This window comes from Acomys minous (genome assembly GCF_964271855.1).
Source record: "Acomys minous genome assembly, chromosome: 9".
NCBI lineage: Eukaryota > Metazoa > Chordata > Mammalia > Rodentia > Muridae > Acomys > Acomys minous.
This window is the reverse complement of record NC_140490.1, coordinates 39,865,911-39,934,506: the sequence shown is the minus strand read 5'-3', so window position 1 is coordinate 39,934,506 and position 68,596 is coordinate 39,865,911. Positions and strand designations below refer to the sequence as shown.

Here is a 68,596-nt window from a genome sequence, read left to right as displayed (position 1 = left end):
GGACCAGACCTTGTCTGAAAAGAGGCATCAGTTGGCTAAGTTTGGGGTCTTCATGCCCCTTTCACCTTTATTTCACTCCAATCAATCCCTTATAATGGGGACAGGGAAGTGGCACCCAAAATGGGAAGTGATTTATTCACAGTCACAGTGAGTCAATAGATGGAAACCTGGTTAGCCACTCCCTCCTATACAGGCTGCTTCCTGAGAGATGTGGGCTAAGACCAAGGGGTGTGCGTGGAGGGGGTGTCTTGTGTGGAGGAGCAACTGGAGAGGAGGAACTAGGAAAGCAGCACAGGGATGGAGGGGGGAGGGGAGGGGGAAGGACCCTTCGGGAAAGGTGGCTGGTGAGATTAAGGAGAGGAAAAGCCAGGGGGCTGGACAGTGCTGTGGGTGTGGTGAGTCAGCCTGGGAGCTCCACTGAGCAGCCCAACCCCCAAATCCCAGACATTACCTCATCTTCCAGGCCTGGGCCCTCAGCCAGCCCGAGCCCCTCCTTCCTTCCCCCCCCCCCCAACTCTGGGGTCAGGGGAGGGATAGCAGCCGGCCAGTCCAACTTAGAAGAGACCACCCCCACCCATCAGGGCCCAACTCCAGGGCAGGGCTCGGCTGGCGGCCCCACCCACCACGCTAAGGCTGCTGACTAGGGAGCCCAGGGACCAGAGTGCCCGCAATGGGCAACATCTGAGAGGCCATCATCACCAGTGAAGAGAATAAAGACTACACCACACTGGCCAGCACTTTCCCAGAGGGGAGGACGGAAACGTGGGATGTATGTGTGGGGGAAGGGGCCGCGGCCCTTAGTCATCCCGCTGGTTGGATCGGATTCCAAGGCAACTCCAGAGAAGGATCGAGGAAGAAGAACACGGCCTGCACGCCTGCCTGCCTGCCCTGGCCACCGTGTCCGGCTCCCACACAGACAAACAGCCTTCATACCCCTCTCTGGCTGAGCAAGGCCTGCAAATTCTCAGGCCCCCTTGGGCTGGGCTTGCCCTGGGCTTCCTGCCAACAGCTGCCTGCCTACTCAGTGAGTGACTGGGTGGGCCTCTCTGGGCAGGCGGATGTCAGGGCAGGAAGTCCCTGCCCCCTTTTGACCCCTTAGGCCAGTCAGAGATACCAAGCTGGAGGGCTGGCCTCCCCCATCCTGGGCACAAAGTTTGCTTTGAGTCTTACTGACACAAATGACTGATGATCAGGTGAGAGACCCACCAATGGGGGCTGAGGAGCCCAGACCTAGGCCAACCCTTTCGGGCTCTGTTGACTAGCCACTGTTGGCCATCCCAGCCTGGGCTGCATTCTTGGGCTTATAAGGCAATCCCCCTGCCACAAGGAGGAGTCAGCTCCCAGCTCCACCCCTCCCCACCAGGGCAGACTGAGGAATGGGAACAAGAATCCTACAGGCCAGCCTCACAGCACACTTAAGGTCAAAGGTCACCATAGCCTGTCTAGAACCAGCAGCCTGAGACTCAGGTCCATACAGGTTGGGAAGAGACCAGTTTCCTGAAACTTACAGGAAGTTCAAGCCATTTTATACCTCAATTCAAATCACTGCTCTGCCACGGACCAACCAAATGAACTCCTCCATCCCTCCAAGTTCTGTCACTTGGAGAAACAGGACAGCAGTGAAACCAGAGTTAGGTCCTGCCTGGGAGCTGGCTTCACATGCTGCCCTGCAAGCTAACACGCTTCTTGGAGACATCAGTTCCTCCTTGGCACTCACAGATGGTCACGAGGCTTCATGGAATAGCATCATCAAAGACCATGCATGTCAAAGAAGGGAGGCTGGCTGGGCGTGGTGTCACAAACCTGTACTTCCTGAGCTCTAGGAGAGGCAGAGGCAAGCTGATCTCTGTGAGTTCAAGGCCAGCCTAGTCTACCAAGGGAGTTCAGGACAGCCAAGGTTACCCAGAGAAACCCCGTCTCAAAAACACAAAACAAAAATCAAGAAGGGGAGCCAAGCGATGGTGGTGCATGCCTTTAACCCCAGCACTTGGGAGGCAGAGGCAGGCAGATCTCCGTGAGTTCGAGGCCAGCCTGGAATACAGAGCGAGTTCCAGGATAGCCAGAGCCATTACAGAGAAACCCTGTCTCAAAAAACAAAACAAAACAAAAAACAAGAAGGGAAGCTGGGCTCTTCTCCCTCTATCCATCTAGGTGGGAGTCCTGGAAACGAGTGTCCACTGGACCTGGATACTACTGTCCTATTGGCCGTGGCTTGCTCCTGCTGTTTCCTCCCATCGTTTGCTAGAAAGCTGAGCACCCAAGGACCCTAGGGGAGTCCATCCCCCCATCTAGGCTCACCCGAGAGATGGAGAGGGGCACATTGAAGTCCTTGCCCCCTTGTAGCCGGAAGCCCCAGGGGGCTGGCCCCTCCAGCACTACCTTGAAGGAATCCATGGTGCCAGCTCCTGGGAGGAAAGAAGAGACAGTGAGTGGCCGCTCTGAGAATTGGCAGGCAGGTCCAGATCTGGTCACTATGGTTGGCCAGGTACCAAGAAGGCACGGGCAGATACTCAGCACACACAGGCACAGGGAGGCAGGTATCTTGTCGGGCTTGGCTGGGCTCCCGGCAGGCCGACCTCTTACAGACAGACAAGTCAGTTCCCCACCCTGGCCCCTGCCACTGGGAGGGTGAGCAGAGTCCACATCAACTTCTTTTCTCTTCCAGGGCTTGGCGGTGGGGTTAATTGGCACTGCTTCGCCCAAGCTAACCTGGAATCTCAGGAGGGCGGTGGGGTGAGTCAGGGGCCAGCTCCCCCTCCTTCCCCGGGTCCCTGCAGGCAGTCCGCCGATGGAGCCTGCTCGGACTATATAAGGCGTGTAAGCTGACACTGTGGAGAGCCCGCGGAGGGAGCACTTTAGGGGCTCGGGATATGAGGGGGAGGGGTGGGGAAGGAGGCCGCTGGAGCCGGTCCTAGCCATTTTGGGACAGGTTGAGGCTGCTGGCAGCCAGGGCGGGACCCCTGGGCACTGCAAGGGGGAAAGAAAAACGGAGTACTGGCTCTTTGGAGACCGACAGGAGCCATGTCCCTAACGCGTGGCCAGGGAGCGGATCCTTTCTGGAAGCAAGTGAAAGTGGTGCCACCCACGCACAATGCTCCCATGCCAACGTGACTCGGTTTCCCCTCGTCTCCCGCCCCAGCCTTGCGCTTGGCCGCGTCCCCATCGCACACGGTGGCGCAGGCGCCAATCAGCCCCTACTTCGCCGCAGGAAGGCGGGGGCGGAGGCTGCGGCCGAAGCCAGCCGCGGGAATCTGGTACAGACCAAGAACGCCCACGCCCTCCCCAGCACCTCAGAAGGTCACAGGACTCCACGAGACCCCTTCGTGGCCGCGGGTACCTGAGTGCCCGGCTGGGCCGCTGCTCGGCGGCCTCCAGGAGCCGCGCTGGGATCCGCCGCTGCGCTCTGACCCCGCCTCTGGGGACGCCGTGCAATTTGAGCCCGCGGAAGGGGGCGGAGTCCTAGGCCACGCCCTCCCCAGGCCACGCGAGTGGACATCTCGGGGTCGGTGGGAGGCCCTACCCAGTCCAGAAGCCCTGAGTCTCCAAGAGAAGGAAGGCGAGGTCGGGCACTTACCCTCCCGAGCCGGGTCGCTGCCTAACCACCTCCTAGCTACGGGCTCTCGTCCAAGCCCCTTGCGCCTCCTACTGGCTGCGTGTAGGAAAAGCACCTTTTGAAACACCCAGGTTTATTGGTTTTTCTCTCACCTTATTCAAACCCCTTGTCGGAGAAAATGGCATCATAACACCCTTCAGTTAGGGATACTGTAGAGGTCAATATGGTCGGCATCATCAACTATTTCGGATTTTTCTGAATTCCAGGCACTGGAGAAGGGTAGTTTTAAGTTAGAGTTCCGGGGGTTCGGGATGTAGCTCAGTAGTAGAGCCCTTGCTGGTCAGAGTCAGAGGTCCTTGGTTCAATCCTCAACACCAAAACCAAACAGGGTTAGGTTTGCAGGACATTCTAGAAGCTAGTGAATAAGTATACAAATAGTTAGAGCCAAAAGGGTTGGAGGAGGCCCTTAGCGCGCCACCGGGGCCTGATAGTGCGCCATCCAGACAGCAGGCTGCAACTTCCACCCAAGCACCCAGCAGCGCTGTTAACACCGATGTGTCAGATCCCATTTACACGCCACTCCAGGGTACAAAGTCCTTCCAATGCGGTTGTGATGGAAGGGGCAGCCATGGGGTGTTCACAGAGTCCCAAGGCAGCTAGGATGAGCAGAGGGAAGCCGAGGTCTCCTGAGTGTGAGGGATGGAGAGGCGCACAGTCTGTTGGTGCCCAGCCCCCTCCCATCACAACGCCTCCCTCCACTCCCGTTGCCCAGCCCCCTACAATCATCACATCGCCTCCATCCTCCCACGCACCCCCCACCTCTCCCACCCCCCCCACCTCCCCACTCCCCCCAACATCCCCGTCATTGTCCTGACTGCTCAAACTCCTCTGGGAGTTGTCATCTTTGAAGAAATCCTCTTTGGGCAGATCTCTATGGGTTCGAGGCCAGGCTGGTCTACAAAGCAAGTTCCAGGACAGGCAAGGCTACAGAGAAACACTGTCTCAAAGAGGGAAAAAAAGAAATCCTCTTGAGCTGTCTGCTGTCCTTCTGTCTCCAATTTTTTCCTCTTCCTATCTCTGTGAGTACTCTTGCTCTTCCCCGAGGTCTCCTATCACCTCACCTCTGCAGCCTTCCGGTTTCATCCTGTCCTGCCATGGGGGGGGGGGGGGAAGCGGTCAAGGCCAGGTTGATCTTTTTGTTGCTGTTTTTAAGGTCCAATGTCCTTTTGTGACCTTTTCAGGTGTCAGGCAGATACATAGTATACACATTTACATTCAGGGAAAACACCCATACACTTAAAATAAAATGTGATCTCCCTGTGTAGATTGGCTGGCCTAGAACTTGCATGGATCCCAAATCTCCCAGCCGCTACCCTCCCCCACACAGCCCTGAGTTCTCACCGCCAAGGCCAGGAACGCCCTTCCTCATCTAAAATCACCTTTCTCCCTTGCTCCAAGGCTTCCTTCCACCCATACCTCCTCGTGTGCCTCCTATCTGATGACTATACTCACGTCAGAAGAGCCCGTACTTGTCCTTTGGCTTTTGATAACACCGAAAAACGGCCAACCATGCTCCTCCCTCAAGAACTGCAGACTTCAGTAATTGATGCCTTGTCCGGATGTCTGCTGGGACGGGGCCTCAAAGCACACGTCCAGATCCAAACCTGAGCTTTTTGTTCACTCTTTCCTGGTCTTAGTCAATGACATCATTTGCCCAACTGGTTCAGCAGAACCTATGAAGTTCTGCGTCTCTCCGCATCTCTCTCTCTCTCTCATCTCCCAGATTCTGCAAATCCCACCTTTAGGATGTTTTCACAGCTAACCATTGCTGCTGTTGCACTCTCATCTTCTGCCCAGCACCTAACAGCCTCCTGGCTGACCGCCCTGCTGCACTCTTGCCTCCTCCAGTCTGCATGCTATGTGATATTCTTAAAGTAGAGAGATCACACCTCATCTTTTAGCATTCCAGTGGGCTCACGCTAGATTTAAAATAAAACTAAAATTCTTAAGACCTACGCAAGACTAAGAAACTGGGTCAGCATGGGCCTATGTTATCCCAGCTACTAGGGGAACCGAGTTTGGGGGGTTACAAGTTCAAGGCCAGCTTGGGGCAATTTAGTGAGACCCTGTCTCAAAATTAGTAAAAATAAATAAATAAAATAAAAATAAGGGCAAGATGCTAGGTCTGAATCTCTAATAATGGGAAAAAGAAACTAAACGAAACTGGGTCAACCTCCCTCCAAGGCTTGCACATCCACCTAGGCCTCTCTGGCCTTTGCTCTCCTTGCCTCCAAGCATATTCTTGCCTCAGGGCCCCGTTGCATTTTGCAATTCCTTTTGCTTAAAACACTTTTTCAGCCGGGCGTCAGTAGCTCCTGCCTATAATCACGGCACCCGAGGAGGCAGAGGCAGGTGGATCACTATGAGTTTGAGGCCAGCCTGGTCTACAAAGCAAGTCCAGGACAGCCAAAGCTACACAGAGAAACCCTGTCTCGAAAAACCAAAACCAAAGCCAGTCATGGTGGCATACGCCTTTAATCCCAGCACTCAGGGAGGCAGAGGCAGGTGGATCTCTGTGAGTTCGAGGCCAGCCTGGTCTACAAAGGAAGTCCAGGACAGCCAAGGCTACACAGAGAAACCCTGTCTCAAAACAAAACAAAACAACAAAACAAAACAAAAACCAACCAATATACAAACAACAATAAACAAACAAAAAGCAAGAAAAACAAATAAAACCACTTTTTAAAAGAGGCCTAATAACCTCTTAATTTTTTTTTTTCTGTTTGTATACTGTCCCCTCCTGGGGCCTTCTCTGACCATCCCATCTAAAACAGCTGGAGAGTTGGCTCAGTGGTTAAGAGCACTGGCTGTTCTTTCAAAGGGCCCAGGGGTTGATTCTCACTCAGCACCCACATGGTGGTTCACAGCCATATGTAACTCCAGTTCCTGGGGATTTTCAGACACCCTCTTCTGCCCTCCATGTGCACCAGGCATGTATATGGTGTACAGATATACATGCAGACAAACACTTATATAAATAAAATAATAAAATAAATTAAAACTTTTAAGGCAGCAGTCCCCTGACACCACACCTGCATCACACCCTAGCCCCTTAGCCTACTTTATTTTTCCCACAGCGCTTTCCACTCTCTGACATATTGTCCCATTGTCGCATGATATCTGGGATTCCTCTGTCCTGTCCACAGTGCCTGCACGTAGTTGATGAAAATGAACAGATAAAGAAAGGAAGGCTTGCAAAAGCGAAACAACAAATGAACATAAGAGAACGGGCAGTCTGATGGCTCTTGGCCATCTTTCAGCAAATAGGAAAGTTCTCCAGGACCCTTAAGGCTTGGGCCTTAAATCTTCCTAAAAACACACAGCCTCCAGATTGGAACAGGCGCTGGACCAGGAAGGATGCAGCGCCCCCTGGTGGCCAGAATCCCTGCAGCTCCAGGGCCAGGTCTCTTTTTTTTTTTTTTTTTGGTTTTTCGAGACACGGTCTCTCTATGTAGCCTTGGCTGTCCTAGACTCACTTTGTAGACCAGGCTGGCCACGAACTCACAGCAATCCACCTGCCTCTGCCTCCCGAGTGCTGGGATTAAAGGCGTGCGCCACCACGCCCGGCTTCAGGGCCAGGTCTCTTAGTCCTGAACGTGTCCAAGGACTCTCATCTAACCTGGTTGGAACATGACGGAAATCCCCATGAAATGGAGGCTTAGATTGTTTTTGTTTTGCTTTGATGTGTATCCTAGTCCAGTCTTTACTACCTGAGGTTCTGCTTTGTAGCCCAGGCTGGCCTAGAGCTCTTCAACATGTCTTAGGCTTTAGAGCTGAAATTGCAAAGGGCCATGACCCCAGCTAAGGCTTAGTTTATTTTCTCTTGCAGTGTTGGGATCAAACCCAGGGTCTTGTACATTCTGGGAAAACTCTTAACTACTGAGCCATATCCCCAGCCCTGAGACTTTGATGAAGAAGCAAGGACTTGAACTAGCCACTGTGGGAGAAGGCATCCCTGTCGCAATTTCTCTGATGGGCCCCTGGCTTTGTTGCTCTACAGTAGCTTGATCAGTTGAGGAGGACGTTACTTGCCAGGGAGTGCTTCGGGGAGTGGTGTGCTAACCTGGCTCTCATGGTTCTAACATCCTTCTAGATTTTTCTCTCTGTTCTCAAACAGACCTGGGGACAATACTGCACAGAGACCCAGCTTCCTAACTTGTCATTGTGGATTAAAGTAGGAGATACAGGGGCTGGAGAGATGGCTCAGCGGTTAAGAGCACTGTCTGTTCTTCCAAAGGTCCTGAGTTCAATTCCCAACAACCATGATGGCTCACAACCATTTATAAGAGATCAGATGGCTGGGCGTGGTGGCGCACGCCTTTAATCCCAGCACTTGGGAGGCAGAGGCGGGCGGATCTCTGTGAGTTCGAGGCCAGCCTGGTCTACAAAGTGAGTCTAGGACGGCCAAGGCTAACACAGAGAGACCCTGTCTCGAAAAACAAAAAAACAAAAAAAACAAAAAAAAGAGAGATCAGATGCCCTCTTCTGGCTCCAGGTACACATGCAGGCAAACCATTGTATACTTTGTTTTGTTTTGTTTTGTTTTGTTTTGTTTTGTTTTTTGGTTTTTCAAGACAGGGGTTCTCGAGACAGGAGTTCTCTGTGTTATCCTGGCTGTCTTAGACTTGCTTTGTAGACCAGGTTGGCCTTAGACTCACAGCGATCTGCCTGCCTCTGCCTCCCAAGTGCTGGGATTAAAGGTGTGCGTCACCACCGCCCGGCTCCATTGTATACTTAATAAATAAATAAATATTTTTTTTTTTAAGTTGGAGACACATTTTCTTTCAGCAGTGTTGGGGATCAAGGGCTTCACATCTATCCAGTAAGTGTCATAGCTTTTAGCTACGGCCCAGACCTGGGGACGTCTTAGACACCCAGATGTCCAGTGTGCAGCAGGACTCCTAAATCTGGAGTGAGCAGGAAGTGTGTGTGTATGTGTGTGTGTTTGAAGATTTATTAGATAGTATTATTCCTCAGGGCATTTGTGAGCCACCTCATGTGGGTGCTGAGATACAGACTCTGGTCCTCTGGTAGAGCAGGAGGCGCTTAAACCCTGAGCTGTTTCTCCAATCCCAGAAAGTCTATGCTGAAGGGAGGCATGCCTTTGGAAGCTACCAGCATTTACATGGCCTTTAAATTTTAGTGATGTGTAGGGCTGGAGAGATGACTCAGCAGTTAAGGACAATTTTGGCTCTTGAAAGAGGACCCAAGTTTGGCTCCCAGGGCCCACATGGTGACTAATGATGGATCTATAGGTACAGTCCCAGAGTATGCAAGCACTCCGACCTCTCAGGCTGCCATGAGCACTGCTTCCACTTAGTGCATACATATGCATAAGCAAACCATACTTATAAAAAATAAAAATAAACTGCCGGGTGGTGGTGGTGGTGGGTGGCGCATGCCTTTGATCTCAGCACTTGGGGGGTAGAGGCAGGCAGATCTCAGAGTTCAAGGCTGAGAGAACAAGTTTCAGGACAGCCAGGATTATACAGAGAAACCCTGTCTCAGAAATAGATAAATAAATACGTCTTAAGAAAATGAACCTAGCGAGTAACTCACCTACACCAGTGGTCCTCAGCTTCAGGATGCATGTCAGAATAAATTTGAAAAACCACACACTGATATCCAAGGTTCCTTGTAAGCTACACATTGAAGAATGCCCATAGCTAGGCTCCAAGGCTTCCAGGGATTTCACACAGAGCCAGGCTGAACTACACATGTTTCTGAAAGGACACTGAGAGGAACAGCAACAGAGTCTGGGGGCCGGTTCTGCAGCTCAGCAGGAGAACGTTTGGCTAGCGTGGACAAAAAGCATGGAGTTTAATCTTGAACACTGAAAAAAAAAAACATGTGACTATAAAGGAGACCGTGTAAGAGGGCAGAAACTACCTGTGACGCATTCAGGAAGGGCCAAGGAGTGCTGCCGAGAAGCAGAGGGGCAGCGTGGTCTAGTGGGCAGTTGGTAACTTTGAAAAGTTATGTAATGGAAAAATAGAAAAAGGGGAAATTGAAGTTAGGGAGAGAGCGAGGGGTGAAAAACTGGAAATGAGAGTAATTCAGCTGTTTCAAAGAGTTTCACTGTGAAGCAGAACAGAGGAATGGAGAGGTGACAGGAGGACAGTGCAGGGCAAAGGAGGGCTGGCTTTGATTTGTTTTTTCAGATTTGGAATTAGAGAGTGTCTATCATTTTTCTGTATGGCTGGAAATGGTGATGGCAAGATGCTGATATGGATGGATGGATGGACAGATGGATGGATGGATGGATAGACGGATAGATGGATGGATGAGGCAAAGTCCCCAAAGAAACTAACTGGACATCCCAGATGGGAGCCCACTCTAGAGACTGATACTCCTTCCGCTGTAGAGACCGGAAGGATGGGTGAAGATGCTGGAACCCATGTCAGTGCTGCAGAGGGAGGGGGAGCGTTCACGCCTGCTCACTACTGATTCCTGACACTGTCTATATAGGGGTGAGAGTAGGTGGGAATGGAAAGAAGGAAGATGTCTTAGTTACTGTCCTATTGCTGTGACGGGACGCCCTGACCAAGGCAGCTTATAACAGGAAGCATTTCCCTGGGGACTTCATGTTCGTCACGGTGAAAAGCATGGCGGCGTGGCAGGCAGGCACGACACTGAAGCAGTCGCTGAGAGCTTCCCGGCCTATCCACAAGGATGAGGGAAGAAACAGAAAGAGAGGGAGAGGCTCTTCCTGGCATGGGCTTTTGAAATCTTAAAGCTCAACGCCAGTGGCACGCCTCCCCTGACAAGGCCACACCTCCCCATCCTTCCCAAACAGGTCCGCTAACTGGGGCCCAGGCATTCAAACGTATGAGCCTATGGCGACATTCTCATTCAAGGCAGCACAGAAGGGCTCGGCTGGGACATGAGCTATGCAGGCAGTGTGGAGAGCCTGCCTACGTGAGACAGCAGTCGAGCCTTCGCAAGTGGATTTCTCCAGATGTGGGCAGCTGCCGGTGACTTCATCGGACTGAAGGCTTTACCAGCCTTACCAAACAAGACAGAAGGGGAGGAGCAACTCCAAGAGTGAGGTGTGGGGGAAGTAGAGTGTGAGGGAAGAGGCGGCCAGAAGATGCGAGGAAGCAAGACCGGGTATCACTGGCGTCTTGAGGATAAGGCTTGGGTGTGTCAAAGATGTGGGCCAATTGAGTGTGGATGTCTAAATCTCAGTAATGGAGAGGTTGGGGCCCGAGTTTAAGGCAAGTGTAGACTCTGTCTACAAAGTGTGGACAGCTGAAGCAGCAAGCCCAGGGACTGGGAAGCTGGATCTTTGTACGCAGAGGTGGACAGTGCAGAAGCAGCAGAGAGTGGACGACAGGCACCGGAGTCTTAAAGAAATGTGCTTGTTTTGCTTTGGAATGCTGGCTCCTTGAGACCAGAGCTGAAGCTGTCTCGAACACAGGGTGTTCCCCTCCCATCTGGATCCATGTAGGCAACTGGCAAAACTCATGGGTGTGTGGCATGTGTGCATAAGTGTGGGCTTCACATCCATGTCTCTGTGTGTGTATGTTGTGTGCAAGCCAAAAGCCGACATCGAGTGTCTTTCTTCACTGCCTTCTGCTTTGTTTAGTCTCTCGGTGAAGCTGGGGCTCACTGGTTCTGGCTAGTTTACTTAGCCAGGTTGCCGTGGGGACCTCGTCTCTGCCTCACAGGAGCTGGGCTTACAGGTAGCACCACATAGTAGCCGTTATGTGGGATTGCACATTCCTTTTCCACTGAGCTATTCTCCCGTCCACAATCTTAGCAAAACACGTTTTTTAAAATATATTTTTTTCTGTGTATGGATGTTTTAGCTGCAGGCATGTCTGTGCGGTGCATGCATGCATTGCCCATGGAAACTAGAGGAGGGCATTGGGTTCCGACCTTAGAACTGGAGTTAAAGATGGTTCTGAACTCAGATCCTCTGGCTGAGCAAGCAGCCAGTGCTCTCAACTGCTGAGCAGTCTCTCTAGCTCCCCACTCCACCCCAAGTGAAAAATCTTTTGTTGTTGTTGTTTTTTTGAGACAGGGTTTCTCTGTGTAACTCTGGCTGTCCTGGAACTCAAACTGTAGATCATCTGCCTGCCTCTGCCTTCTGAGTGCTGGCATTAAAGTCATGCGCCACCACACTCAGCTTCCAAGTGAAAACCATTTTTGTTTTTTAAGATTTATTTATTACGTATACAACATTCTGCCTGTGAGTATGCCTGAATGCCAGAAAAAGGCACCGGATCTCATCATAGACGGTCGTGAGCCACCATGTGGTTGCTGGGAATTGAACTCAGGACCTTTGGAAGCACAGCCAGTGCTCTTAACCTCTGAGCCATCTCTCCAGCCCACAAAGGAAAATCTTAATAAAGTATTAGATCTAATATATAACTTAGTATTTTCTGTTGGTGGTGGTAGAAGTGTGGTTTGGGGGGAGGGTTGCTCTTTCTGGTTTTGGTTTTAGGTATTCTCTCGTTTTGTAGCCCTGGCTGTCTCAAAACTCACTATGAAGACCAGGCTGGCCTCACATGGAGAAATCTGCTGCTGCCTCCTGGAAAAGGTAGTCTTTCTGTTTTACTCATAGTGTGTTGTGTGGTGCTGAGGATTGGACCCAGGGTCTAGCTTATACTAGGCAGGTCCTGTACCACTGAGCTCTTCCTGCAGGCCCCCAACCTGACTTTGTTTTAAGATTCAGCCCCCAAGCCCCCCAGTGCCTGACACCCCCTCCACAGCTTAGCTGCCCTGCTTTCCTCTTTTCCCCAGATCCAGCCTTCCTATGGCTCCTTGCCAAGTCTGGTATCTCTTCCAAGGCTGAGGCCCAGTTTACTGCAGGATAGAAAAGCATTGACTCTGGTCCCTGGATGACCATCCTAGGCTTGGAAATGCCAGGTTCAGAGCCTGCCTGGTCGGGCCATGCTTACCCTTCACACTCAGTTTTGGGGCGCTTGTGTCAACAGGCCACACTGTCTCCCTCTATCTGGCTGTCATTCCTGCTGCCTAGAATGACACAGAGCCCAACCAACCTGCTGTCCTTCTACTTACATAGATTTTAAGCTAGGAGCAGCTGAATTCAAGCTCAGAACAGGCAATGTCTGGGGCCCAGCATAAGGCCTGGGTGGTGGTCGCTATTGTGTGCCAGCAGAGACCCAGGAGAGAGTGAGGTAGTGTGTATTGTGGGCCACAGGCAGAACCAAGAGGAAGTTGCTAGGCAAGCTTTATTACTGGTCAATCTGTACAGCGTCCACCAGAAGTAGGTAGGGCAGCTTGTGGCTCCTCCCCAGGCTGCCTGGCTTGTCCCTGCAGGTCAGAGTTGACAGGGCATATGCTCGAAGTTGCTCCCTTCGGTTTCTGGCAGATCACCCCTGTCCTGTTGCCACTGCATAGGCCATCAGGGCCGGTCACAGGGAGCAGGACCCTTCTTCCGTTCCCGAGTCAGCAGGGTTACCAGCTTGGCTTTGATGCCTGACTGTGCACCAGAGCGGCCAGTACCCCCAGCATCATCCAGTTCCAGCTCTAACAGCCTTCGGTACTGGGCCTCCAGGCCGCTGTCAGCGACCGAGCCAGGCCAACTCAGGTCCTCACTGTTGTGATAGATGGGGCTGCCCAGGGGGCTGCGGGCATCAGGAGGGCCCTCTTGGGACTCAGAGCCCCCATTGGACAGCCCGGGGCTGGCCTCCAGCATGCACAGGTTCTCGTAGAGGTGCTCCACGGTGGCTGTGGGCTTGCTGGTCTGCTTGCACACAGACGCATAGAGACTGGACACTGCTCCTTCTTGTGTGGGGCTGAGCAGCAGAGGCAGGCTTTGAGGCCCAGGGTCAGTGATAGGCAGCTTTCTGGAAGTGGCCGGTTCGAATCCTGGGGCCACCTCCTGAAGCTCTCCGGGGGGCTCTAAGGAGGGCAGGGAGAGGGCCCGAGGCAGGGGGCAGGGTGCGGGCATGGTCAACTCTGGAAGACGCTCCCGCTGGCGGGCGATGGCAGCAGCCACAGCTCTACATATTTCTGGGGCACATGGACTACTGAAGGCAAAAAGACCCTCGCCTGAGTCACAGCGACGGCCAGCCTCAAAGGAGAACACACCCTTGTACACAAGAGACAGAGGCATAGATCAGCGGCTGAGGAGCCAAGACACTGACCACTTACCCCCTTTTCCTACAGAGACCCATCAGGCCACCTAGCGCCTCACCTTGTCAGAGCCGAACTTGCGCAGAAAACGGTAGGGCCAGCTATAGCAGGCCTGGGGGCTGGAAGTCTCCCGTAGCTGGATGTCATCCTGGCCCAGCACCAGGACGTAAGGTCCTTTCAGCTGGCAGCGGGTGGTGGCCTCTGTCCTCTGCACCACCACAGGAAACTCACCCACTGTACTCAGGAAGAGAGGGGATTTTGTTAGTTCCCAGAGCCACTGCTGGGCTGGGCCTGAGGCTGCCCCAGGGTCTCCACTGACTTACTTTCCTGCCAGGAGGAGTAGATGGAGTTTTCCTCCATGGAAACAAAGCCCCTTTTTGGAGTCTCAGCCTGTCCTGATCCTGAAGAACATTCTCCAGTGCCCTGATGAATAGATTTAAGTCATTAGTTAAGAGTCACGGGGTCAGCAGGCACCAGCTCACTAGGCAACCAAGGTGATGTTTCTATAGCCCATGTGTGGTCAGGGGGCTGGGCTGGCTTGCATATGGATATGGCTCTGACCGCATGCAGCAATAAAGAGGCAGAGGCAGCGTCAAGTAAATGTCCAGGCTTCTTCTATTGCCATCTGCAGGTCCCCCTGGACTTTCCCTGCCCTCCATCCCACAAGCATTCTGTAGTTCTTTCAGGCTCTAACTGTCCACCATAACCACTCTGACCCATAAGCATGGCCAAAGCCAAACCCCGCCTCCTCTTTATCCTGTGCATTCCTTCCTTTCTGCCTTTTAAGAGATTTTATTTATTATTATGTATACAGTGCTCTGGCTGCATGTACAGCTACACACCAGAAGAGGACATCAGATCATACCATGCGGTTCCTAGGAATTGAACTCAGGACCTCTGAAAGAGCAGTCAGTACTCTTACCACTGAGCCATCTTTCTACCCCTCCTGTACATTTCTCTCTCTCTCTCTCTCTCTCTCTCTCTCTTTTCGAGATAGGGTTTCTCTGTGTAGCCTTGGCTGTCCTGGACTCACTTTGTAGACCAGGCTGGCCTTGAACTCATAAAGATCCGCCTGCTTCTGCCTCCTGAGTGCTGGGATTAAAGGTGTGCCTCACCACACCCGGCTCAACATTACTATTTTAAGGTACCCAGTTCAGTGGTTTTTAGTATATTCACAAGGTTGTGTAGCCATCAGCAACACCTAATTCCAAAATTTGTCATCATCTCAAATGAAAATCCTGTGCCCACTTCCCTCCCACAGGCCCTCGCAACCATGCACCTGCTTTCTGCCCATATGGATTTGTTTATTCAGCATATATCATATCAACAACAACAACAAAAACCCATGCTACCCTCTGTGCTTGGCTACTTTCATGCCACACTTCAAGGCTCCTTGTTTTTTATTGTCTCATTTTTGAGACTCAAGAAGCCCAAGTTGGCCTGGAACTAGCCATGCAGCTAAAAATGGCCTTGAGTTGCTGACCCTTCTGCCTCTACCTTCTAAATGCTGGGGCTACAGACTTGAGCCACCACGCCCAACTCAAGGTTTTGTTTATCTCTTCACTGGGGCATGGTCATGTCTTGTTTCATTTCTTGGTTATACATCAAGTGAGAGAAGTGCAGCCATGTGATAACTTCATATGATCACTTCATATGATAACTTCATGATTGATTTTTTTTTTTCGAGACAGGGTTTCTCTGTATAGCCTTGACTGTCCTAGACTTGCTTTGTAGACCAGGCTGGCCTTGATCTCACAGCGATCTGCCTGCCTTACTATTTACTCTTACGTGTCTGTGCACTAAATGTGTGCAGTGCCCATGTTGGCCAGGAAAGGGTGTCGGAAGCCCTGGAGCTTACAGTAGTGAGGTGCCATGTGGGTGCTGGGAACTGAACCCAGGCCTACAAGAGCAGCCCGTGCTCTTACGTGCTGAGCCGTCTCTGCAGCTACTCCATGATTAACTTGCTGAAGTAGTCGGGCATATGTGTTTCTTCCACCGGGGCCCCTGAGACTTTACAACCATTAGCCTCTGGTATTTATTATAAAACCTCCCACCATACACACGGGCCAAGGTGGTTTCAACAGACTCTCCCTGCACTTCCCAACTGTAGTGACTCTCGCCTGGCCTAACTTGCTGCTCACTTCCCTGCCCTAGGACCTTTGCCCAGGAGACCGCTGTGTTACCCCCTGACCTCCTGTTTCATTTTCCCTATAGCATGCTTAGAACACTGACTCCTTCTCTGGGTTTCTGAGCTCTTGTCCAGATGTGTAGGGCTTTGGCAGACTCTGACTAAGCAAGGGCATGAGGAAGTGGGCTGAGGTGATCCCAGCAGGCCAGTTCACATCACACTCACCGGGAAGGCCAGCTGGCAGAGGGGACCCATCCATGACTGGCGGTGTTGTGCGGCCATCAGGTGGACTCGCTCGGTGGTGGTGATAAGGAAGGCACCAGTGTCCTTAGGGCAGCTCTCGCCATCCGCCGGGAGGACCGACACACAGTCAGCCAAGCGTATGACACGGCGTTCGCCTCGACGGCTAGGCCCTGTGGCTCTGTCACCTGCTGGCCCCAGGCCAGCATCACGAACATCCCAGCTTTCCAGCCGAGCCACGCCCGATGGGCTGCCTGCATACAGCAGAGCCCACACTTTCCGCCAGCATTTCTGTAAGGAAGGAGACCCTTGGGAGGACAGTTCCCCAGGCCACTCGGCCCTGTACCAGCTGCCTAGCAACTGGCTGCCTGGCTTTTGCGTCCTAAGACTTTAGGGTACAAAAGGAGGAGGCAGCCTTGCTGGGGCGTGGGGAGGCAAGGAGAAATCTGTATTTGGGGTTGGTTCAGCCCTGAGTTCAAATCACACCTTCTCTGAACAACCGTCAGAGTTAACAGTACGCTCAACTCTCAAGGGCGTGAGACTATGAGATGGGGTTTCTACTAGACCATCTGTAAAGTATCTAGTGGTTGGGGTAGGCCGACTGACACTGGTTATGGTATCTTGCTAACCCCCAAGGGCACTTGGGCCATGGGCTGGGTGGGGTGGGAAGGAGGTCTCAGCTTCCTGCTGGTAAGGAAGGAAACATGCAAATGATATCTAGCAAAGGAAACGATGGTTTATCTGCCCAGGGAGAAGCTGTAACTGAACTGAAGGTGTATCATCTGATGTACAAGGAGGAAAAACAAATCCCCCCTGCTTTACCCCCCCCCCCCCCCGCTCCCCTGCCCAGCATCTGGAAACCCAGCCTTTGTAGGGTGCTGCTCCATCCTTGGAGAGCTCCTGCTGCGCAGGCCTTGGCCCTCTCCAGGAGCCTCAGAGCCATCATGCACATCGCCACTAGGTGAGGCAGTCCTAACCTTTCCAGGCCAAGACCCTCCACTCCCAAATTCCCAGGTTCCACCCCACCCAGACCCACTTCCCAGTTCCCTCAGGTCTGGTTGGCTGCCTGGCAGCCTGGGGTCCCTCCTCTGCCCACGCCTGGGGTCTCACCTTGCCAAACTTGACATGCTGCTGGTAGAGGATGCCATCCTTGACAGGGGTCTCCACGGACTCCATGGGCACGGCTGTTTTGAAGTCACGGAGAGACTGGTGACAGGCTGGACAGGAACTCTTCTTACTTCCCCTTCTGGCCACTTCCCCTTCCCTCTGTCCAGAGACAGCTGTGGGGCCAGGGGGAGGGGAGCCTGGTCTTCATTTAAGGGACAGTAATCAGAACGAATCTCTTCCTTAGGGCTCTTGCTGTTCCAAGGAGACCACACCTGCCTATGGGAAGCTGGGGCCAGCAGGGGGCCCTGGCCTCTTGCGCGTGCACCTGCATCATGTGAGTGTCCGACCACAGCGTGGCCGCCCTGAGTCATGAGCTCTGAACCCTCCCCCACTCGCAGGCAGGATAGGAACTGCACATCTCTGGTCCCATCCTTGGACCATTCTCTTCTCAGATGGCTAAACTCCTGGCTGCTGCTCTATGGCCTACCTGCCTCTTACAGGCCTGGGATCATGCCAGGGCCCTGGGTATGCTAAGGCAACTGATCTGCCACCAAGGGACATTCCCAGCCCAGTCAGAAACGCTTCTAAAGCCCTCACTTTCCTCTCCAGCCTCACCCTACCCGGGCCTACCCTGGCTGCGTCCTCCAACCCTGTTGTTCCCCCGAGTGAGTCTGATCTGGGCTACTCCACCCGGTTGCTTCCTGAGCTGTTATTTCTTCAGATCGGAGCCCTTCTGGGTATCCCTTACCGCTACTGGGCCCCAGGCGGTTGCTTCTTCCCGGAGGCCGTCCCTAACCCTCTTCAAGGTCGGAGTGAAGCAGCCCACAGCACGCACGTCAGGCAGCAGGCCACAAGGGCTCCTGATCCACGCTCACTGCTTGTCACTGTGGGCGGCAGGGCCCCAGTGTGCTCCCCAGGGAGGTCACATGCTCCTTAAAGCTTTGTTTCCTGCCCAGTGTCTTTCCCCCACCCCACCCCACCCCACCCCACTGGCCTTGCTGGAGCCCAGTATTGGGCCTGTTTGTGAATGTTATGGAAATGGCTTGTGACCCATGCACTATCATCTTGGGAAAGAGTGTTAATGCCGGCTTAGGAGCGTGGCTCGGGGGTCACACAGCAAACATAGAATATACTCTAGGCCCCATGCCCACCGTGGTCCAGGCAGCTGAGCTCCTACAGCTTCATTCTATCCTTTGCATTCTCACCAACATCTCAGCGATGAGGAAATCAAGGCTCAGATGAATTAAGTAACTTGCCGGAGGCCACACACTAAGTGACAAACATGGCTTGAGCAACTGCTGTCTTTGCTGACTAAGAACATGCCTCACAGAGTCCCTGGCACAGAGGACCTGACGTGCCTGGCTACCGCTGTGCCATCTCTTCGGCTGCAAGGTTAAGCCCTGGGTTGGTGGGCCAGCCAGTCTTGCAACAGGCATCTATCTGCCCGTGGGCCTCTTAGCTGTGGGTTCCCAGTCATGGTAACATCTGCCTGCCTTGTTTCTGCCTTTTTCTTTTTTTTCCTTTTTCTTGAGACAGAGTTTCTCTGTGTAGCCTTGGCTGTCCTGGTCTTGCTTTGTGACTGGGCTGGCCTTGAACAGCGATCCAATTGTCTCTGCCTCCCGAGTTCTGGGATTAAAGGTGTGCACCACCACACCTGGTGTTTCCTCCCTTTTAGCCCAGGAAAAAGTAGGGCAGAAGAGAGGACTGTGTCTGTGGCCAGAATGGCAGTTCTGAGGCATCTGCCTCTTCCTCAGCAGGTGGAGGCCAGGATTTCTAGCTGGAGCCTGCATGGGCAGGGAGGGCTAGCCAGGGGGCTTCAGAAGCCTTTACAGAAAGGGAAAGCTGGTGGCAGTGTCAGACAGGCAGGAGAGCAGGGACACACCAATTCCCAGTGACCCCCGATGATGGCTCCTGAGTTATTCAGATACTCTGAGCCCCAAAATGGGGACAGTAGCGAACCAGTCTGTTCCACAGCAGGGTGGCAATCCTGCGAAATGCTGATGTCCTGCCTCAGGGGGGTGCTAAGGCAGTGGCTGAGGCCCATCCAGGACTCAGGGGCCAGGTGGCTGAGAAAGAGGAAGAGCTGGTCCAATAGACACAGGACTGTGCTTTAATGGCAGCGGGAAAGGAAAACAAAAATAGCAATTCTGGGGGTACTGAAGTTGCCCAGGCCAGCTGGGCCCAGGAGGCTGGCTTCTTGTCTTGAGGGCTGGTGTGTACATGGCTGAGTCCTGGGACTGGCTTCCTGCAGCTCAGAAGTCCATGGAGCTATGGGCCAGGTAGTCCTTGCGGCCAATGTTGCTGACTTGCTTGGTCTGCATAGCTTCGAGTTTGGGGCAGTCAGTGATCCGATGGCCAAGGCCTCCACAGAAGGCACAGCCACGTTCTCCTGGGGGTGGGAGAGAAGGATCAGCAAGGTCCGAGGACCAAGTTTCAGGTCCTGGATCTTGACTCCAGGCTGGCCAGCGGGGACTGGTTTCCTGGGATTTCAGTCCCATGCCACCCAGTGTATACTGGGGCCTGGGCCCTGTTCACCACTCACCTCCAATGTCCAGCATGGACTCATCCCCGCAGTGCAGCACCTGCAGAACAGGGGGCACCTTCTGCTTGGCCTCCAGCAGCAAGGCTTTGAGGTCCATGAGCACTGACTCATCTGGGAGAGAAAGATAATGCAGCACTATTAGGCTCCATCCTAGTGCAAGAAGCTGGAGGAGCCATGGTAGCTTTGGTGACAGACTCACCGCAGGCCTTGTTGATGAAGGTGGTAGCGATGCCTGTGTTTCCTGAACGCCCAGTACGGCCAATTCGGTGCACTGCAAAGAAAGGGACAGCCTCTAGCCCACTCCCTGGAGGCCTGGCTCGTCTCCTGTCCAGCCCACCAGTACCCAAGCTCCCCACCATAGTTCTCGATCTCTTCAGGCATGTCGTAATTGATGACGTGTTGGATGGCAGGGAAGTCCAGGCCTTTGGAGGCTACATCTGTGGCCACTAAGACATCCTTCTTGCCGTCGCGGAAGGCCTCAATGGCCTTGGTCCTCTCTTCCTGGTCTGGGGAGGGTCAGGTAGGTGTCAGAACTATAGTAGGAATGTTGGGAGCAGTACCTGCTGGCATGGCAGGGGCCGGGAAGGGGAAGGCAGGGAGCTGTCATGGTAGCAGATCTACGCCAATGTGTTGACCATCCTGACCTTTGCCCCCATGAATGGCCACAGCCTCAACTCCTTTGAGCAGGAGGTATTCGTGAATGGCATCCACATCTGCTTTCTTCTCTGCAAAGATGAGCACCTGTCCCCAAAAGGCCAACTTGCATCAGAAGGTATCAACTGACTCCCCCTGGCACATGTCCTCCCATCCTATCTCATCACGGGAACCCTGGGACCAGCCCAGCCCGGCACACTCACGGGGGGAGGAGTCTTCTGTAAGCACTCCAGCAGGTACACCATCTTGGCTTCCTCCTTCACGTACTCCACCTCCTGCCACCACAGGGGCCAGGTCAGGTGACTCCAAGGTTAGGGTCACCAGTCACTGCTCTGACACTACAGCTGGGCTCCCAGTCTGGGCTAGGGGACCAGAAGCCTCTTGTTACTGAGGCTAGATAGCCTAAGATGGCCTTGGCTAGGGGACTGGAAAGATGGCTCAGAGGTTAAGAGCACTCGCTGCTCTTCCAGAGGCCCTGAGTTCAATTCCCAGCAACCACACGATGGCTCACAGCCATCTGTAGTGAGAACTGGTGCCCTCTTCTGGCATGTAGGTAGACATGCAGGCAGAACATTGTATACATAATAAATAAATGAATCTTAAAAAAAAAAAAAAAAAAAAAAGACTGGCCTTGCCTAAAGGCCATAGGTGTACTCTTTAGTCAGCTTCAAGGGAGCCCGGCCAGCTTCAGCTTGTACAGGTAATGGTAAGACTGCCCACGAGGACTGCCGGCCTACCTGGATGACATCCAGGCTGGCTGCTCCAGCACGACCCACATTGATGGTGACAGGCTTTACCAGAGCACTCTTGGCAAAGTTTTGAATCTTCTTTGGCATGGTGGCACTGAAGAGCAAAGTCTGTCGCTGGCCCTGAGAAAGGTAGGGATTGGGGTAAGACAATGCTTCTCAACCTGTGGGTCTCACCCTTTCGTGGAGGGTCACTTATCAGATATCCTACATAGCATATTTTTATGATTCGTAGCAGTAACAAATTTACAGTAATGAAGTAGCAACAAAATATGTTATGGTTGGAGGGTCACCACAACATGAGGAGCTGGGCTGAAGGGTGCAGCGTCAGGAAGGCAGAGAGCAGGGCTAATGGAGAGCATAAGGGACGGGACCTGAGGATACCCAAGAGCTGAGACACAGATCCCGAAAAGTGGAGGGCGGACAGTACAGAAGTGTGTATATGTAGGTGCCTGAGTGAGGCGGGGCCACAGAAGTGAGTACACGTATGCAGGGTTGCCCGAGTGAGGCAGGGTCTGGAAGGCACCTTGAAGTAGGAGAAGATGGTCCGGATGTCACCCTCAAAGCCCATGTCGATCATGCGGTCTGCTTCATCCAGGGCCAGGTAGCGACAGATGTCCAGGCTGACCATTTTCTTCTGCAGCAAATCCATGAGGCGTCCAGGTGTGGCTACCATCATGTGCACACCACTGAGAGCAAGGAGAAACCCTGAGGGTTGGGTACCTGGCCTCCCCATGACCTCCCAGGAGGCTGTACCCTGCCTTCTGCCATCCCCTCCCCTGCCTCTCAGCATTTCCCCACACGATCCTCTGTGTAGCACATGCTCCTGTCTGGCCTGCACTCATCCTGACATGTCATCCCCGGGAGGACTGTCCCGAGCCTCTGGAGATTTGAGTCCTGGTTCCTGTATCCCTTTGTAGGCCTTGCTGGGCTTGCTTTCCTGATAGCTGACCTCTGAGCCTGCATCTTCCCTGAGCCGGGGAATACCTCAGACAAGGGCTGGGTTGTGGTATGACTTAGGATCTCAGGGCCTGGTCCAGAGTGCTAGAGATGCCTTCTGAGGACTGCACCACCTGGAAAGGACAGAGGTGCTACTGGGGTCTGGACCCACATTAGTACCTTAGTCTCCTTGCTTAACCACAGTGAATGGCTGCTTTTTCTGGGCCCCCCAGGTTTTCATCTCTGAGCTTTCTGCCTGAACTGCCCCTATGCAAAATTCAAACGGCACCTTCCCTGCAAAGCCTTTTTGGATTTCTTACATCCCAGAGGATGGGACATGCCATCTGTTACATTCCTACAGGACCCAGCTGCATCTTTCTATCCCACCTCAACTCATTTTCTCTCAAGGCCTGGACTCACAAAAGAACTCTGAGTGCCTTGCAGCAGCTAGACTAAAGGGGTCTTTTGCTTCTCTGGGAACTTCGGGGGATGCGTGGGGCCAGGCTGTACATACTGTCGGATGGTCTCCATCTGCTCTTTCACCGACATGCCTCCGATGCAGAGAGCACAGCGCAGCAGGGGTGAGCTATCCTCTTGCAGCAGGCGGCAGTAATACTCCAGGATGCCATGGGTTTGTCGAGCAAGCTCTCGCTGAAGGCAGAGACAATGCTGGGACCAGAAGCCAGGCCCAGGCCTTGTCCCGCCTGCCAGGCTAGCCTGCCTATCTTACCGAGGGGCAGATGATGAGTCCGTAAGGCCCTTCGCGCTTGGAGAAAGGCAGGCGCTTCTCTTGCTCCAGGCAGAACATGATGACAGGAAGCGTAAACACCAGCGTCTTGCCCGACCCCGTGAAGGCAATGCCAATCATATCCCGGCCAGACAGACTGTTGGGGAGAGGACAACTTCAGGTCTGGGCCCAGCAGGAGACATCAGACAAACGGGTGCTGCTTCACGGTTGCAGCTTTAAGGGGCCTGGCCACAGCGCATGCTCACATGGTAGGGATGCCCTGGATCTGAATGGGTGTTGGGTGGAGGATGCCTTTTTTTTTCAGGCCTCGAAGGATGGCTGTAGGAAAGAACAAATGTTTCATTAGCATCCTGAACCCTGTAGAATTAGCTGTAAGTTGCAAATCATAAAACCGAGGCTAGGGTCATGAAACCGTGGGTCCAATGCCCACTGGCTGACTAGGCCTAACAGCGTTCTCACTAAAACTCTGTTGAGGCAGAAGACAGAGAATATGTATAGCCGAGGCATCTGAAAATAAAGCCCAATGAAACTCTTTCTCAGCTAGGTGGTGGTGGGCACGCCTTTAATCCCAGCCCCCAGAAGGCAGAGGCAGGTGAATCTGAGTTCAAGGCCAGTTTGAGCTACAGAGTGAGTTCCAGAATAATCAAAGCTGCAGAGAAACTCTGTCTGGAAAAAGAAAACCAAAAAATTAAACAAAACAAAACCAAGCTGGGCGTGGTAGTGCACGCCTTTAATCCCAGCACTCCGGAGGCAGAGGCAGGTGAATCGCTGTGAGTTCGAGGCCAGCCTGGTTTATAAAGCAAGTCCAGGGCAGCCAAGGCTACACAGAGAGACCCTGTCTCGAAAAACCAAAAAAACCAAACCAAACCAAAACCAAACCAAACCCTTTCTCCTATGGGGGCTGACAGAGACTGAACCACCAACCAAAAAGCATGCATGGGCTGGACCCAGGCCCCTTATACACACGTAGCAGATATGTAGCATGGTCTTCATGTGGGCCCCCTAACAATTGGAACAGGCGCTGTCTGACTCTCTTGCCTGTCTTTGGATCCCTTCTCCTTATCTGGCTGGCCTCAGTGGGAAAGGATGCTCCTAGTCCTGCTGCAACTTCATGCGCCAGGCCAGGTTGGTACCCATGGGTACCCTCCTCAGAGGAGAGGGTATGAGGATGGATGAGACTGGGAGGAGAAGAGGGAGGGGGCTAAAATTCGATGTAAAGAGAACAAATAAACTAATGAAATAGAATTAAAAAAAAAGGGCGTTGGGAAGTTAGCTCAGCAGTAGAGCAGCTTGGGTTGAGTCCTTAGCTCTAGGGATAAACAAAATAAATAACAAAGAATAGAAACACCAAAAATCTGGCATGGTGTCTCATGCCTTTAATCCCAGAATTTAGGAGGCAGAGGCAGGCGGATCTCTGTGAGTTCAAGGCCAGCCTGGTCTACAAAGAGTTTTCCAGGACAGCCACAGAGAAACCCTATCTCAAAAAAAGTAACAAAAAAGAAAGAGAAACCCTTTCTGTATTGAGGAGTGGTGGGACACACCTGTGACCACCAGGCACAGGTAACTGGATCTCTGAATCTGAGGAAAGCCTGCTCATCTCAAGTTCTAGGACAACCAGAACTTCATAATGACATTTGGTGTCAAACGGACCCAGCCTCTCACAGTGCCTGCAATGGCAGCAGTAGCATTCGGGAGGATGAAGCTGGAGGGCTGTTTTAAATCTGAGGTCAGCCTGGGCTATAGAGAGAGATCTTGTCTCTCAGAAGAACTTCTCCAAACACCAACTGCCACCAATAACCACAAAGGGGACACTTCACACTTTCCATTTCCAGTTCTGAGCTCAGTCGGGGCTGGGACGCTCTAGGCATGATGTTACTGTGCACTGTATGAAGATTCAAATGCTGATTTCTGTGCCCGCCCCCACCCCCCCCAAATCTGGTTGCAACCCTTGTTTCTGAGAACCTCCTGTCTAAACTTTGCTCCCCAACCGTCCCCTGATAGGGTCAATAAAGCAGCTTAACACCCAATAACTGAGGAGAGAAGAGGGCTGGACCTCCTGCCAGCCATGGGGGAAGGAGGAGGGAGAGGAAACGGGGCTTCAGAGCCCAGGAAGCAAGAGGAGAGAGCAGCTGGAGCAGAGAGAGCCATAAAATGCAAGTATCTCAGGGATTTCGGCAAAGAGGGAGCCAGGCTAGCTTAGAGGGCTAATGTAGACTTATACTGCTCAGTCACTGTGTCAAATAAATGACATATTCCAGTCTTGATTTGGGGTGCTGGCTGGGATAAAAGAGAAACTGTAACACACATTTAAAAGTACATATAAAAGTAACACTAACAGGACGTAATCTCACAAATGCATGAGTATAAATAAAAGCACAAACCTGCAGGGAACTTCATTTCCTTGAAGCTCTTGATGGGTGGTGGGATACCATCTCCCTCCACCAGGATGTGGTACTTCTTCCGAACTCGCTCATGTCTCTCTTCAGACATGCTCAGGACATAACGTGGCGGTGTCCAGCTAAGGGCAGGCAGTGGATAGAAGAGGTCAACACTGGCTGTCAGTACAGCTGGGCCTCAGGGGATTAGTGCTAGTCACAGCCACATATTCTGACTGGAAAGACATACCTCGTTTTGATTGGATCGTCATATGTGATGCCTTTGGCCATCTCCTTCACTGACATCAAAGCTGAGGAGACAGACATAGCTCAATGGACTCCCGCCTCCCAAAGGCAGGCCTCCTGGGACATAACCGGCTTTAAGTTGGGAGGAGGTAGACTGAGCCACCTCCTCTTTGCACAAGTTATAACCATACCTCGGCCTTCAGCCACACTCTCCAGAATCTTTTCTTCTTCCTTCAGTTGCTTTTCCTTGGCCGATTCCTTGCGGGCTGAGAAAAGAAGCCAAAGACGTCAGAGGGACAGGAGCACTGCGGCCCAGGCTCAGCCTCTCTCCCTCCAGCTCAGCTCACCCTCAGCCTTCTCTTTGAGGTGCTGGTGCTGATCCAAGAGGCTGACATTCGACTGAGGGCCCAGCGGGATGTCGTCTTCATCTCCTCTGGGCTCGCTGCCGCTGTCCGGCTGCTCTTCCTCTGCAGCTCCCTTGCGTCTTCGCTGCAGCAGCTTCTGGAGCTGAGATCCCACCAGTGTCCCTCAGAGTCAACCTCAAGACCCGGTAGGTGAGGGGGGGGGCATAGAAGTCGGGGAGGGTCGGAGCCAGGATTCTGGCTTTTTCCGGGAAGGGGGGTTGTGTGCGCTGAGGCGCACATCTGTCCGGAACTCAGACAGGTTCGCTGTCCCTCGTCTGCTTCAGAACCACGATCCAAGGTACTACCGCCGCTCCCCCGGCCGCCCCCTCCCGCTGACGGCCTCGGCCGCCGTTGCCCTTGGGAATGCGGCCCCTTACCAGTAGCTGCCGGCGCTGCCGCAAGGGCACATAAGGCACGTAGTCTTCGTCTTCTTCATCCTCGTCCTCGGAGCGGCTCCCTCCCGCGGTCGCCTCGTCCACGCGAGCTCGCTGCGGAGACCCAAGTCAGCCCGCGGCCCCTCCTCCTTCCCTCTCTCCCCTCCTTCCCGCTCCCCCTCGCGTGGATCCACTTCTTCCCCACCTTCCGCTCAGGTTCCGACTCCTCCATCGCTGGCTGCACGCACGCGCAATGCCAGGGGAAGGGGGGGGGGGGACGACCAAACCCAACAAACCACGCCTCCTCTGAGCGCCAATCAGATGGGAAAAAGCAAACAAACCCCAAAACCTATCGTAGTTGCCTAACAACGGTGTGAACGCCGGATCGCGAACCGGGACAAACTTCATCGAGCGCTTTTTGTGGGCGGGCGCTGGAGTTGATTGAAAACGCCTGGCGAAGCCTTGTGGGTAGCCGGAGGACTTGAAGCATGCGCAATAGTTGTGCGTTAAAGGACGAGCCGGCTGAATGCCCGCCCCGAGCAGGACGTTCTACCCAGCACGTTCCTGGGGAGGGTGCTGCGCCCTCTGGTGGCCAGGAGTCCCAGCCCTGCAAGCGAGGTTCCCGGGGCTGCACTCGCCGGATGTCTGGGTGAGGTAGTACCTCTGCTCCAAAGGGTCAGAAGTAAATGATATAAACCCCAAAGCTAGAGATGGCTCAGAGGAGTTGCAGGCTCTGGGTTTCCATGTAAGTGGAGGAATCAGCATCAGGAAGGCGGGAAGGGGGCTGCCAGCGTAGAGCAAGTACACAAATTCCTCAGGGCATAGGGATTTCCGGGGCTGCGGTGAGGTAGGCAGGGAAAGGAGTCTTGGTAGAGGTTGTCAGGAATCCAACTGCACTTTTAAGGAGCAATGACAGAGCTAGTGCTGGCTGCCCCTTCCTCAGTCTGTAATAGGAACACTGGTCATTACGCAGTGCCAAAGAGAACTTACTTGTTTTGAGATTGGGAGAAATATATGGATTTTTTTTTCCCTAAGACAGACAGAGGGTCTTCCCATGTAGCCAAGGCTGGCCTAAAACTTGTGATGATCCTTCTGTTTCAGGGGTTGTGTGTGTTACAATACCTAGGATGGAATCATCACAAAGGCAATGCAAACTGATTTTCATGAGATTTAGCAAGTGACTTCTCTTGTAGGGTGTGAGGGATAAGTATTAATTAAAAGAAGCAACAAAAGAAGCCCTGTAGCACATACCTTTAATCCCAGCACTCAGCAGGCAGTGCTCTTGAGTTAAGAGGCCACCTTTAACCCCAGCACCTGGGACTACATAGTAACTTTTGGGGGGGGGGGTTGAGACAAGGTTTCTCTGTGTAGCCTTGGCTGTCCTAGACTCACTTTGTAGATCAGTCTGGCCTTGAACTAATAAGAGATCCGCCTGCCTCTGCCTCCCGAGTGCTGGGATTAAAGGCGTGCACCACCACACCCAGCTGTAACATTTTTATTTTATTTTATTTTTCCTTTTTCTAGAGGCAGGGCTTCTTTGTGTAGTCTTGTCTTTCCTGAACTCCCTTTGTAGACTAGGCTGGCCTTGAATTCAGAGTGGTCTGCCTGTGCCTGCCCCTGCCTCCCTGAGTGCTGGAATCAAAGGTGTACACCCCCAAGCCTGGCTCCATAAGAACTTATCTTAAGGAAAACAAACAACGAAAACCCCAGAGTTTATAAAGGAAGAGTACTTGTGGAAGAGGAGAATGTGAGCCAAAGTCAGGAGACCTGAGGGACCAGGGCCTAACAGGTGACTGCATATGCTAGGAGTGAGTGCCAGAGCCAAAGACAGAAGTATTTGCAGGTATTTGACTAGACTTTTACTTTCGGGGCAATTGGACTTTTAGATAGCCATTCCAGCGCCCCAGCTCGAATGGGTTTCTCTGTAGCCTTGGCTGTCCTAGACTTGCTCTGTAGACGAGGATGGCCTTGAACTCACAGCTGATACCTAGTCCTATGGGGGAAGCTTGAGGGAGGGAGGTAGGCTGGGTTCTGGTCCATCTGTGTAGACTCTTTGACTTGAGGGTTCACCTCTAGACACTGTGGTCAAGAATGGCGTTCAGAGGGGCTGGACAGGTGGCTGAGGCGAGCAGTTAAGAGCATTTGTTTTTGCAGAGGACCCAGTTTTGATTCTTAGCACTCACATAGTGCCTCACAAAGATCTTGTAACTCCAGTTCCATAGAATCCAATGCCCTCTTCTGATCTAGGACACCAGGTTCATGGTGTAAGCAAAACACTCATACACATAAAATAAATCTAAAAACAAACAAACAAAGACTTGCATTTAGGCCTGGCCTGGTGTGGTGGTTACACTTTAATTACAGTGATCTAGAGGCAGAGACAGGTGGCTATGTGAGTTTGGGGATAGCTTTATCTACATAGCAAGTCCAGGGCAGCCAGGGCTATACAGACCCTGTCTCAAAAAACAAAACATAATGGCATTTAGTGGAAAATAACTACTTGGGCAGCCTGGACATAGTGTACGTGAGGCATTTTCAGTAAACCTATTATATTAAAATAGAAATTAGGAAGATGAAGTGGATCCCCTGAATTTATCTGTTTTATTCTCAGGTCTATGGGTACATATTCCATTCCCACTAGGCAATCAGATCTAATTCATAGAAATTTGGTTCGCCCTTAACTGCTCCAATTATGTTGGATATGGTGTGGGCAGTTCCGGGGGCCTTTCCTATACTTGGTCTCATACACGTATAGGAAGGCCACATCCAACCTGTGGCCACGGGTATCCTGCAAAAAGAAAGCTAAGTGTAAGTGTAAGTTGGCTGTTGATTAGATCTGGAATCAACTAACAAGAGCTGTCCAGGAAGAACTAGACCGGGCAGGGCTTTCCTCACGGGAGCCTCGACATAAGGGATCCAAAGGAAAAGCTGTTGCTTTTGCCTGCCTGTTTTCACTCAGACCTCACTGGTGGTGAATACATCTATTCTGTTGCTGCTCCTGCTGCTGACATCAGAGCCTGGCTTCTTCAGCCTTCCAATGTGGACTAAAGATCAGGGACTCTCTTGGGGGCTGGAGATGGCTCAGCAGTTAAGAGCACTGTGCTCTTCCAGAGGACCCAGGTTCATTTCCCAGCACCCACATGGCAGCTTACAACCATCTGTAACTCCAGTCCCAAGGGATTCGATGCCCGCCTCTGGCCTTCATAGGCAGTGCATGCATGTGGTGCACACACACATACATGCAGACAAAACACCCATAAGCATAAATAAAAACTAATAAAAAAAAAAGATTAAAGATCAGTGGCTCTCCAGAAATCCTCCAGGCATTCAGCACTAGACTGGACTTGCCTCATAGATCAGCCTCTCCAATGTGCAGAGGCAGCCACTGCTGAGCTCCACAGCCCAGTGTTCCAGGTACATGTACCTAAGTCCTCCCAACAGGACAGGCATCTTGTAGAGTCACAGCCTTGTACTTAGACTGTTTAGTCACTTTACCCTCTTAGCCTTACTTTCCTCCTCCTCCTCTTTCTCTCTCTCTCTTTTTTTTTTTTTTTTTTTTTTTTGATTTTTCTAGACAGGGTTTCTCTGTGTAGCCTTGACTGTCCTGGACTCACTTTGTAGACCAGACTGGCCTCGAACTCACAGCGATCCACCTGCCTCTGCCTCCCGAGTGCTGGGATTAAAGGCGTGCGCCACCACGCTCGGCTCGCTTTCTCTTTTTTAAGATTTATTATTGTATATACAGCAGTGTTTTACCTGAATGTCAGAAGAGGGCACCAGATCACATTATAGATGGTTGTGAGCCACCATGTGGTTGCTGGGAATTGAACTCAGGACCTCTGGAAGAGCAGACAGTGCTCTTAACCACTGAGCCATCTCTCCAGCCCCCTACTTTCCTCTTCTTTACATCAGGCTATCAGTCCCACTTAGGATTGCTGGAAGGACTCTAAGGCTGAAGTCAAACTGTGACAAACTACCTATACAGAGTACTGCTCCATATTGGTGACTAGACAAACGCTGTTTCTGCGGACACATATCCCTCCCACTCCTCATTCAGACCAGCAAATCACCACCACACTAACTCTGTGTCCAAATGTTGCTTTATCTTTCCACATGAAAGATATTCACAGTATCAAAAGAATAAAAAAAAAAAGAAAGAAAAAAGAAAACAAAAAAACAAAACCAAACACAAAGAGAGCGGTGTTGGGCCAGCAGTACCATCAGCCCTCGGCTCACAGGCCAGCCCATTCCCTGGGCTCTGAGTGTGGAGGCTGCGTAGCACCAGGAAGCGGCTCTGCTGGGGTCCTGAAAGGCCCAGCACAGCATGGCATCCATTCAGCTTTTGGTTGGTCAGGGTGGTGTGAGCAAGGAGAGTCAAGACAGATGGCAGGGCACATGGAGAAGAACTACATCTGCGGCTTGAGTTGGAGCCTTGGGATGACCTGGTGAAGTGGACCTGGGCAGGGCTAAGAGGGAAAAAGAGGGCAGGATCACAGTGAGCAAGAGCTTCCCACTCCCCACCCCCCACTGCTGAGTCGGGCAGGGCTTTGGGTCCCTGTGGATCACAGGACCAGCTTCTGCCTGGACCCCTGCTGCATCTGGGTCTGGGGAGGTGATGGTACGAAGCTTTGGCAAAAAACAAACCACAGGTTTCCCAGATGGAAATTGGAAAATTTGCAGTAGAAAATGAAGTTCAAGACTGTTGAGGGACAGAGCTCCAGTCGTGAGGTTCTGTCAATATATGGAATAGCCTTTGAGAACACTAAGGCCCTTCCTGTAGCACATCGTCCAGATCAGGGCTGATACTAGTGGAGGTCAGCCCTGTGTCCAGACTCCTACCTCAGGTTCAAGAAAACAGCCTGGGCTGGGTCCTGAGTCTGTGCCAGCACTTCCGGCTGCTAATCCTGCCTGGAAGATGATGGACAGGCTCAGGGATGTACATTCAGGAGGGTAGGGAGGAGGCCAGTGGCTTTCCTGTCTTGGAAGAGATCAGCCAAGGCAGAAGATGGCTGGATTAGGTTCCCCTGGAGACCAGTGGAATTAGACTTATGTGAGGAATGACCCCTTTTCTCCCCAGAGGGGCAACAGATGAAGTGCCTGGGGTCTTTGCTATTCCTTGCTCTTGTGGTGGCAAAAAAATAACAGGGAACCTTAGCTCTAGAAGATACCCTTGGGGCATGGTTATCTGGTGTGGCAAAGGAAGACTGAGGCAATTCTGAAGAAAGCAGCCTTAAGTTGAAGGCAGCATATGCGCCGCACAGGGAGCCTCACCTCTGAAAACTGCCCTGGCTTCAGGCCTCTGTACTGTCCCAGGGGAGTTGTTCAGGGTCCAGGAAGCTCACTGCTTCAGCTCAGAGAGGAATTAAAAAAAAAAAAAGAGGAGCACAGAGACAGGTGGGGACCTCAAGAGTATGTGTATAAAGATCTGGCCACTTGTCCAGGCCTCCCACTGTACTAAGGGCAGCTATACAGTTGTCAGACCTAAACAAACAAACAAACAAACAAACAAACAAACCGTGATCCAGATACATAGCACAAAGTTAAGATATGGATGGAACTGTGGGGCTGAAGGAGAGATGGCTCAGAAGTCAAGAGCACTGGCTGCTCCTCCAAAGCGACCTGTTCAATTTCTAGCACCCACATGTTGGCTCACAACCATCTCTCACAGACATACATGCAGGTAAAATGCCAGTGCACGTAAAATAAAAATAAATCATTAAAAAAAAAAAAAAAAAAAAAAAAAAAGGACGTGGAACTGAATAGCCTTGGGCCCCAATACTGTGGCTAGCTACTTGTCTTTTCTGCACTAAAGCACTCAGCCTGGAGGCTTTCTCCAGTTCTGGGCACCCAGCCCCAAACCATTATCCAGTATGTCAACAGTTGAGATGACTGAGCTTGTGTGTGTGTGTGTGGGGGGGGGGTGGCTGGAGGGCTGGCCAGAGCTGCTTGTGTGTCAGTCACTTCCCAAAAGGCAGCTTAGCTACTACTTTCTCAGGAACCTGTCCTACTGGGGAAGAATCCTCACCAATACCTCCTGATTATCAATGTCCTACAGGTCTTGCTCTTATACTGCTTAAGGCGGAAGGCATTCAGACCCTCTGCACTGAGGAAGCGTAAGGGATGTAAGCCCAGTGCCCAGTCATGGGGCAGCTCCACAATATCCACTGCTGCCTGGAGGCTTTGTGGGGGAAACTGAGCTGTGCTGACATCCCAAGAAGCAGAGCAAAATTCAGGGAAGAATAGTGGAAGAACAGAGGCCTTGGGTGAGGAGACACACAGAAAAGACAGGGCATAGATCATCAGCAACTGACCCTGGATATGTGGTTGCTTTAGAAGTGTAGAAAGCAGGGTTAGCAGGCCCTAAGTGCAATTCCCCAGACCCAGAATACAGACTAGTTTAGAGGGGCACAGAAAATGGCAGGGCATGGAAAGGAGGGGTGCAGGTAACATTTGAGGTCTCTACCTCACTGAGCTGGGCTGGGAGTGGTTTTCTTGAGGCTGAAGTTGGTCCAGTTCACAGCAACTTTCTGACGAGTTTGCTTTGCAGAATCCAAACAGAACCTATTGGGTTGTGGAAATATGGGCAAAACACATAAGAGGTTCTCTCCTGTCCTTACTGGACCCCACCTCTAGACAAAGCAAGTCTCACTTAGTAAGAAACCAGCTGGAAGCCCAGAATGGTAGTGCACACTGTAACCCCAGCCTTCAGGACTGCCATGAGTTTGAGGCCAGCCTGGCTATATTATATGGCAAGACAAGAAAAGAAAAGAAAGAAAGCAGGGAGGGAGGGAAGGAAGAAAGAAAGAGAAAGAGAGAGGGAGAGAAAAGGAAGCAAAGAAACAAGTTGGCCCTAAGCAGGCATGTCCGACAGGTGTGAGAACTGCTGTTCAGGAGGCCAGGGGCAATGCATAAAGACGACTGCTTTGAGACACAAGCTGTCCATCATCTCTGCCTTACCCTCACTGTGCCCTTAGAGCTGTGCATGTGCTGTCCCTCTGTCACCAATACCCTTCACTGTATCTGGTGAGCTCAGCTCAGTTCATTCTCCAAGTGTCCCGTCAGCGTCACCTTTCTTAGAAAGGCCTCCTCTAACACCCAGCTGGCTCAAGGCTTCCCACCCAGCGGCCCCATCACACCTTTAGGTTTCTCATGGCACTAACCACTGGGATGTAGGTTTCTGAATCTCTCCCTGTCTAGACCTTTCCTAGAGCTTGGCCCACTAGAACAGTACAAGAGAGATCCAGCACTTGGCAATCAGAGACAAGGACCTCTGTGAGTTTGAGGCCACCCTAGTTCACGTGAGTTCTCAGCAGCCAGGGCTGCACTGAAACTCTGTCTAAAGTGAATACGAAATAAAAATATATAAGCTGGGAAAAGCCCTAGTTTTGAGTCCTGACATGCTCCTCCTTCTTATGCTCGTCTTGCCAAGTGGCTCCTTGGGCTCAGGCTATCTGGAAAGGCCTGGGACACAGCATGGACAGGGGAAGCACAGGCTGTACACACCTACCTCTTGAAGTACTCCACCTCTCGGTCTGTCTCATCCATCTCCACCCCATCCAAGTCCTTGGGCAGGAACACATCGTCTAGGAAGACACAGCCAGGAGGGCTCAGTGCCCATGGCCAGGCCTCTGGGGTCATGCTGGGGGCAGTGCTGCCCACACACGGGGACTGCCCTCCACCCCGTGGCTTGGCTGGGGTGGGGGTTCAGCCACTTGGTTCCTGGTGCACTCACCCAAGGAGGAGGCTGACTTCTCCTGCTTGTTGCGGCTCCGGCGGCTGCGGCCCTTGCCCTGGGACAGGCTCTGTGGCCTTGCTGAGCCTGGGGTCTGCACAGGTTCCTGCTCCAGAGTCCGTGCCTTGGCTTCGCCTGCCCAGTTCTGCCAGTAACTACCCTTCTTATCAACTGTGGGGCTGTCAGCCCAACTTGGTCCTGGCTGGCTGCCCCGGCTACCCTCTCCAGGCTCTGCACAACTGCCCACTTTGGCAGGCTCTGGGCCCTTGCCTGGCTGCTTGGTGCTAGATATCTGGCTCTTGGCACTGGGAGCCTCTGGGTCAGCTGGAGGCCAGGAGGCTGGACTTGCCTCACTCTTCTTTGCTTGACTTCCCTGTCTCTTGCTCTTTCTTGGCTTCCCACCTGTGGCCACAGGCTCAGACAGCTCCTGTTTGCAACTGGGAACTTCTTTTGAACTTTCCTCAGAGCTAGGGTTGCCTGGCTTGGGTGTCTTGACCCAGATCACCCTGGACAGGTTGGGCACAGTGTTGAGTCTTCTGACCAGCCCATTCTCAGGGGTACCAGAAGAGGGGCCCCTCACCTCTGTCCATGGTGGGCGAGGGTCTCTCCTTTCTGCCCATGGTGGGACTCGCTCACTTGGAACTTGTAATGTGTGGCTCTGAGGGGAACCCAAAGTCAAAGGGGACAGGTCAAGGTTGATGTCAGGCTGCTGCTCAGAGCCGTTGAGGTCTGAAGGGGTTAGAGTCTGGGGGTGAGCTTCCATACTCCCCTCCTTAAAGCCACCGCTATCCATGCTGAGCTCACACATGCTGAAACTGGCACAGAGGGAGTCTTTGACGGTGCTCTTGATCTCCTGCAAGCGGCTGCTCAGGAAGCTATTGACGCGGTCCAGCTCCTGGTCCGGCCATTCTAGAAGCCTCTCCCTGGCAGGCCTTGGCTCCTGGCTTCCAGAGACACGATTCACCTGCGTCACAGCATCTGCTGCCAACCGGGCCTTCTCTTTTTCCTGTCAATAGAAGAGGCAGTTTCAGTAGAGGTCTGCTATCAACCAGGGACAATGTGACACCTGACACATCAGCCTGGGACCTAGCCTTGCCACTCCTGTAGGCAGAGACTTGCGATCTTCACTTATTCCTCAGCCCTGCAGGAATGAGGGGATGATGAAACCAGACAGATAACAAGTCTTGGGGGCAGAAGTACAAATAAGTTCCTGAGGGTAGCTTCTGACGATTTATTCATTATGAGCCTGTGTCAGTTCTAGGGCCTGTGAACAAAGTGGGATGCATGGCAATGGAGAGGCAGTCTGGAGGTGGCAGGGAAATGGACTGCCATCATTATGTGGTCTTAAAGAAGATATAGGAGCTAAGACGCTCTGCGTGGCTGGCATGTAAGCGTTCTCCTGACACGGTGCTACTGAAGAGGGGCATGTCTTAGAAAGGTCTCTCACTGTTCACCTGGCTCCACACATCCAAGTCCACATCTAAAGAGAAGGCCCTAAGCCCAGGTGGAGCCTGGCAGGTCCCAAGAGGTTGGGTCCTGTAAATCATTTTGACAGACTTGAATCAGGAGAATGGAAATCCGACTGCGGGCAGAGTTATCCACACTTCTCTGCCTAAACCCAAGGTACCAGGAGGCTAACAAAGCCTTTACAGGGAGCTAAGTGTCAGGCGGGAAGAGCAGCACCTCACATGCTTACAGGTGACTTGTAAATTGAGGGGGAGACAGTGGAAAACTAATCTGGGGAAAGAAGACTTGCCATCATCTCAGAATCAACCCAAAGAAAGGGCTCTTCTTTCTGCCCCACGCAGGCAGGCATGTATTCTCTTGTCTCTTCTGAACACCGACTACACACCTGACCTCAGCCTTCCTTAAAGCCCCTTGGACGAATCACATACTCTCCCTGAACCCTAGCTTCCAAGTTTGTAATTCAAAAGAAAAAGCTGCTCTGAGGACGGTTGCAAGGGTTGGTACCAAGTTTCCTTCCCCCTATGCCAGGACTGTGCCTACTTAGGTAAGTGGCAGTGCGGCCTTGAGAAGTATCTGCAGGTGTAATGGGGGCATTTGGAGACTGTAGGGATGGTCTCTCCCTGAACCCACACAGCCTGGCTTCTGGTTGCTATGGATAAGGAAGTTTTTACTCATAAATGTTTGATGTGTGTCCAGAAAGTCTGAAAAGTACTGGTGTGGACAGCACCTGCTTGTTACAAACATTGCCACTGGAGGGAGAAAGCACAGAAATACATAGCGGCTACATGCACAAACTGGGCTCCTTGCAGCAAGTCGTCTTTTAACCCTCACCATGCCATTGCTCCATCAAAATGCCTACTTTACAGACAAGGAACTTCAACTTTGGCAAGAATACAAAATGGGCTCAATGTTAGGTGGCTACTAAGTGGCAAAATCAGGACAAGGCACCAGGGGTGATTCATAAGTTCCAGAACTTTTAGTTCCATTTTCTCACTGTGAGGCAGTGGGCTAAGCTTTGGGAGTACAACTGGGCACAAAACATGGCCTCTACTTCCCAGCTTCAGTCAGCCAGGGAAAAAAGACATAAAATAGACTACTTAATTCAGAGTGACAGTGTCAAGTGCTACAGGGCAGAATGTACAAGGTACTTTTAACCCAGCTGGACCATCTGAGAGTGTTCCTGGAGGGGCGCTGAAGGGTGAGTAGAATTACCCTGGGGGGAAAAATGACATAAGCACGTTCTAGGTAGAAGAAATAAATGTAAAATCAGGGAAAGCGGGAGCATACATCATTAGAAGCAAAACCACACAGAGGTACTTGGAGTTCTGTTCTGCGATTGTTTTTGCCAGGGAGGTGTGGTGTGCAGGGACCTTGGGAGACAGGATATCAGGTTAGAAAGTAAGGCTGAGAAGCTGGGCGGCGGCTAGATCCTAGGGAGTCTGCAGCTGTGCAGAAGTCTGGGCATGAGCCTGAAGCAACCAATGTTTATCAAGCGAAGGCCTTAAACATAACTGCTGTGGCTGGGGAAAAGTGGGCTGGTTTGAGCGGGGGCTGAGGAAATTTATTATGGACAGGGACTTTTGGTGTTAAGATGAAATGACACGTGTCCAGAAGACGTCTCCAACCACTGCAGCTGCCACTGTGGCCCCCACGAACTGAGCATTCCTATGTGCCACGCACTCTACTCAACATTCTGTGCATCATTTCATTTCATCCTCGAAACAATTTATGACTTAGGTTCCTGTTATTCTCATTTTATAGATGGAAAAAGTGAGGCTTAGAGATTAACTGATTTGCCCAAGGTCATACAGCGAGTGTGATCAAGCTACCCTTCAAACTGAAGTCCAATTCCAAGGCTCACTGCGTTCAGTCACAATGACTGCCCACGGCTTGAGGTCAAGCAACAGGGTGGAGTGGTCCCCTTTACTAAAAGATAATGGAGAAAAAAGGCGGGCCTCTCTTGTAATGTACTGAGTCTGAGGTATCTGCAGGATGCCCCCCAAAAGGATCAATAGTTATCAGGGATGCCAAAGTACAGGGTAAAAATACCATCTAGATGGCATCTCTTCCTAGAGAGATGCGTGCCACAGAGTCTAGGTGAGGGACAGGAACTCACAAAGGAGACAGAAAGAGGTCAGAGAGACAGCTGAGAAATATGAAGGAGATGGTGACTCTACTGCTTTCTAGGCCCTGCTTGCCTGAAAGCTGAGGAGCCAAAGACAAGATTTAAAGGGGAGCATATATGTCAAGGTCGATTAGTGGACAATGACGGGCACATATCCAAGACATAACTTGGATTTGGTAATAAAGTAGTGACTGATGGGGGGGGACGGACAACATTCTTTGGTCAGGTGAAAAGTGGGAGTGAGAATAGAACATGGGTGTAAGGCTTTATGTGTATGGGGGAAACAAGCCGGGGAGGCAGGAGAGGCTCCAGCTTCCAGGAACTGACTGCCTTTGAAACTCACCAGTGGCACAATGACAGGTGATGGCAGCCAGAACAGAAGAGAGACTGCAGGTCTCTTTGCTAGAGTCTGCGTTTGAGCCTGAGGCAATCAATGCTTACCAACTGAAGGCCTTGAAAATAAGCGCAGGCAGCCTGGGCTGGGGAAGCAAGGAATGACTGTGCAGGCTGGGGTGGGAGAAGGACACCCTTCCTTTGGACGAGAGGTATGTCCCATGGCGTTTTCTTTGTTGAAAATGTAAGTGAACTTATTTGCTGAAAAACAAGGGAGGGCAGAAGAGTCTCAAGGCTGGAGAGTCAGAGGTCTGACAAAGGCCATGTGAACGGGCATGACAGGCTAGCCAGAAAGAGAGAGAGTTCGAGCAAGTGGGGAGGCACCCAGCTGAGTGCTATCTTCGGTACAGAAGTGGAGAGATAGTATAGGATGGAGCAGAGATGCACTTTTTCAAGCAGATGTGACAGAAAGGTGACAGGCAGGGAACTGAAGAGTGACTGAATGATGGGTCAATCCACTTGCTCTTTTACTAATAGTTACTAAGGCAAGTGAGTAAGTGCTAGATTAGCCTGGGAAGAGGAGAAAGGGTCAGATGACAACATTCAGTAGACAAAGAATGGTCATAAGGTTGCAGACAACACAGGCAGGGTATATATTCAAAGGATCAAGGATTAGTGCCTAAAAGCAAGAAAAGAAAGTAATGGTCTGAAAGTGGGATGAGGGGCCAGGAAGATCCCCCTTTTTAACCCATCTCCCAAGGTGGCAGAGAATAAGCAATCATCACTACATGCCTCCTGGGGAATCTGGACTTTTGAAGGTAGTCACACCAGCTATGACCAGTGGGTAGAATGACCTCAGAGTGGAGGCTGCCATCCAAATGGATAATGACAGTAGTCTCTATCTAACACTCAGACCATCTGTGTGTGTTTGTCCCCGCTACAAGGCTGGGTCTGGTAGGCAGTGACTGTACAGGGAGGGGGCTTGGGGATCAGAAGGGTGATGAATGGAAGGCTAGAGAGATGCATGGTGCAGCAGCAGCACAGCAGGAGACTTCCCTGAGTGTCTGTAAAGGAGGAGACATCTGAACTGAGCCCTGGAGTGAGTCTTTCAGGAAGGGTGCACAGGGTTATAAAAAGCACAGCAGACCTGGAACTGCTGAGCATGCACTCTGGGGAGTGTTCAGAGGCCAGAGACTGCAGCCTGCTCCACATGCCTGGAGGGCAGCTCTGGGTGGGAGCAACGCAAGGTTGACCCTTCTCTGAAGGTACCACCAGGACCTTTTAGTTAACTACTTGAGGCCGCAGAAGGATCTTGGTTGTCCTTGAGCTGGAAAGATGGAGCCTTACTTCTGTCTTCCAGAGCTCTAGGGCTGCTTGACCACCCAAAACTGGAACTAGCTGGCTGTCAAACCAAATCTCAGATGGTGGCTCCTGTGTGTGGCACTGAGCAGACGCAGCTGGAGGTAGGCAGACGAAGAAGTAATGAAGCCCCAGGACACATCTAGCAGTCGGGCCATCCAGGAATAGCTCCCTGGGTTTAATCCTCAGTGCTGAGGACTGTTCATTCCCATGGCTTCGATTACATCTCTGCTTTGGCAACTCCTAGCCTCACACCTCCACTTGCACTTGAATGTCTCACAGGAACCTCAACTGCATCCAGTCTTCTGCAGCTGCTGTGCTGCAACTACTGCAACAAGCATTGTCAGCATATTGGCTGCCACCTGGGAACACTCCTGCCTGCCTCCCATGCTGTCATTAGAGTGCCCAAGCCTGCCACTTCTGCTGCCTTCAAATCTCTCTCCAGTCATCTCCCCCCTTGATCTTGTCTTTTCCTACCTGGGGCACCAAACTCAAAGTTTTCTTGCCTCCATATTCCAATCTGCCTTTTGCATCACCACATTGCAATCAAAATACAGATGGGACCACGTCAACCTTCCGGGGACACCACTCATCTGGAGGCGAAGTCAGAGCTCATCTCCAGCAGGGCCTCTGAGGCTCTCCTCTGCTTCCACTACCTGCCCTATTTCTCTGCTGTTTTCAGCTTTGTCTTTACCATATTGCTGTGCTAGCTGCCCTTACTCCCTGGGACTCAGGTGATAAGTAAATCTCTTGCAAAGCCATTTCTGGGTGAATAGGGTACTTCCCTGTTACTTGTCACATCCTAATGTGCTTGTTCAGTTTTGTGTCAATCTCCTCACTGGACTGAATTTCTCCTGGTGAGAATTAACTGTTAGATTTGGCTTCCAGTATTTGTGGAAGTACTTGCTGAATGAATAAATGACCTACGGAAGCAAATCCTCAGCTTGGAGGACGCCAGCAAGCAGCCTGCGATGGAGACACATGACTTGCCCCTAGGGTTTCCCTGACCCTGATGCCTCCCAGATTCATCCAGACCTTCCCATAGCAGTGAGCCATACCAAGGTTTTTTGGCAGTCAGCACCATTCATGCCCCAGAGGTCTTAGGGCTCTAGGTGAGGGATTCCTCAGGGAGGAGAAGCAGTAGAGCTGAGCTCCGCCCCCCCACACCCACCTTCTTTTTCAGCTTGTGCCGGGCCCGCTTGGCGGCCCTGGCGCTGTTGGGGACTTTGGGCTCCGTGCTGTTGATGAATTCCAGCAGCTCATCCACATCTCGGTGGTCCACCGCAGGCTCCCCAAGGATCCCGCCCAGGGTGCCCCCCTTCATGGGCAGCTCCTCTTTCCGCCTGGTCAGCCTCGAGCGGAGCTTCTCCCGGATCTCAGTATAATTCCGACTCGTCGGGGCAGCGGGCGGCTGGGGGAGGGGAGGTGCTGACGTTACTCCCTGGGCCTGGGAGGCCTGTGGCACTCCCACCCGCTGGCACCAAGTATGTGGTGAGAAGCCAGATAATTATTGTCTCTAACATCGGCCACCAAGGCCAAACAGCTTCATCCTCAGTAAGCCCTGAGCTGAAGCAGTGGCAGGTAGGAAGACTGAGGGCAGAGCTTGGTGACCAAGGACTGGGGAGCCAGGGAAGCAGGTCTGAGCCCAGGCTTCATCACTTGGAAGCTGTATGACTTTGGGTGAGTCACTCAGTCTTTGTGAACCTCAGTTTTGTCACCTCTAAAATGAAGATAGCAATGCCTAGCTCAAAGGTGACTAGTAGTTTTTAATCACTTCCGCCTTTCCTATCCTCAGCTGCTCTGCTCTAGCTAACAGCCGGATAGCAGACTCTTGTTCTTCTCTTTATCAGACTTCTGAGCTGCTCCCCTATCTAGACACAGCATGTACCCTGATCCAAGCCTTCTTCTTGGTGCCATCTGTGCTCATGGCCTGACCCTCAGCTGACTGTCACACTTGGGGAAATTTTTGCTTCCACTCTGCACAAGCCTTCGCTTCTCTGGGATTACACACGTACACATACCCATCAGAACCATAGCTTTCTCTCTGCCACTTCCTTTCCTTTTGCCTGAAGAAAAAAAGTCAATCTTAAGAGAAACCAGGAGAAGAGCACGGCCAACAAAACTTTAAGAAGTCCCAACCTCACAAACGTGCCTCTAGGCTGAAGCAAGCCGACTTAGGTGCAAGGACTCCGGGTCCCAGTATGGCAGTCACTGCCGTGAGCCAGGGCTCTGTCCTCTGCCCCCTGGCTGCCCAGCCCTCTCTGCCCAGGCAGGCTCACTCACCGCATTGTGGCCGAAGAACTCACAGTAGCAGCAGTCACAGAACTTCCCATCGCGTGGGTGGGTGGAGGACGAGGTGCAAGAGCTGCGCTCAGAGCTGCTATCCTCTTCCTCGCCCAGACCCTCATCTGCCTCACAGGCCAGGCCACTGTGTGCAAATTTGTGCCCCTTGCACCCAGGGTCCCTGCTGCAAGGGAGAAGGGCCCAGAGGTGAGAGTGGGTGGTGTAGGCACAGAATACAGCAGGAGCCTAGAAGAGTCCCCCAGTCCCCAGCCACCATTCCAACTGCCCTTTTCCTGCCATGTCCGTGCCTCTTGTAAAGAGCAGAGCCTGGTAGAGTCCCCGCTGCCTCTTGGCATTGCAAGTGCAAACACTGACTCTGTGCAAGCTTCCTACCATACCCCTCTCTGAGGGCATTGTGTGGATACCTCTCTAGCTTGCTGTTTTATCAAGCCGTGTGATCATGGGCTGTTCATCATTGTTGTTTAAAACTAGGCAGCATGCCACCTGCCTTCTGGAGTCTCACCAGACAACACGGCAACCCTGCACGGCAAGTGCTCAGTAAATAGGAATCTGAACTGACTCATGGGCGTTGGGCTCCTCCGGTAGAGCCTCAAATGACCAAAGACAACACTGTTTCTTCTACTTTCCCAGGGTCCTCACAACACACTTGAGTCTTGCTTGTATCTGTGTCAGCAGAGCTCCTGCATCAAGAGCTCTGTGCAAAGGAAATGCAGATGCGTCTCCTGGGGCCACAGACCACAAGAGCTACTCTTTCTTGCTTGGATCCAGAACCATGCTCAGCATGACAGCTAGCCATCCTTGAAGTCCTGTAAGAACCAGAGTCATTCTCCCCACTTAGCAGCCGTGGAGACACAGGCTCAGAGCATTCGACTGCTCTGTCCAACGGGCTCCCTGTGTACAGAGGCCATCCTTCCTTCGTTTCCATTCTGCATCTGGACTCTAGCAATGACTTGGGGAAACTTATAAACGATACTTCCCCGAGGTAAGAAGCAAACAGGCTAGCTGGGTGTGGTGGTGCACCCTTGCGATCCCAGCACTTGGGAGGCAGAGGCAGGTGGATCTCTGTGAGTTCAAGGTCAGCCTGATCTACAGAGTGAGTCTAGGACAGCCAGGGCTACACAGAGAAACCCTGTCTCGAAAACCAAAAAAAAAAAAAAAAAAAAAAAAAAAGGAAAAAGCTTTAGGCCAGGCCTTCCCCCCCCACATAAGACAGGGTCTCTCCGTAGCCTTGGCTGTCCTTGCACTCACTCTGTAGACCAGGTTGGACTTGAACTCACAATGATCTGCCTCTGCCTCCCAAGTGCTGGGATTTAAGGCATGGGCTGTCACCACCTGGCAGGCCAGGACATCTTTAGATGTTGATTATAATGTAAAAATGATGGAATGACCTAAATGTTCTGCAACTGGAGACCAGCAAAATGAACTACTAATATTCTCCAGCCCCAAATATTGAGTATGAAGAATAAAACACGGGAACACAGTAATACTTAATGAAAACTGCAGACCCAAGTCTGTACTGGCATCATCAACACCATGTGAAAGACATGAGACAAGTCGAGAGTGGTGGCAGCAGAGTGCTGAGACCTCAGACTGAGGAATACTGATACACAACAGACAGTGCCAACCTACAAAACACCTGCCTTCAGCACATTTCTTTTCAAATACAGGCTAGCAGAGCCACGGAGCTTCTCTAGAGCTCTAAAGAGCCGAGATCTATTCAAATACAGGCCTGACACAAGACTAGTTCTCTTAGTTAAAACATCGGGAATGAGCAGGTGTGATAATCCACCCTAATCCCAGCACTGGGAGGCAGAGCAGGTGGATCTGAGTTGGAGGCTAGCCCAGTCTACAGAGCAAGTTCCAGGACAGCCAGAGCTACAAAAGCAAAAAGCAAAACCATTGGAAATGCCTCACAGTCCAGGAATGGGAGGACATAAAATTACGCTACAGCTATACAGTAGGATATTACAAAGATACTTTAAGGGGTTTTGTTGTTGCTTCTCCAAGACAAAGTTTCTCTGTATAGCCTTGGCTGTTCTGGACTCACTTTGTAGACCAGGCCAGCCTCGAACTCACAGCGTTCAGACCACCTCTGCCTCCCTGTGTGCTGGGATTAAATAAAGGTGTGTACCACTGCACCTGGCTGGATACTTAAGTTTTAAAAGGAGTTTTAATTAGAGAAATGAACATGATATTTAAGAAGTGTTGCTACACAGGTCAGAGGGAGTAAAAAACACTTGTAATCCCAGTAGGAGGTAGCTATGCCAAGAGGACCACAGTTAGAAGGCTAGCTTGGGTTACATAGCAAGATCCAATCTCAAAATGAAAATTAAAAATGGCTATTATAAAATGTTTATCAAATATAGACCAAATGATGTCATTTACATACAGAATTATCTTCAAGAAAACAGGCCACAGTGCTGGAAGTTTTTCTTTAGGTTGTGAAGACTCTTTTCTTTTTTTATATCTGAATTGTTCTAAGCTTTAAAAAAATTATAATTGGGGAAACAATGAAAAACCCCTTAGTTTAGAACTTAATTTATTTTTGGTGCTGAGGATCAAACATGTGCATGCTAAGACTGTGCTCTAAATACACAGCCACTTCTTCCAGCCCAATCTCTACATTGTGACTTCCATCCTAACAGTGTTCTTGGCAAGTTTTCCAAACTCTTAAGCTCCAGTGAGCACGGAGTGGTGCCTTTCACGCCACTCACTTACCTGTGAGTGCTAGGGAGTGGCTGAGAGCTCGGTGGTGGGAGGAGAGGCCCACCGCAGTGCCCGCTGCAGGGGTGGCTGCACCCTGAGAATGGTGGAGGCATCTTCAGGAGTGGCATGCTGGTGGAGGGCAAATGGGGGCTCTGACACGGCCCTGCGGGGTGGGGAGCAGTGGCAGCAGCCACAGGGCACTCTGAAGCCTGGGCAGGGAAAGGTGCTGCTGGGGTGGTGGGCGGCAGGTGTGGGTGGGACGGCGAGCTGAAGGAGCCAGGGTGAGAAGGAATCAGAGATGCTGGGTGGGGTGGGTGGCCGGTGGGGCTGTTAGGGGGAGCAGTGAGGTCTGAGTGCTGGTGGTGCTCCGAGACAGGGAAAGCCTCACCTGTAGGTGGAGGGGAAAAAGATGGGTCAGACCTGGAAGGCTCACTGCCACATCTTCCTGTTTACTGTGGTCAGAGGGCATAGCCTCTCAGCACAAGGCACCCTGAAGAGTGTGTGGGTAGGAGCTCTGTCGGGCGGGGCTTGAGCAACCCAAGCCCAGGGAAGCTACAGCCGAGCTGCTCCATGAATAGAGGATGCCCCTACAGTTTCTCTGAGTCCTTCATTCTTGGGCATTCCTTAGGCTGAGAAAGGCAACCATAGGAAGCAACCTTGGGATCTGCCTCTGGGCCACATGGACCAGAGCAGTCAAGGTATACTTGACTCCTAAGGCTACAGACTTCTGACTGAAGTAGGAAAAAGCGCTGAAAACTCTTCAGCTCATGGACCAAGATAATGGATTATGAAGTCAGTTCACATATTTGAGGACAGCACCATTTGAAGAGCTCCACCCTCCATTACAAGTCCAGCATTAATACTCCAAAGGCTTTCCCTCTGGTCCTGAGCATTGGCAGTTTATGGGCGATTCCTGTAGTCTGCCAACCTGCCGGTCTCTTGTGGGGTAAACACAGTGTTGTACACCTATCCTTTGGGTAGACAAAAGAAGTCCAGGGAGGCCGAGGAAGGAGAGGCGGCCCAGGCTGGTGTCCAGGATCTAAGACTCACTTCACTAAAGACTTTCCCAGGCTATTTGTTCCTCAGTATAGGACAACTACGAGGGCAAATTTTCGTCCACGGGCAGTATTTTGTAACTTCAGTCTTGCAGAACATCTTCCAGAAATAGTCAAGGTCTAGGTTGTCCCTGTTGCCATCAGAACAAGTCCATGCTTACTTATTTTAATAACCAAATTCCTCACTGACCAGGCCAAAGTAGAAAGGCAAACAGCTAGCTACATAGAAGGGGGCCCAGTACTTTCCAAAGCTTGAAGACTCACCAGGACTCCCAAGCGAGCCGCCTGGCACAGCCCCGCTGGAGTGTGGGGAATTCCAGAGGCCTGAGAGCTTATGTGCTGACAGGAACGAGCTGGGATCCCAGTCCCCTGAGTTCCCATGGCAGGAAGAGGAGGAAGATGAGGATGATGAAGAAGAGGACGAGGATGAATGAGAGTCACCCCCACAAGACTGTGATTTGCAGGATGTATGTGACAAGGAAATCTGGAAAGGAGAAAGAAAAAGGCTTATGGTCAAACAGTGGAGCTGACCTGCTCCATCAGGCCCTTAGGTGATGACTGAGGCACAATAAGCATAGGTCAAGCTGAGTCACACACAAAGGCCACACCCTGGGAAGAACTATGGTGTTCCCAGTTCCGTGGCCATGCAGACAGTGGACAGTGGACAAAGAACATGTACCAGGGCAGAGCCTGTCTATGAACATGGCCATTTTCAAGTGTGAAGAACTGTCAAGATGAAAGGTCTTTACATTAGAAGTGTGGTTTAACGCTCAGGCTTCCTCATCCCCTTTCTTTCTCCTTTCTTCCGTTTATCTTTTATTTTTATTTCTTGAGACCTTACTTTTATGTGTATGTGTGTTTGTCTGAATATGTCTGCACACCATATACATACAGTACACAGAGGCCAGAAGAGAGCATCAAATCCCCTAGGGCCGGAAACAGCAGGGTATGAGCCACCATAAAGTGCCGAGAACCAAACTCCAGAGCTCTGGAAGGGCAGACAGTGCTCTTAACCACCAAGCCATCTCTCTAGCCCCAGACTTTCAATTATGTTGTATTTTTTTTTAATTTTTAAAATAATTTATTTTTATCTTATGTACATTGGTGTTTTGCTTGCATGTATGTCTTTGTGAGGTTGTCGTATCCTCTAGAACTGGAGTTACAGACAGTTGGGAGCTGCCATGTGGGTGCTAAGATTTGAACCTGGGTCCTTTGGAAGAGCAGTCAGTGCTTGAACCTCTGAGCCATCTCTCCAGCTTTCTGTGGTATTTTTTGAAATAAGGCTCTCGATGGAGCCCTGGTTGTCCTGGAATTCACTAGGTAGAGAAGGCTGGCTTCAAATTCAGAGACCTGCCTGCCTCTGCCTCCCAAGCACTGGGACTAAGGATGAGTGCCACCATCCCTTCCTTCTGTTTATGATGCATATCTGTGCATGTCTGTAAGTGCAGGTGCTTATGTGCCACAGTGTACAAGTAGAGCTCAGAGGGCAATCTTGGATTCAGGTCCTTGCCTTCCACCTTGTTGGCTTGCCACTGTGTAAACAGGTAAGCTTCCAGGGACTATCCTGCCTCCGCCTCCCAGTTTACTGCAGGAGCATGGGGTTACAGACATGCATTACCCCATCTGGCTTTATGTGGATTCTGACGACTCAAACTCAGATCCTCAAGCTTCTTCCCACTGAGTCATCTCCCAGCTGGCCTCCCTGCCTCTCCCCCCCCCCCACCCCACCCCCCAGCACTCAGGAATCAAGCCAGAACTTTTGTACACACAAGACAAACATTCTACTCCTGAGCTACATTTCCAGCCCCAAGCAAGAAATCTTGAAACTGAATTGATTCTGGGTAAATGACAGTCTATAGGGGAAGGAAAAGCGAGGAGCCCAGCTGACATGACTCACAGACGGCAGACTTCCAAGGCTCCTAGCTATTGCTGATGTCTTCTGATGGAGGCCCACCTGACCTCCAACTTATGTGTATCATACTGCTGGCCTTTCAAATGGCCCAGGGATGAAGGCGTCAGGGCAGGTGATGGGACAGGATCCAGATCGTCTACATCCACTAGTAGGCCTGTCTCTTTTCCCCTCAGACCTGAGCCTAACTTGAAAATACAAAGTGCAGCCCTATGGTTCCTCAGAGCAGCCTGGGCAGGGCCTCCTGTGGCTAGGGGGAACAGCTTGACCTCCGCAGGGAGGAAGCAGCCTGGCATCCAGGGGTCACCTGTCAGCTGTTACCTACCGCCACTGCATGTTCTTGACCTGTCTGCCTTTCATCTTCCTCCATGCTCTTTCGGCAACTCTGGCAGACCCATAGAGGCATCTCGCCTAGGAGATTCTTGACGAGCTTTGGCATGAAGTCAGGGGGCAGCTTCTCACCCTGCAACACCAGTCCATTGTGTGAAGGGCCTTCTTCCCAGCCTTTGCGCTCGCGGTGACACAGCAGGCAACATGTCTGCACAGACTGGCTGGAGGTAGGGGGAACCTGTCCAACACACAGACACAGGGTTCCCAGGAGGGGGAAGGCTGTCCTTAGAATTGATGCTAACATCATTAGTAATACCACTTATTACGTGCCAGGCACTGGGATAGGCACTTCATAAATGTAATTTAGTTTTAGTCCTTGTAACAGCTCTGCAAACAAGGTGTTCTTATTCCCATTTTTTAAAGATGAAGAAACAGATTTTAAGAAGTTAAATGAGTTGCCCAAGGTCACAGAGCTAGTGATTGGTTGAATGCCAGTGACTTTGACTCCAAGACTCATGCTCAGATGGCCTCAAACAGCAAAGAACACTTCTTCCCTCTCTGTTGAGCCTAGGAAGGGCCACAGCTCTACGCAGGCTACAGACCAGTCCTCACCTGGAAGGAAAATGGACTTTCTGTCCAAGGAGAGTTAGGAAGAACATGTGCATTTTCCAGAGATGAACAATTCCTTTAGCACTGCAGTGGGGTTTTAGAGAAGGGTCTGTAGAAATGGTAAACAAGCAGGAAGAGACAGCTCCTGGTGCTCTTTTGGGTAGGGGTGATGAAAAAACCGGGTCTCTGGGTCAGACGGACATGCACTCTCCTCTCAGCCTCACCACAAATCGGCCAGCAACCTTGAGCAAGTTATTTAACATCTCTGCTTCCTCCTCACTCTAGAGCTGTGCAGAGTGCTACAAGCCACAGCCCAGGCCCCATCGTTACTTGGCCTGCTTCTTCTCCCTTCGACAGATTGGACCCCATCACTTCAGTTTGAAGGTTTCCTTTCACATTGGGATTCTGACTGGGAATCTACTTACATTTATAATCCCAATTAATGGTTTTCCTCTATTTTCCAACTCTAGTCTCCTTCCACTGACATTGTACATGGCCTTGTCACTTCCTTTGGGCCAACAGGATGTTGCAGACATGTAGGCAGTACCAATCTGAATAGCATGTATGCACTTCTCCTTGTATCCTCGCATAGATGGCTTGGCATGATCTTGTGCCTCTGCTACACCTTGAGGGAATGGCCAGACTCCTGACTGTGAGACTTGGAAAAAACGGGGACTGTTCCTCCCTCATCAGTCAGCTGATCAGACTGGAGTGAGCCCAGCTGAAGTCAGACAGGTCTGCTCAGTGCTACAGTGACACCCCATCAAGCAGCAGATTCAGGAGAAACAGTAAATGGTATTGCTTTAAGCCACTTGGTAGGGTGGTTTGTTCCCACAGACAACTCAGGTGACTTTCAACTTTACCCTCCACTAGTAGTGTGTCTGAAAGGGTGCCATTGTTTCATGTGACATCACCTTCTCAGAGTGTTGGGACCAGAGTGTCCTTAAATCTGCCATGTCGTCACCAAGCTACCCTGGGTCCCTGGTTTCTCAAAAAAGAAAGTAACCAAAAGCGACACCAACAGTATAATGAACACTTAGGAGAAGTGTACAGAATATGGAAAAGAGCACCAGAGACAGACACTTGACAACTGGAATTTATAGGAGACACTGCCAAACTACTCTGCCAAGGGGCTGTCTCAAAGAGTGCAGGTCTGCTTAATGTTAAGTGTAAACGGAACTCATCTGTGTCATTTCCCAAGTGTGGAAGGTTAATGGAGAAGGTTAGCAAAATTAAGGCAAAGGAAGACATTCTTATTTTACTTAAGTATTTATTTGCTGTGTGTCTGTGTGCACACACTTGGGCATCCATGTGGAGGTTGGAGTACAAGTTGCTGAAGACTCTCCCTCCTTCCACTGTGTGGGTCCTGGGGGCTGAACTCAACAGCTCCTAAAGCTGTTCAGCCATCTCACAGGCCCCAAAGGGAAGCTTTTTGAGAACAGTACTTAGGACGTTTTTCAAAGCCGTGTTACAGTGACTGCACTAGGAAGGGTGAGGCCACCAGCATGCAGGGCTTTGTCCCTAGTGGCATATGAGAACGCCATGGATGGTCACACAGGTCTTGCTTCACTAGGACACAAGGGTCCTAAAGGCCTTTGTTGCCCAAGGTCACAGAGCTAGTGATTGGTGGAATGTCACTACATGGGGTGCTTGTTACTGGGTGTTTTCTTCATTTTGTTTTTGAGTCAGAGTTTCATGAAGGTCAGGCTGTCTTTGAACTCATTATATAGCAAAGGGTGGTTCTGAATTCTTCACCTTCCTGCATCTACTCTTAAGTGCTGGGATTTTGGGCATATACATGTGTTAGCAAGTCTGGCCAGAAAGAAAAGTCTGAAAAAAGTAAAAAAAAAACCCTTTAAAACCAATCTTTTCCCCTTCTCTTGGTACTAGAGATCAAAACCAGGGGCATGTGCACTTAACATTTTAGTACAGTTTATAAAGTATAATATACAGAGTTTCAAAAATGTATTGCTTTTGTGGTTTTTTTTTGTTGTTGGTTTTTGTTTTTTTTTTTTTTTTTTTTTTGTATTTTTGTTTTGTTTTGAGACAGGGCTTATGTAGCCCTGAGGTGGCCTGGAACTCACTGTTTAAGTCAGGTTGGCCTTGAACTCAATGATCCACCTGCCTCTGCCTTCTAGATGCTGGGACTAAATGTAAGTGTCATCATTCCTGGCTAATATATGATTTTGAGCAATAATTCAAGTACATAGTGTATACCCCACAGCACAGAAGTTACCTTCTCAGGGCTGCAGAGGCGGCACAATGATTAAGAGCACTGACTACTCTTCCAGAGGACTTGGGTTTGAGTCCCAGCACCTACATGGAAGCTCTCAACAGTCTCTTAACTACATTTCCAGAGGCCTCTGCTCACACTGGGCATGTACATGGTACACAGTTATACAGGCTGGTAAACTATTCATACACATAAAATTTTTAAAATACTTTCTCTCAAAAGCAAACACAGAATTCTTATAGTTTTAAGTATGTGACCAATGTGCTTGTATTCAGAGTAAAAGTAACTGTGAAAAGTTGTGGTGCAGTGGGCACATTGGATTTGGTACTTACCCTGAGCTACCATAATCTATGAGCTGTGTGATACTGGCCAGGCCCCTTAACCCCTCTGCTTGTCTAAAATGGGATTAAGACCTAATTTGTGGGGTCAGTTTTGAGAAAGAAATGTGATGAAGAACCTCCTCCATGCAACACACATAATACTTGGCTAAACACATTGTACTAATTCCATGGCAGGAACTAAGAAAACAATAAATGGCTATTACATACTATATGCAGACCATGTCATATACAAGGAATACAAGGTGTCTTGTGAGATATCTTTTTTGGAAGAAATGGTTGGAGGTTGACAGGATTTTCGCCCCCACCCCCCGAGACAGGTTTCTCTGTGTAGCCTTGGCTGTCCTGGACTTACTTTGTAGACCAGGCTGGTCTCGAACACACAACAATCCGCCTGCCTCTGCCTCCCGAGTGCTGGGATTAAAGGTGTGTGCCACCACGCCTGGCTTCTGTTAGACATATTAATCTCTGCCTTTACCCCATGAAGTCAAATGCTTAAGTCTCCCAATACAAAGGCTGCACTTCCCTACATCTCCCTTTGCTAAGGGAATCTTCTATGTAAGAGCTCTTTATTCCCATTTCCCTGCAAATAGTTGAGCAGGCCTTAAAGGCCCCAGCATAAACCCATATCCTCTAGACAATACCAGAGGTCCTCTCTGATCACCGCTCTCCCCTATGCCCACCTATGCATTGTGCCATGCACTTCAGTTATATCCTGTTTTTTGTTTGTTTGGTTTTTTTTGAGACATGAGCCCTCTATGTAGTCCTGGCTGTCCTGGGGGAGGGGGGTGGGGGGTCACTGTGTAGACAGACTGCCTTCAAACTCAGAGATCTGCTTGCCTTCCTGAGGCTGGGATTAAAAGCATGTGCCACCACACATTGCTAATCTTGTGCTTTCTATTGGGTGCAAACTCGCAGCGCAGTCGAGCCTGGTTCAAGGCTAACTCATCAGATTTGTGAAGCATCCTCACACCATGATAGCTGTCAGGGAGCTTGGTGAGACCATCCTTGAAAGTACTGCTTCCCTTAGAACAGGTCCTCACCTCTCTACCCCACCCCTCCACCTGTATGGCTCCAACTTCAAACATGGAAAGATGAGAGACTGCAGTCTTCAAGGATTACAATAAGATGCTCCAAGCCAAGGAAATAATGTGACTCGAGAGCTAAGTGAGGCCATAAATTAAATGAACTAACCATTAATGAGAGTCACTCTATAGGGCAGGCTGTCTTTCCTGATAAAGGACAAAACAGACATGGAACGTTAATTAAGCTTTCGCTGAAGCACAGACACTGTGTGCATTGCACAGAGTTGCCCAAAGGTCTAAATAACAGTAGGAAAAACACTTAGCAAAAGGGATAAAGACAGTTGGCACTTAATTTATAAACTAGGCCCTTTGGCTATTTTGTTCCTAACAAGTCTACACTGGGGACTAGCTGTCCTCAGTGCTCTCTTTAGCACACTTACATCCTGCTTTCAAGACCATGCAGTTTGGAAGGGCCAACCCCAAAGCCCTAGGCTCTGGTGACTTTCTCTGGATACAATGTACCATGGGGCTAGGAGATTTTCTATTTCTTCTTTTAAGAAACAGTCTTATAGCCAGGGGTGAGGGGTGGGGCAGTGGTAGGACATATCTTTAATCCCAGCACTCTGCAGGCAGAGGCAGATGAATCTCTAAGTTGGTGGCTAGCCTGGTCTACAGTTAGTTCCAGGACAGCCAGAGCTACACTAGCTACACAGAGAAACCCTGTGTTGGAAAATCAAAACAAAGGCTGGGCATGGTGGTGCATGCCTTTAATCTCAGCACTTGGGAGGCAGAGGCAGGTGGATCGCTGTGAGTGTGAGGCCAGCCTGGTCTACAAAGTGGGTCTAGGAAAGCCAAGGCTACAAAGCGAAACCCTGTCTCGAAAACAAAAAAGAAAAACAAAAACAAAAACAAAGAAAAGAAAAGGCAGGGGCAGCGCGGGGTCATCACTGCCCGGCGCAGGCTGCCGCTCAACTCGCAGTCTTCTTGCCCCAGCCTCCTGAGTACTAGGCTACAGGTGTGCCACCATATCTGACTATCTCTTGACAGTTTCATTTATTTTTGAAAATATTAAAAAATTTTAATTATATGTATGTGTGTTTACAGATGCTTTCGGAAGCCAGAGGTATTGAGTGTAAGTTATAGGCAGTTGTGAGCAACCCCAACATGGGTACTCAGGTCCTTTGCAAGAGCAGTACATGCTCATAACCACTAAGCCAACTTTCCAACTTTAAATTTGAAATTACATTTAGTACATGCATGCATGTGTGTGTACATGCACACAATGGCACATGGGTGAAGGTCAGAGAACAACTTTCAGAAGCAAATTCTTTTTCTATTGTATAGGTCCAGAAATCCAGCTAAAGTTACTAGCCTTGGCAGTACGATCTTTACCACCAAGCTGTTAAAGGTGATGAGAATCCTAACGTTCCCAGATGTTACAATTCCTTCTAATCAATGCTATGGCTGAGAAAAGCTCTTGACTAAGGGTTCCTTCTGACTGAAATCTCCTGTTATTTTTCAAATTCTGGCAAACATGGTTGGTCCCTTACGCCCAGAATAGGTAAACCCAGGCTTTCAACTTGCTGTTCTCAAAGCTTTATTGTTATTCCTCAACAAAAACATGGTCATCAAGTGAATGAAAGAAAACCCCCAGTATTGTTTTCTTCACAGAGGTTCATGGAACTAATTCTTACACCCAGAGTCCCTGGCAGCAGCTAATTGGTCCCACTCACCTGAGATTAGACTCCAGAGCCTCTGGAGGATAGGTTTAGTCTTAAGCAAAACATGAAGAAAAATTTCTAGTGGCTCTGCTGATTTTCTATTTTGCCAAAAAGACTTCAAGATAATTGCTACCCTCTTCAAGTGAAACCACAGAGTCTCAGCCGGGTGTGGTGGCGCACACCTTTAATCCCAGCACTCAGGAGGCAGAGGCAGGCAGATAGGTGTGAGCTCAAGGCCAGGCTGGTCTACAAAGCGAGTCCAGGACAGCCAAGGCTACACAGAGAAACCCTGTCTCTGAAAAACCAAAGAAAAAAGAAAGAAAGAAAAAGAAAAATAAAAAAAAAAAGGAAGGAAAGAAGGAAGGGAGAAAGAGATACCAGAGTCTCTGTAGAGTGGGCTTGCTGGTGTGGAGCCCATGCTGTAGTGTGCACATCTCCAGGCAGGGGAAAGCCCAGGTCCAGGACGCTGGGAATGGCCACTGAATTCAGGGTCTTTGCTCCCTTACTAGCACAGCTACTTCTGCTTGGTCCAAGAAGCATTAAGTTAAAGTAACTAATGTTCCTGGATGAACAGATCAAAGGGAAAGTTCTTTTTTCTTCATGCAATACCAGTTTTACCTTAAAAGAATGTCTCTGTTATCCAGACATGAGTATTAACAGACATTTTCTCAAATAAATAAACAAACAAACAAACAAACAAACAAGCAAACAGAACACGCCCATTACTTCAAGAAAAACAGCCAAGTATTTGTGGCCAATAATAAAAATTCAAACTTTCAATCAAAAATTCAAATTTGAGAGTAGGGCATGGTGGCTCATACCTCTAATCCCAGCACTTTAAGAAGCTGAGACAGGAGAATCAGCAGGAGTTTGTGGCCAGTCTACGCTACAGAGTGTGAATCTATCTCAAGAAACGAAAACAAAACTTAAAAATTTGGAACGCTTGTATCACTTACCATAAGCTTTAGTGTCTGAGGAAATCAGTGTGTTATTAACAAATGTTATTTTTGGCATGATAAATGAAATCCATTTACAAATAATGAAAGCATGATTTCACATTATTATACATTGGTCAAGAATCTATCTGGAGTGATAGCTGCACAACAGTTTTTTTGGGTTTTGGGGTTTTTTTGCTTTTGTTTGGAGGCAGGGTTTGCTACATAGCTTTTGCTGGCGTGGGACTCACTAACTAGGTAGACCAGGCTGGCCTTGAACTCAGAGATCCGTCTACCTCTAGGATTAAAGATGTGCATAACTGTGCTAGGGTCAGACAATGAATTTTTTTTTTTCAAGACAGGGTTTCTCTGTGTAGCCTTGGCTGTCCTGGTCCCTTGTGCTGGGATTAAAGATGTGCGCCACCACTGCTGGCTTAGACAATGAATTTTTTAACGTGAAATGAATACAAGGACTTAACAGTGAACTCAAGGCTTTGTGCAGGCTACTCAGGGTGTATGTAAACACGTGCACACAGCGCCTGCACCCAGAACCGCATGCAGAGGCATGCCTTAGCTCCTTGAGGTTGGGGTCTCCCATGAACCTTGTCTAGAGCCTCAGCAGTCCTCTTGTCTTCACACGGGCCACTGTAGGTCCGTGCTGGGCTACAGGTGTGTATGACCACATGGGCTTTCTACCTGAGTGGTGAGGGTCCAAACTCTGACCCTCACTTATATAGCGCCTCCTCCCCCAGCTTTCCTTTATTAAAAAATCTGCAAAACTGAAAACAGGACCAGTTTCTATTTTAGTTTTGAATAATTATTTTTTAAAATAGCACATGTATTAGTGTGTGTGTGTGTGTGTGTGTGTGTGTGTGTGTGTGCGCACATGATCCATGCACGGGGCACATGCACTTGCACTCTGTATGTGGACATCAGAGGACAACTTCAGGAGTCTTCCTCTCCTTCATCACGTGGATGCCAGGGATGGAGCTCAGGTTATCAGGCTTAGCAGCAAGTGCCTTTATCTGCTGGCCCATCTCACCAGCACCCAACTATTTATTTTTAGTAAAATTGGAAATTACATTATTGTGGTAAGTTAAGCATGCTTAGTCTTTTTTTCCAATCCTGGAGATCAAACCCAGGGCCTACTATGTGCTAGGCAATAATCCTTATAACAATTATATGGCTTGTGGTGTGTCTGGATAGCCTTTGGGACATGCAGGCCTTTCTATCCAGTTGGCAAGTGTCAGAGAATAACTCTGGTCACTAGACTAGACAGGTGCCAAGATCTGTTGTGAAGCGGGCTGAATTTTCAACGTTTAGCCTAGTCTCATTCTCCCAGGAATTCCTCTCAGTCCCCAGAGTTCATGGCTGTTTGTACCAGATTTCCCAAGATACATGCTGTATCTAGCCAGCTGCCCTGCAACAGGCTCCAAATCCTATTCTGAAATAGTCCCTGAGAGTATAATCCTCTCAAGATACCAAACTCAAGAGCTTCCTTGACACCAAGGCAAAGTAGGTGACAATAGCAGCTAAAATTTCTTATGCCAACCATCATGCTACACGCTTGGAAACTCCTTGGTAAATTCCTAGCATCCCATAAGATCCTAGCCACAGGTCAATGAACCTTTTTGTACTAAGCTAAGTTAAGCAATTCTTTCAGTATAGCACCTGTCACACTGTGCCATATTCCTGGCAGAGTGGAGCCCTCTGGGGCATGGAATGGCTGTTGATCATTTACATATGCTCAGAAACCAAGTATGGCTTGCTGCCTGTTACATAGCAGGCATTCATTAAATAAATGGAATTTTAAAGCCCTTATGGCTCAGTGTCTCAGCTACTTAACACCATGAATATTTTTAAAACATCAAAACAGGTCCCTTTCCTGACATTTTGTGCTGAAGGCATGGCTCTGATGAGAAGGCAATCAGAACTAAGTCTATCAGAATGCTAGAAGTCAGAGCTGCAGTTAAGGCTCTAGGAGCTGACCAGCCCCAGCTCAGTGGCTTGGAACTTTTACTGTAATTCTTACTCAAGTGTGGCCCTTCCAGGAGGCTGAAAACGGTTTCATTCTCTTAGGCAGTAGGTAGAGAGCCTTCTTTGGTTGTGTAAGCTGAGGGACAGCGTAGCAAGACTGTCTGACACTAATAACCCCACAAGACTCCAACGCACTCAAATACTTCAGTAGGGAGTAGCCAAAGGAAGGCTCAAGCTGCTCGTTTACCCAGGCCCTTGGGCCAGCTGCTGCTCTACTACCCTGAACTCCAGGACAGGTCTCTCACGGGGAAAAGAGCATGAACGTTGGAGACATGGTTCTAAGTTCAATTCTTTGTTCTGCCATTTTCAGCATTACTCAAATTCTGGGTCTCACGTTTCTCAATTTATGAAATGGGAATAACACCATACTTCACAGAGTTGTGAGGACAGAAGGAAATAAATTATGTAAAGTACCTGGCCTGGGTCTGGCACACAGTAGGTGCTCAATACCCGTTAGTTTCTTTCCTCTTCTGCCCTGGAAGAAACGACAGGGAAACTTACTAAGTGAGGCTTGCCCAAACCAACTTTATTACTTGAAGCATAGGACAGAAGACTAAACAGTGACCTTCAAGGCATCTTTGCACCCCCAAGTTATACAACATGGCCCTCATTTCCTACAAGGGTCTCTAGCATTTGCAGTTCCTCTGGCCCTTTCTTTCTGCCTTAGTTTCCCCACATCCCTTTTTCAGGATAGAAATACCTACTTCTTTCATTTTAATGGGGGAAAATAAAAAAGGGAGCCAAGAGCTTTGGGTAGAGGATAAAGGGAGACAGACGGTTTATGAAACGCAGCATGTTCCTCTTGCTACTCAGCTAATGGCTTTCTAAGTGCAAGGGTAAGGATGACATGAACAGTGCAAACTCAGACCCCTCCTAGGATACAAGTTCACCTTTCCTTAGTCCCTACTGTCCATAAAGGGCCATTAAACACCCCTGTCCCCAGTTGTGTAAGGCATTGCCTCTTCTCTTTTTTTCTAAAGACTCAACTTGGGTGTCAAATGCTCCAAGTTCATCGTCAGAATGAACAGGGCTTTGTTCTGGATTGCCCTATGCTCTCTACACTTCTCTAGAGTAGAGGTGATCTCCTATCTTTAAAAGAGTCTTCTTACATAGCCCCGGCCTGCCTGGAATTCACTATGTAGACCTGGCTGACCTCAAACTCAGAGACCCACCCGCCTCTGCTAGAATTCCAGGTGTGCACCATCATGCATTGCCCTAGCACACATATCTTAATAGTTTAAATCTGTTATCTCTAGAATATCATGGGACTTCCAAAGACAGACAGTGTTCCAAGAGTTTCTGTATTCCAATCACTCAGCAGAGGCACATAGGGTAATATACAACAAAAAACTAGCAGTTGACTAGTCAACTGGAAAGTGGAGGAAGGTGGAGTTTTGTTTTGTTTTCCCCCTCCCCCCACTTGTTTGTTTTTTGAGACAGGGTTTCTCTGCGTAGCCTTGACTGTCCTAGACTTGCTTTGTAGACCAGGCTGGCCTCGAACTCACAGCGATCTGCCTGTCTCGGCCTCCCCAAATGCTAGGATTACAGGCTTGCGCCACCACACCCGGCCTGGCTTGTTTTTTAAATTGTATGTGTATGAATGTTTTGCCTATATGTATGTCTGTGTGCTACATGTATGTCTGGTGCCCATGGAGGCCAAGTGTGTGTTGGATCCCCTAGAAGTGATGTTACAGTGTAACATGTGGGTGTTGGGAACTGAACCTAGATCACTTGGAAGAGCAGCAAGCGCTCCTAACCCTGCAGCCAACTCTGCAGCCCACTTTTGTTTTTTAAGTGATGTTAGGGATCAAACACAAGGCCTTACACCTTACATAAGTTTTCTACCATTGAGCTACATCCTCAAAACTCCAGTCCCTTAAAACAAAACAAAACAAAACACAATGCTGGGCTCCCTCCATTTAGCAGCTCCCAGATCCAGCCACACTTAGAATCTCCTAGAATAATCCAGAACTGGATGCTGGGTGGGTCCAACCCTGGCTGGATAGACAGGTCAGGGATGGAGTGAACAAAGGAGGTGGCCACTAGTTAGGCTGGGGTGAAAAGACATGGAGCAGAGGGAGCATTCACAGCTGCCTCTCCCTGAGCGTCACCTCCTTGCATCAGCCCTTGTACCACACAGGGCTAACACACCAAGCGTGCCTTCCTGCTTAACGTTGTTCACTCATTCCTCAAGTGCCCAAACCAATTGCCTTGGAACATCAGCCGACTTCTCCCTGCTCTCCAGATGAGGCAGGCAGTGGTCACTTGCAGAGCAGCGGTTCTCAATCTGTGGGTCAAGACCCTTTGGAAGGTCAGATGACCCTTTCCTTTGACAGGTGCAAGCTCCCTTTCTCTCCCGCCCTCTCTTTTAAAGATTTATTTATTATTACGTATATAGTGCTCTGCCTGCATGTACACCTGCAGACCAGAAGAGGGTATCAGATCCCATTGCATATGATTGTGAGGCACCATGTGGTTGCTGGGAATTGAACTCAGGACCTTTGGAAGAGCAGGCAGCGTTCTTAACCTCTGAGCCATCTCTCCATCCCTCACAGGCTCTCTTATCAGATATCCTGCATACCAGATATTTATATTACCACTCATAATAGAAGCAAAATTACAGTTATGAAGTAGCAATGAAAATACTTTTATGGGTGGGGGTCACCACAACACGAGGAGCTGTACTAAAGGGTTGCAGCGCTAGGAAGGCTAGGAGCCACTGCTCTAGATACCATTAGATCTCCACCTTCCGTTCTGGAAATTGCCAACCATGAAGACTAGGCTCTGAGAAGCTTTTCTGCCTCAGCTTCCCCTGGGCCACCATCCCAAGCAGCAAGCACCTACAATTATAGCTACACTTGTGCTGCGTGCTTGGCAGGGAGGACTTGTTGGGCCTTAACATTAAACCAGAAAGCCTGGGTTCACCATTATTTTATAGAGAAGTAAACAAGCCAAGGGTGCTAGAACACTTCCAAAGGCCACTGAAGAGGACGCAGGATTTGCCATACAATCTTAGCTCTCCGAGGCTAGGAACCAGGTTTCACTCATTCACTTCTGCTTTTATAGCTAGTCCAGGGCCTGGCATTGTGGGGCCACTTAGTGTTGGCAGAACAAACGAATGCTAGGCAAGGGAACTACTGGGTGTGACAGTACATGTGTCGTAGCTAGCTTGAATGAGTACCAGTGAGTCTAGCACTGTGAGGTGCTTAACAGCCATGTATTGAGCAATAAAGATCATGCATAATCTATACCCTTAAAGTAATTTAATTAAAAAGGTCCTGATCTAGAAATTCCTAGCTACATTAAGTGAAGGTGTTCTGATTGTAATCATCCATCTATTATCAGACATTAAGCTACTCTGAGACATTTAAAGGAAATTAAATTTTTTAACTGAGTGGGCAAGTCTTTATCTTCAAAGGTCATTGGCATTTTTGCACTGAAGTCTTTCTGGCTTACAAAAAAGAACTAGGTGGTTCTAGGTGGGGTTGCTCCTCTCGTACCATTTCCTCCCACTGGCCATGAAAGTGGTGCAGGCCTGAGCCAGCAGGGGAAGGTCTCTGAGGATAGGAACTTCCTTGACCTTCTGTGTACCTCAAAGGCCCTGGTTACAGAGATCATTTTGAAGCTTGCTGAGCAAATTAAACATAATGAAATGGTTTCAATAACGGTACTGACTGATCACCTCAGCTTCTCAGGGGAACAGACTTACTCAGCATTGGAAGAGCCAGGTCTCTGAGGCCCTTGACACTAAACTGGACTGTCCCAGGAGATAATGGAGAGGGATGAGAGGGAGAGGATAGGATGAGCTCATTGCCACCCACCCAGTTTCCTTAGCAAGCCCCCAAGGGGCTAAGTGCGCACACAGGCTACCAGAACGGTGTGGGAGTAAACTCAGCTGGGAGAGGCAGTACGTGAGGCTGGCTTTGGCCACTCTTCAGAGCTCCTGCCACCCAGAGGAGACTGCATTCTAGGCTGCTTCACAGTCTCTTGCTGATGAGGCTCAAACAGGGAAAGGCACAAAGCAGGAGAAGTGGGGAGCTGAAGTCAAGTCGGTGAACTACTTCTCAGTGCCTCCTTGGACAGCTTTTAGGTTTTGCAAGTCAACCGCCCTCTGCCTTCCTATCACCCTTTGCTAAAAAGGCAGTACCTGCTTAAGCTTTATCTTGGAGTAAAAGAGGGTTGAGGAATTCCGGCGAATAGACCAGGGCTAGAACAACTGAAAGGGCTTTCGGGCTTGTCCCTGAAGTGTACAGGTTATGAGAATGAGTCAGGAGGTCTGGAGGGACGCAGGAGGCTGGGGCACAGCTACCCAAGGGGAGCACATGTTGTTCAGACTACAGTGCCTGCTGTAGAGACGTGGGTTCAGTCACCAAGAGCTTAGGGTTCTAAGAGGCACAAATGCAAGTATGACAAGTCTTTTACTTCATTTTCTCCTATTGTTATTGTGATGGACGATGTAGACTAGGCTGGCCTGCAACTTGTTATATAGCTCAGACTAGCTTTGAATTCAAAGCTACTCTCCCGCCTCAGGCCCCTCTTGCTAGAACTACAGGCACAAACTACCACACCTTGCCACACAGCTGCTTCAAAATATCAGCTTACAATAAGATTTAGAACAAAAATAAAACAGAGGATCAGCGTGGGACCTTAGAATAACTCTATGGACTGGAAGTGGTCTATTTGCCACCCACAGACTTGCTTCCACAGGATACATTAACTTTGAATGTCACCTTCCTTATCCACTCTACATCCAAACAGAACTGAGGAGTTACCAACCAAAGGCATGACAGTGCCTTGACCAATGACAGACCAATGACCAAACTTAACCTGCCTGACACCAGGTACTTTTGACCCGGACACAAAAGGCTGCATCCTGAATCTCATGCCTACCCTCAGCAAAGAGTGGGGTACAGTCAGAGAAGAGTTTGCTGATGTTTTGGTTCCCTGGAGTATTGAAGAGTGAATTTTTATTTGATTGGATTTTTTTTTTTTGCCTTATATCTTTAAGTGGGAGTCATTTTCTAAATATTTAGTTGCTGTGGGTTTCTGTTTCTCCATCTGAAAAACAGGGTAATTACAGTTAAGTCTTCTAGGTTGTTTACTAATGTTTGTTAATCACTGGGAACAGGGATGTGATAGTGGTGACCAGGCTCTTACGCTAGAATTTATATGGAAAAGCAGAGGAAGAGCTGTATCAGTGGTTAATGCATCATATTAGTGCTAAGTGCAGCGGAGAAGCACAGAGGAGGTGAAAGGTTAGAAGTAAGGTATGCCAACTGCCCCGCATGAATAAAGGAATGAATTCATAGGTTAAGCAGTAGTGTAGATAAGAATCTATAAAAACCTGGGATCAGAGGAATTAATGAAGGTTTTAATTTTGGGGAAAATTTGTGTTTTGAGAAAACGGAATGCTTAATACACCGCCCAAATTTTCTGTGACAGGCACCCTAAAGTACTGTGTGTCTGAATGAGAAAGAAAGAGGACAACAGACGCTCCATGGCTCTCCTCTAGATGACAACACTCTTGGCGGGGCTCAAAATAGGTTAGCATGGGGAAGCGATCTTTGGTTGAAAGCTAGAGCCGGCAGGATGGAGTCTAGCCTGTGACAGCCTACTCTCCAAGGCAGCACGTGGGCTAGCTTCTGACAGTCCAGAAGCCGTGACGTTCCCATTAATTAAAAATCTCACCGTGATACAAGACACAAAGGAGACCAGCATCAAAACTGGGTTACAATAAGAACAGGTCCGGGCTGATTCATTCTCTCTCATTCACCTAGTTAGTTCTATTGTGTAAGGGCAAAGCCTGGGATAGACATGGAAGAACAAAAAAATGGCACCCCCCCGAGTCCCATGTGTTTACAATTCAGTGCTTGCTTGGGACAGACACATCAACAAGTTTCATCACAGAAGGAGCGGTGCCACCAGAGGTGAGCAAAGAGGGTTGTGGGCACAGAGGGGGGGCACTTGGTATAACTGGGGAGGTCAGGGAAAGCTTTCCAGGAATGGTACCCCAAATGGCAACCCCACTCACATGCACAATTCCAGAGATTCTACTAGAAGGCTGTCAAGAGCCATGCCTTCAGGCTGCACCAGCCTCCCAGAGTCCCCTGCTGCCCGATGCAGTGTCTGCAGAGCCAAACGCATCTTCCGCCACGCCTCATCCTCATCCGGGCGCTGCATCCGACCCTCCAAGACTCCTGCAGGGGCCTGCCTTCCTCGGCAGGCTCAGCCAAAAAACCAACTCAAAACTCTTTTGTCAGAGCAAGCTTAGGGCAAGCCACCCAGCCCCGGGTGCCACAACCCTCCCTGAGCAACTGTGGCCCACGCCACCACCTCCCCCCCACCCCCCCACCTCTCCAGTTTTCTCTTTTGCCCAAAAGAAAGTGACCTTCCAGGTGGCAAGCTGGAAGCTTTGGAGAACCCTCCCGAATATTCTTACATTTGCAGGATTCACCAAACTAGTTGGACTGGCGGGGGGAGGGGATGGGAGTGGGGGGGCGCCTTATGGGACAGGAGGTGGGAAAAGAACAAGGGTTCCCTCCTTGGTGAAGTTGTTTTAACAGTCTTTGGGGCAGCCTGGCTCTTTGCTCCAACTGTTCTGCTGGGGAGGGAGGGAGGTCCCCGAAGGCAGATGCAGAGGTACAGCTGTTGAGGGTAGTGGCTCCAGACAGCGGAGCTGCTGGGGGGCGGGGGACGCACAGACGCTGCAGCCTTGCTGGTCCCCACGCCCTGAGATGATCTTTTAGGGGCCGGGGTTTCAGGTGGGTCCTAAGGGAAGGGGAGGGCAGAGACCGAGCCCCTGCTCGCAGGACCTAAGCCAGTCCCGGTGACCCTGAACGGTCAGAACATTTAGCTCCGGAGCGGGGGGTTTGAACGGGTAGCTTTAGAAGGGTCGTACGAGGGTTGGCTGAGCTTTGGCTTTGGAGAGGGGTCCAGCCTCCATTCCCGGCAAGGGGGTTGGAAGCTTCTGCACCGGACTAGGGTCTCGCCCCAGACCGACAGCATGGTCCATGCCCAATCCCGCCCCACTCCCGCTCCCGCTCCGGGGAGGTGTAAGCAACCGAGCAGTCGGAGTCGTCTTGCCCGTTCCTACCTGAGGGCCTGGAGCCAGCTTGGGCTCGTCCTCCTCCTTGGGGCCGTCGCGATCCGGCTCCGCAGGCACCTCCGGGGGCCCTGCGCCCGCTCCCGCTTCCAGGCTTGGCGGCGGCTGCGGCTCGGGCGCCTGGGGCTTCTGCAGCCCCGCAGCCCGCGCCCGCTCCCGCCGGCCCGCGCCGCCGCTCGGCCTGCTCCGCCTCCGAGTCATGCTGCCTCTCGCGCCGCTCCCCCGCTCGCTGGCTCCCCTCGCGCCGCCGCCGCCGCCGCCTCCGCCGCCGCTCCCCTCACAGGACAACAGCCAATATGGCGGCGCCTGGCACCCCTCCCCGCCCGCTGCCAGCAGGTCAGAGGGCACGCCGAGTCCGCGCCGCCGCACTCGCCTCCGACGCCTCCGGCGCCATTTTTAATAAGGCCGTCCCGCTGCGTTCCGAGGGAGACTAGCCCAGAGGCGAGATTTATGCCCCCTCCCCCCTCCTCAGTACACGTCCAGAAGGCCACGACCTGCGGGAGAAACTCGTCTGGCACTGTAATAGCGGGCCTAGTAGCTTAATTGTCCGTTAAATGATGTGCGAATTAAGTAATTTCTGCTGCGAACTTTCAGAGTCACCGCCTGGCTCCTCCTTACAGCACTTGGAGACAGGTACGAATTATTATCATTTTGCAATGGAGAAACATGGAGTCATGCAAAATGCCTACGGAAGGTTGCTAGGCATCAACCCGCCACTGCTGACGGGCTCGTGGTCAGCCCGAGGCGAAAGCCACCCAGGGAGCGAGCATCGTTCCCTGGGATTCCCGCGTTCTGCACTTGGACCTGCAGGACCCAGACTCAGGTCCTTTTTGGTGTGGTGGGAAGGTGCTCACTTAAATACATAGTGCAATCAGTGTGACAAGGATGAAATGATTAGAGCACGTATTATGGCAGAGAAGTCCTGTGTGCAGGAGAGGACTTTAACCCATAAAGCAGAATTAGAAATGTTTGACAGCTAAGCATTTAATTGTTAAAATGTCATCTCCACCCATTTTTGAGGGAGAGAAAAATACAGGTACATGGACCAAAAAAAAATTTTGTAAAAAATTTCCAGTGCTGTCTTATGCCTTGTCCGGTGAAACTGAAACTTTCTGGTAGTTAGAAGTGGAATTTATATTAATAACATCAACCAGGACACCGTCACTTTAGCTACCAAGAAGTAAATCAAAAAATCTTTAATTATTCTATTTTATGTATCTTATTGTTTCGTGTGTGTGTGTGTGTGTGTGTGTGTGTGTGTGTGTGTGTGTATGCCACTGTGTGCATGTGGAGATCAAGGGACTACTTTTGGGACTCAGTTCTTCCACCATGCAAATTTTAGAAACTGAACTCAGGTCATCAGGCTTGACAGCAAGTTCTTTTTGCCTCTTTCATCTCACCTGACCTGTTTTTGGTTTTTTGAAGCAGTGTCTCATTAAGTAGCAGCCCTAGCCTGAAATTCACTTGCATTGATCTGGCTTCTGCCTCCCAAATGTGATGATTACCGTGGGTGCTACCATGTAAGCAAAAAATCTAAACGTCATTACAGATACTAGTGCTGCTATCAGATAATTAAAAGATTCCAGTTATATATAACCATTATATCTTTATTGAGGCCAAGATAAGGTAGCTTTAAAAAAAAAATGGCAGAGCAACCTGGGCGGGTGCAGGCCTGTAATCCCAGCTGAGAACTCAGGGAGGCAGAGGCAGGCAGACCTCTGTGAGTTTGAGGCCAGCCTTGTCTACAAATGGAGTCCCGGATAGCCAGGGCTACACAGAGAAACCCTAGCTAGAAAAACCAAAATCCAGGCTGGAGAGATGGCTCAGAGGTTAAGAGCACTGTCTGCTTTTCCAGAGCTCCTGAGTTCAACTCCCAGCAACCACATGGTGGCTCACAAGCATCTGGTGCCCTCTTTTCTTGTGTGACTGAAGACGGTGTACTCATATACATAAAATAAAGAAAGAAAAAAAGAAGCCAGGGGTGGTGGCGCACACCTTTAATCCCAGCATTTGAGAGGCAGAAGCAGATGGATCACTGTGAGTTCGAGGCCAGCCTCGTCTACAAAGTGAGTCCAGGACAGCCAAGGCTACATACACAGAGAAACCCTGTCTCAAAAAAAAAATTTTTTTTTAATTTAAAAAATTTAAAAAGCACCAAAAAATAAAAAATGACAGAGCCACTAGTAGTAGCAAGCAAGGGGAGAGGCAGGTGAGTTCAAGGCTAGCATGAGCCACATAGTATAGCCGCCCTGTCTAAAAAAGCTAAGGGCAGGGGATACAGTTCAGTGGCTGACAACTTGCCTATTATGCTGTGCAGGAAGCCCTAGGTTCAGTGTCTTGTACCATGGAGGGAAATGACAGAGCATTCTGATAAGAACTCTAATTTCACGCACTGTTGTTGAAACAGATTAGTAGGTTTGACTTCGTTAATAGTGTAGTCTATGTAGCCAACCTCTGCCGTTCCAAGACTTTAGTGCATGGCTGAAATCATATATAGTGTTAATCCCCTCCACCTGTATAAAATGTTGCTTCCTGGGATAAATACTATGGCAATATATATATATATATTTTTTTTTTAATGCCTCCATAAGATTTGTCTGTAGGCGAGTCTTTAATAGTACACTGTCTTTTTTTAAAGTTTATTTATTTATGTATTTCTATGTAAGAGGTTGGAGAGATGGGTCAGTAGTTAAGAGCACATACAGCTTTTGCAGAGGACCTGAGTTCAAGTCCTATCACCCCCATTGGATGCCTCACAACCACCTGTAACTCTAGCTCCAAGGGACTCTGATACTCTCGCCTCTGAAGGAGGGCACCTGCTCTCATGGTACATACACACATCATAAACACATACGTGTAATTTAGGAAACATAAATAAATCTCAGAAAATTAGGTAAGAGAGCAACACTAAAAGTACCATTATAATTATACTGTAATAAGCTTTCGAGCACTTCTGCTCCTGTGTCTGGGGCTATCAAGTAAAATAAAGGTTATTTGAGTGCAAATATTGTAGTACCATGACAGTGAGGAAGGCATGATGTGCGGATGTGCTGGAGGATGACCAATAGCCAGGGGGTGCAGGGGCGCACACCTTTAATCCCACCACTCAGGAGACAAAGGAAGGTGGATCTCCGTGAGTTCAAGACTGGTCCACATAGTGAGTTCCAAGACAGCCAGGACTGCATAGAGAGATCCTGTCTAAAATAAATAAAATAAAATAAATGAATGAATAAATCCTATAAATAGATATGGGTCTATTTATTCTGTGAACCATCTAGTGGTCTGGAGTGTTATACTTGTCTGTTTCCTGTTAAATACCTGAGGCTGATAACTTATATTTTTTAAAAAAAAGTTTAGCAAGTCCGGTGTGGTGGATCTCTGTAAGTGCGAGGCTAGCCTGGTCTACAAAGCAGAGACCAGGACAGCCAAGGCTACACAGAGAAACCCTATCTCAAAGCAACAACAACAAAACAAACAAACAAACGAAAAACGAAAGAGGTTTAGCCTGGCATGGTGGCACATATCTTTAGTCCCAGCATGTGTGGGAATCAGAGGCAGGTGGCTCTCTGAGTAGAAGGCCAGCCTGGTCTTCAGACCCAGTTCTAGGAGAGCCAGGGCTGCACAGAGAAACTCTGTCTTGAAAAAAAAAAAAAAAAGGAGGGGGGTGGCGAAGCGTGGTGGTACACATCTTTAATCCCAGCACTTGGGAGGCAGAGGCAGGTGATCGCTATGAGTTTGAGGCCAGCCTGGTCCAAAAAGTGAGTCTAGGACAGCCAAGGCTACACAGAGAAACCCTGTCTCGGGGAAAAAAGAAAGAAAGAAAGAAAAAGTAGAACTAGAGAGATGGCTCAGTGGTTAAGAGTGCCACCTGCTCTTCCAGAGGTTCTGAGTACAATGCCCAGCAACCACATAACCATCTAGAATGTGATCTGATGCCTCTTCTGGCATGCAGGTGTACATGCAGATGAAACACTCATACGTTAAATAAATACGTAAATCTTGTTAAAAAGGTAAACTATAGGTGTGTATTTAGCTCATAGTTCTAGAGGTTCGGTGACATCAGCCTGATGGTGTGGGTAGCACCTCAGTGGGCGAGTACATACCACATGGAAAGTTTACATGGTGAGACAGGCGACCAGAGCACTAGGAAGGCCAGGCTTACAATTTCCCAACATGTCCTATTACCACCAAGTACAGACAAACTGGACACCAACCTTCTAACATATGAACCTTGTGTGGACACAAATCATAACATATACTCAAGTATGCCCTTCAAAGTGAAAGACAAGCCACCATGCGTCACATTCCGCACTACTAAGAAAGATGGACGAGACTTGAATATAAAAGATAACATAAGCAGTTACATCATATTGAGTAGTTAACTGAGCTATTTGAGAGTTACCATCCTGATTGGTAGGAATATACATGGAGAAAGAGTTTTTTCCCTGGGCCACATAGCAGAATAGTTTAGCTTTGGCCCTTACACTGTAGCATTTGCTTCTCGAGTAAAGTTATGTTCTCCTTCAGCACCAAGAAATAGCTCCCAGCTTGCTCCAGAGATCTGTGAAACGGGAGACCTGATCATAGCACAGCAGGTGAGCATCGGACCAGTGCTGTCTGATCTCTCGTGCCATAACGTCAGATATGGCCAGCGGCACACCATTGCTCAGGGGAAATGACGTAGCCTGTTCTAAGCAAGAGCCAAAGCACGAACAGGATGCCCAATACGTTGTTTACATCCTCTCTTGCCAGCCTTCCCTGAATCTATATTTGTGATCTCATGGCCTATTATGTTGCATTCACTGAGAAAGGAAATGCAAGAGATGGTATTGGCCATCTTTCTCATGACAGGACTAAATACCTGACCGGAACGGATTAGGGGAGGGAAGACTCCCTTTGCTTCTGCCTCGTGGCTGCAGACTCTGGTTGTTGAGCCCTGCGTTTCTGGACTTGGGAGGCTAAACATTATAGTGGATACCGTGGTGGACAAGCAGAGAGAGGTCAGAACTTGGGGCAGCTGTAATTCGCTTTCAAAGGCATGAGCTCAGGGCCT

The 68,596-nt window shown here is 50.1% G+C and overlaps 4 protein-coding genes across 11 annotated transcripts in view; all 4 read right to left on the bottom strand.

Moving 5' to 3' along the window:
• The window catches only part of PDLIM7 (PDZ and LIM domain 7), a 15,220-nt gene extending 11,753 nt beyond the window's left edge, over positions 1–3,467 (bottom strand). For 5 of the 6 annotated variants that reach the window (XM_084795787.1, XM_084795788.1, XM_084795790.1 and 2 more), the window contains exons 1-2: positions 3,338–3,467; positions 2,299–2,405 (exon numbers count right to left, since the gene is read on the bottom strand). In XM_084795787.1, the coding sequence (XP_084651913.1) occupies positions 2,299–2,394 (96 nt within the window). In that variant the 5' untranslated portion in view covers positions 2,395–2,405; positions 3,338–3,467. The remainder of the gene's footprint in view (positions 1–2,298; positions 2,406–3,337) is intronic. The other variant, XM_084795789.1, reaches the window with a different exon arrangement.
• A 9,328-nt stretch (positions 3,468–12,795) lies between these two features.
• On the bottom strand, positions 12,796–19,148 carry DOK3 (docking protein 3). 2 transcript variants are annotated; one of them, XM_084795786.1, is made up of 6 exons: positions 17,944–19,148; positions 17,199–17,368; positions 16,074–16,379; positions 14,044–14,143; positions 13,782–13,954; positions 12,796–13,676 (listed from the first exon to the last, which is right to left on the bottom strand). In XM_084795786.1, the coding sequence occupies exons 2-6, from the start codon at positions 17,262–17,264 to the stop codon at positions 12,987–12,989; spliced, it is 1,335 nt and encodes a 444-aa protein (XP_084651912.1). In that variant the 5' UTR covers positions 17,265–17,368; positions 17,944–19,148; the 3' UTR covers positions 12,796–12,986. The 2 variants fall into 2 exon arrangements, with proteins under 2 accessions (XP_084651912.1, XP_084651911.1); XM_084795785.1 differs by having other exon boundaries at positions 17,199–19,148.
• Positions 19,149–19,282: 134 nt separating this feature from the next.
• Positions 19,283–26,553, bottom strand: DDX41 (DEAD-box helicase 41). Its single transcript, XM_084795777.1, has 17 exons — positions 26,429–26,553; positions 26,227–26,337; positions 25,793–25,952; positions 25,637–25,711; positions 25,450–25,510; positions 25,206–25,342; positions 23,070–23,142; positions 22,807–22,960; positions 22,591–22,727; positions 21,664–21,826; positions 21,129–21,260; positions 20,595–20,666; positions 20,382–20,478; positions 20,094–20,243; positions 19,937–20,008; positions 19,738–19,848; positions 19,283–19,584 (listed from the first exon to the last, which is right to left on the bottom strand). The coding sequence occupies exons 1-17, from the start codon at positions 26,453–26,455 to the stop codon at positions 19,448–19,450; spliced, it is 1,869 nt and encodes a 622-aa protein (XP_084651903.1). The 5' UTR covers positions 26,456–26,553; the 3' UTR covers positions 19,283–19,447.
• A 3,752-nt stretch (positions 26,554–30,305) lies between these two features.
• On the bottom strand, positions 30,306–63,857 carry FAM193B (family with sequence similarity 193 member B). 2 transcript variants are annotated; one of them, XM_084795764.1, is made up of 10 exons: positions 63,535–63,857; positions 47,539–47,781; positions 45,569–45,788; positions 44,262–44,637; positions 41,523–41,706; positions 40,411–40,650; positions 33,956–34,961; positions 33,731–33,806; positions 32,687–32,784; positions 30,306–30,689 (listed from the first exon to the last, which is right to left on the bottom strand). In XM_084795764.1, exons 1-9 carry the CDS (start codon positions 63,742–63,744, stop codon positions 32,688–32,690), a joined length of 2,652 nt encoding a protein of 883 aa, XP_084651890.1. In that variant the 5' UTR covers positions 63,745–63,857; the 3' UTR covers positions 30,306–30,689; position 32,687. The 2 variants fall into 2 exon arrangements, with proteins under 2 accessions (XP_084651890.1, XP_084651891.1); XM_084795765.1 differs by lacking the exons at positions 40,411–40,650; positions 41,523–41,706; positions 44,262–44,637; positions 45,569–45,788; positions 47,539–47,781 and having other exon boundaries at positions 63,535–63,853.
• Positions 63,858–68,596: the final 4,739 nt, after the last annotated feature.

Coding starts and splice junctions, on each gene's coding strand:
- DOK3 (XM_084795785.1), bottom strand. CDS start 17,264: ATGGAGTCCGTGGAGACCCCTGTCAAGGATGGCATCCTCTACCAGCAG. Junction 16,380..17,198: donor AGCATGTCAAGTTTGGCAAG/GTGAGACCCCAG, acceptor CCTTCCTTACAG/AAATGCTGGCGGAAAGTGTG. Junction 13,677..13,781: donor GCAAGTTCGGCTCTGACAAG/GTGAGGCGCTAG, acceptor CTTGTGTACAAG/GGTGTGTTCTCCTTTGAGGC.
- DDX41 (XM_084795777.1), bottom strand. CDS start 26,455: ATGGAGGAGTCGGAACCTGAGCGGAAG. Junction 22,728..22,806: donor GACTCATCATCTGCCCCTCG/GTAAGATAGGCA, acceptor CTCTGCCTTCAG/CGAGAGCTTGCTCGACAAAC. Junction 20,667..21,128: donor CCAGCCTGGATGTCATCCAG/GTAGGCCGGCAG, acceptor CTGTGGTGGCAG/GAGGTGGAGTACGTGAAGGA.
- FAM193B (XM_084795764.1), bottom strand. CDS start 63,744: ATGACTCGGAGGCGGAGCAGGCCGAGCGGCGGCGCGGGCCGGCGGGAG. Junction 45,789..47,538: donor GTCAAGAACATGCAGTGGCG/GTAGGTAACAGC, acceptor TCTCCTTTCCAG/ATTTCCTTGTCACATACATC. Junction 32,785..33,730: donor GAGGTGGAGTACTTCAAGAG/GTAGGTGTGTAC, acceptor ACAACCCAATAG/GTTCTGTTTGGATTCTGCAA.